At 38.0% G+C, this 67,358-nt stretch overlaps 1 protein-coding gene and 2 long non-coding RNA genes across 4 annotated transcripts; 2 read left to right on the forward strand and 1 right to left on the reverse strand.

Annotated features, from left to right (window-relative positions):
* Positions 1–32,750: 32,750 nt before the first annotated feature.
* On the reverse strand, positions 32,751–56,856 carry LOC131004576 (acyl-acyl carrier protein thioesterase TE3, chloroplastic-like). Its single transcript, XM_057931282.1, has 5 exons — positions 56,718–56,856; positions 54,149–54,249; positions 48,512–48,606; positions 47,455–47,550; positions 32,751–32,974 (listed from the first exon to the last, which is right to left on the reverse strand). Exons 2-5 carry the CDS (start codon positions 54,246–54,248, stop codon positions 32,834–32,836), a joined length of 432 nt encoding a protein of 143 aa, XP_057787265.1. The 5' UTR covers position 54,249; positions 56,718–56,856; the 3' UTR covers positions 32,751–32,833.
* Positions 34,600–36,746, forward strand: LOC131004579 (uncharacterized). Its single transcript, XR_009095065.1, has 2 exons — positions 34,600–35,919; positions 36,521–36,746. It is a non-coding gene; the product is annotated as an uncharacterized LOC131004579 (long non-coding RNA).
* On the forward strand, positions 44,110–46,256 carry LOC131004578 (uncharacterized). 2 transcript variants are annotated; one of them, XR_009095063.1, is made up of 3 exons: positions 44,121–44,460; positions 45,346–45,429; positions 46,031–46,256. It is a non-coding gene; the product is annotated as an uncharacterized LOC131004578 (long non-coding RNA). The 2 variants fall into 2 exon arrangements; XR_009095064.1 differs by having other exon boundaries at positions 44,110–45,429.
* Positions 56,857–67,358: the final 10,502 nt, after the last annotated feature.

Here is a 67,358-nt window from a genome sequence, read left to right on the forward strand (position 1 = left end):
GCCACCAATTTAGCATAATCATAGGTTTTAATTTGATATCGGGAGATGATAATTATTACTTGAACTAAGAACATAGAACACATATATTTAATTCTAAAAGGAATTGATATTTGTGAGGGCGTTAATCCTAGGAGCTTTTAGGAGTTCCATGTTAGAAGTGCGATCCAGAGACGATAGTCTTGCATGTAATCAACGGTTTGTATGCCACGGGAGTGGGTATAGACTAGCTTTGAGATTTCCTTAGGAAATTATCTTGATGATTGAATTGAACCTGTTAGTTATGAGAATCTGTTGAAACATTTGCCTTGGAAAAATTCTTCTCATATCAGTTTCTCTATTTTTCTCGGCTCAGTTTATTTGTTTCCTATTATTTATTTATTTAATTTTAAAAACAAAAATCTTCATTCTGATTTTCCAAATAGAGGATTAAAGTCTAGGATAGGAATTGATATTAATTAGTCTCTGTGAAATACGACCTTGCTTGCTACTGTTCACAATTGCACCAGCGCACTTGCGGTGTGCCAAGAAATTAGCGAACACGTAGATATCTCTGCAATCCATCTCGTGCTTGAGCTTCTCTATTTCATTTTGTTGTTTAGAAACCAAAGTCAAAAGCACTTTGTTCTGTTATTCCGAATCTTCAGGAAGTCCGAAGAAAACTATTTGGGGAGTTTTGTATTTCCATACAGTTAGGCGTTCGTCTGTCTCTTCATCAGAATCATAGATCAGGTATGGACGTCTCGTGATCTCGATTTCTTCAATAGGCAACACCGGGGGGGTGTGAACTTTCTTGCCCTTTGAAGAAGATGCTCCTTCCTTGGTTTTTCCATGTTTGTAAGATAAGAAAAATATTTCTGCAAGGAGAGATTTACTCACAGAGATGACTGTGGAAGAAGATTAGTTGTGGTGAAGAAATATTACAAGCGAAGACTAATGCACTTAAATACTTGAAAATGATGAAGATAAAATCGAAAAGAACGTGGGTTTGTGATGCGATGGAAATTCTTCGGTTCTTGTGCCTTAAGTGAATTTAATACATATTTCACGTCCGCTGTCACTGCAAGAGTGACGTGTCTTAAAAGCAGTAAAAGATAATTATTACTCCACGTCAAATCAGTTGATATTCAAAAGAAATTGGCAAGATATACTAATGAAACACATAATCTTTTTCGAAAAAGAATCTATTGTGACTAAGGAATTTCTTCTAATTTTCAACAATTCCAAAATAGGTGACTTTTGAGAATAAGGCAGTATTTAAACCAAACATTAGTCACAAGAAAGGGATATAAAAACTGATAAGATGACTTACAATGCGATTGTTCAGTTAACTAAAAATACGAGAGACTCAGTTGAACATTATAACGAGCACATAAATACTTACTGGTCGAGTGAACATCGTAGTCAGTTGATACCTCGTAGCAATTTAACTGATATCCATGGTTCCTTCTTGACCTTGACTCACTTCTTTGGTGAATACGTCTTCAGTTATAAAAGAGACAACATAAATTATATTTTAAGAAAACTGATGAGATATCAGTCTTTGAGATCAAGTGGGACAGAATTTTCATTTTAAGAAAACTGATGAGATATCAATTTTAGGTACAGAGCATAAATCTGCCAAAGCAAAGAAAGAAAAGATTATAATTCAAAACAAATAACTTAGGTTTCTGCAGGTAGATTCCAAAGACTGCTCTCTTGATGCTGTTGTAGTCGCTAGGATGGGTTCTCTCATTGACTTCCCAGATTCTGCATAGAGCTCCAACCTCATTTTTGATGGTTTCTCTGTTGATGTGACTCTAGTACTTAGGAGGACTCACAAAAGCTGTTATGGGATATGGGATAATTGACATCTTTGCTTCGTCTCTTGGATCTAGCAATTTGTTCACCATCTTCTTTTCATTCCAGTTGTGCAGAAAATGTACCCAAGCACATCTTTTGGATTCCGGATCTTGTTTAAGATCTCCAAAGACTATCCATTTGGTATAGATTTCTTTTATTCTTTTCCACCAGTCGTTCAAATCTTCAGGTAACCATTTATCAGTTCGATCACACTTTGCCAAATAGTATACAAGAAGACCTTCCTTTACGTAGTGCTTTATCAGTTGTCTTTCATTAGGTGTGAAGGTGGGAGGAGGAGGTGCAGGGTCAGCGAGCTTCAGTTCTTTTTTCGCTCGCGGCCGACGCTCTTGTTCATGTTCTTTTGCTCTTGGTCTCTTTCTGTATTCTATGGACTGGGAAGGAGCAGCAGGTAATTCTCGGGCAGCGCCGACTGATCCAACTGACTGCTCAGGACTCCAATACTCTTCCTCCATTCTGTCAACATCATCCATGCGATTTTGAAGATCTTGAATATCATTGAACATCTTCTGAATGAGGAAGGAGTTGGAGGAGTCACGGACTGCACGAAGTTCAACTTCAAGTTGAGCAATCCGTATGTTGACTGGTTTGATCTCTTCTATAATCAACATCTTTGTATCCACTTCAGTCATGTACTCTCGCATGAACTCAGTGCGAAGCTTGTACAAATTGTATTGATCATCCATACGTTGTTGCTTGGCTTGGAGTTCCGCCATCATCCATACCTCTTATAAAATTATTGTATAAGAGGTAATGCTCTAGAACCATGGTCAATAACTATGTTTTGGAGAACGCAGAGTTTGGCTTGAAGGGTAGCCAACTGTATGGAGTGGTCAATCATATCACCAAATGAGAGTTTCTTCGACTTCCTTGAGCTTCAGTACATACTTGGCCGCATAGATATCTTTGCAATCCATCTCTTGCTTGAGCTTCTCTATTTCATTTTGTTGGTTAGAAATCAACGTCAACAGCACTTTGTTCTGTTCTTCCAAATCTTCAGGAAGTTCAAAGGAAACTCCTTGGGGAGTTTTGTATTTCCATACAGTTAGGCGTGCGTCTGTCTCTTCATCGAAATCATAGATCAGGTATGGACCCCTCGTGATCTCAATTGTTTCAACAGGCAACACCGGGGGGTTGTGAACTTTCTTACCCTTTGAAGAAGATGCTCCTTTGTTGGAGGAGGAAGTAGTAGATTCAGTTGAATCATTTGTTTGGACTGGAGGGACAATGTAAGCTCCTGTTGGCTTCTCGGTGGATGGATCAGAAGCCATTTCAACGGCGGCATCTTTAGTAGGCTCAGTTCATGCCTGACCAGTTGTGTTTTCAGTTGATTTAGGGGTGTGCAGCGGGTCGGACCCGGACCGACCCGCCGGGTTTGTAGACCCAATTTTTTTTAAAAAAACGGACCGACCCGGACCGAAAGTTTCAAGCGGGCCGACCCGGGACCGGACCGAACCCGAGCAACGGGTCCGGTTCGGTCCGGGTCAGACCCGCTAAAAACCTAAATTTTTTTGAGTGAGGCCGAGGGGTGGTCGCAGGTCGGCGTCTGGGCAGCAGGGCAGGGGAACACTGCGTCTGGGGCGTGGTCGGACCGGTAGGCAGGGTGGCGGGGCAGCGGGTTTGAGTGAGGCTGAGGCGTCTGGACTCTGGGCGTTGGCGCGCAGGGGGGAGACCGCGTCTGCGCGTCAGGCACAGGCTCGCAGCGGTGCTGGCCTGCTGGGCGTCAGGGCGTGGGCGGTCCGGTTGGTGGGGCGACGGGTTTGAGTGGAGATGATGGGTGTGCAGCAGGGGGAGGGGGGGTTAGGGTTAGATTGAGGAGTGGAATCAGAGGATGATGGGTGTGCGGCGCAGCAGACATCATATTGATTTTTAGAATTTAGGGTTAGATTCATAAGTTAGAAATATTATATTATTATTATAAATATTAATTATTAAATATAAATATAAATATTAAATTTTAAATAGGACGGGTCGGTTCCGGGTTCGTCGGGTTTCAGCCGGGTTCGACCCGGAAAACTTTCGGTCCTCAAAATAGGACCCAACCCGGACCAAACACCTATAGTGGGCCGATTCGGTCCGGACCAAACCCGTCGGTCCGGGCGGGTTCGGCGGGTCCGGGTTGGGTTTGCACAGCCCTAAGTTGATTGAGGGGGTCTATTGGAGGATCAGTAGCTTCCGGAGGAGCAGTAACAGTTCTTTTTGCGGAAGAACTTCTTGAGTTGAAGCACCAACAAACGTGGCTTCAGAAGTTTTGGTTTCCGTGGCTTGTCCGGCTGAGGTGATCTGCACATCTTCAGCGGGAAAATCTCGAATATTGGGAATGAACCCCTCAGCAGCAATTTGTCCAGTGTTGACAGCCACTTTAATTGCATCAGCAACTAAATCTTCAGGTGGCGGCGATGGAGCTTGTTCATCAGTTAGGTCGACAATTTGACCTTCTGGAGGATTTGGTTCAGCAGATGTCATCTTTTCTGATACAGGAGCCTTTTCTCTGGATTCAGTACGTGGAACTTCTTCAAGAGGTTCTGAAGTTCCAGTTGCAGCTCATATACAATCACCATCCATCAGTTGTGGCTCTTCTTATTCTGCTTGACTTATAGCTTCAGTCGGAAGTGGTTCCTGAGGAATAGGGGTTGCAGAAGCACCAGTTTCTAAGGGTGCAGCCTGATGGGATAACATCCCACATCCTTGAGATGTTGAAAACACTATACAACTGTCCTTCTTCTAAGGCAAATGTGTCATCAGACTCAACATGATTGAGATCGTCGATTTGAGAGCATGGAGCTATTTTAATGAAGGTATAGGCTAGAAGACGATAGAGGTTGTGGGATACCTCAAGAGAAGAATTGAGACCAGGGAAGTGCTAAGTAAGATAAAGAATGGTTTCCCTAGCTGATTCAAACTTCAAAGCTTGAACAACCTGTTGTTGCTCTTTTGTTTCGGAAAGAGCTGGCACTGACGAGGAGGAGGGTTGAATCTATTTGCCTTTGGCAGGTACCCGGATTGATATCCTGCCAGATTTGGTTTTTGTCTTTGATTTGGGCTTGGTGGTGGTCTTTTTGGGAGTGGAGCGGGGGCGAAGAGGAATATCGGAAGGCATTTCAGATTGGGTGGCAGAAGGCTTAGGCCTGGAAGAAGGTTTAGAAACTTCAGTTGGAGACACTGGAGTTTCAGTCTCTACTGAAGAAGGTTCAGAGACTCCCTTCAATTTTGTTGGCATGGAGGTTTTGGAGCCTCCCTTCACCTGCTTGAAGAGACGGAAATGACCAGTCACCTTCAGCTGCTCTGGCCAGTAGACTTGAATGTGACTGGTTCTCTTGAGGATGATCTGGGTCACCCAGTTGCCTTGCCAAAGCATTTTTGTCGCCTTTGAGTTGGTGGGCTTGTTGAAGAGCAAGTCAAGATAGGCTCATTCCCAGTTGTAGGGGCCTTCATTTAGCAGCGCAGCCATGACATTCTTCTATGGCTGCGAAGCCTGATCAGGGGAACCTGTAGCACCAAACCAGTATTTTTGGATAATCTTATCCAGAAGATTGTGGCTTGGTTGGTAGAGTGCAAGCTTGAGAGTCCTCTCGGTGGGAGTGCTCTTCTCAACCATTGCTATCTTTAGTAGTTTATTTGCCTCCACATCCGTGATGATGGAGGGCTTTGGACCTGTGTTCGGAAGGTTGAATAACTTCCGAACATCCTTAATGACGTTGATGTGGACTTCCTCTTGCTCCTTGAAGTCTGGTGTTGTGAAGACATTTACCTTAGTGATAAAATCACCAGAGTCGTTGAACTTCAATTCTCCGTAGAACTGTCTGATTGGTGTCTTCAACAAGTATGGCGCTTCAGTAGTGACAAAGGTGTGCCATTGATGCCTTGTAAGAATCTCATCTACTTCCTTGTGTCCAACCTTCTTTTGAAACGAGGGTAAATGTACTTATTGCTCATAACGAACTTGTTTCCCATTGCAGTCGACTTTCGCCATTATTTGTGTGATTTTGAAGAAAATAGAATAGAGAGATTTTTTCACAGAGACTTGCTGTGGAACAAGGGTTAGATAGCATGAGAAGTTGGAGAAAATGGCAAAGTATGGAAAAAAATGTTTATAGGCTGATTGATCGGTCGTGGGAAGTGAACAGTTACTTTTAGGGCTTTGACAAGACACCGGCGGTTGAGATCCGCGCGCCAAGGTGTATTTAATGAAATTTGAAATCTGCATTAAATGCTCGCCAGTCGAAATCCTTAAAATAAGGGATTTTATAAAATGGAGTGTGCTTTAATTAGTGGCTAGAAAAGGAAAGACTGAAACTGATTCTGAAAGAGGCGGGACAAATTAAAGACCAATTTAAATGCAACTAGAATGACTTGTCCAGCAAGGATATTTCAGTTTCACTTCCCCCTCGAACTAAGACTGATCTTCTTTAGTTGCCACGACCTCACTTAAGAGGCTTTATATGACTGAGCATCAGTTGTCAGGACTTCAGTTGAAATCCTTTTCTTCAGTTAAAAATCTTCAGTTGATGATAGGTCAGCTAGTCATTGTATTCAGTCGAAATTACTGATAATGTCGATGTTAATCTAAAAGATTTTCTCTTCTGTGCTTGTTTGACGGTACTAAACAAATCGCTAAGTTCGGTCTTAGTCTCGAACTCTATTACAATCACTCTTCTCTCTGAAAGAAAAAGATTATGTAATAACCAACTAGGATTACTGAGAACATGCTCTCAAGTAATCATCAACTAGGCTAAAGATATATCTATTGATTGCCTAGTGATTCTAAGAGAGTTTTTGTAATCAATCATTCTGATTATATGATTTATGTTTGTTCCCTTCTTCGATTCAATGCTTGTGAAGGTTGCAGAACTGCTCTTATGTTGAGATTTTTGATGTTGTGGATGAGGATCGCATTGTGCAGGAATTTCTCGATAATTTATAGGATGAAGACGATATTGAGCAAGAATTCCTTGCTAAATTACAAGATGAGATGGGCCATTGAAGAAGAATCTCTGGATAAGCTGCAACACGAAGATGACATAGTTCAAGAATTCCTAGCTAACTTGCAGGAGGAGACAGCCATTGAGGAAGAATTTCTAGATATGCTGCAATACGAGGATGATATAGTGCAGGATTCACAATGTGCACTACTGATGGATGAGAAAGAACAGGGAGTTTTGAACTTGGCTCACATAAAGGTGTTAAAGGGAGATTATTTGATGCTATGAGCGTAGATGCGCATCAAAAGGACCTACAGCTGCAACTCGAGAAGATGTGTTTACATAAGCTCTGAGGCAGCTGAAGCTTCAATCAGATTTTGATTAAGGGGTCCTTTTAGTTGGGCTGGCGACTTTAAAACTAGCGTTGCATGGGAAGCAACCCATGATTTTTTTCTTAGTTTTCTTTGTTTCAGTTTTTTTTGTTTTTGCTTTGCTTGATGTTTATTATGGTTGTGTTCTTGGTGTATGGTGCAGGTTCTATACTTTTGGGAGTGACATCTTGTGTGGATGAGAAGTATGCATGGCAATGTGAAATCCATGGGCTCATCTCCTTGATCGATATTTCAGGGAAGTGTTTGTCTTACACTCTTATTTTAGGGAGTGTTTTGCTCTAAGTGTGGGGGATGAGAGCTTGGTTTTATTGATTTTGGTAAATGCGGGAGACTTTATTTATGAGCTTTATTGGTGGGGGGATATGGTCCCCTTGCATTTAGCGAATGCTTGGAATTGAGCTTGTCTGTATTGATCTTTTTGAAGATGTGGTTCTCAATGTGATATTCGGGTTTGTGATTGGTGGTTATTCTGGTTTTTCTTTTTATGCATGTCTCTTGTTGGTGTAATGAATTATGAGTTTTGTTGCAACACATTTGTAAGCAATTGAGACGTGATTTGTCCGGTAGATGCTAGAGGGAGTGTTGTTAGTGTGATTGCCTACGATCTTATCTTTATATATGAAGTTGTATGAATTTTGAAATATTTGATAGCTCTGAGTCTCTGCTCCTCTAGTATTTCTATGAGCATGGGAAAGCACGTGAGAAGACTTTGGATTACCTCCGAAAGGCTTATCTCATGAATTGTGGCTTAACTGTTGAAAATAAAAGAATAACTTCTAAAGAGAACAGAAGATTGTGAAAAGAAAACAGTGAAAACATAAGATAATGATTATAAAGGCGATCACATTAGGGAATTCACTTCTAGCGGAAAATTGAGTCTGATCGAATCATTTGTATGATAATGGTGTTGCTTCTTAAAATTTTAAGTTACTTACATCATTTGAGAGATATGTGTTGAGTGAAAAACTTGAATTGGTTTGTGAATGTTTGGTTGGAATTGAGCATTGTTGAACCATCTCTTCATTTGATTCTTATGGATTTTGCTTGAGGACAAGCAAAAGACTAAGTGTGAGGGGGTTGTTTAGTCCTATTATGTGATGATTCTATGGTTGTTTATGTACGTTATGGGTTTATATTTTTGGTTTAGTTCACTCAGTAGTTCACTGATTTGAGCTTATGTGTTTATTTTGTTGTCTCAGGATTTGATGCTCTAATTGATTAATTAGTAGATAAATATGAAGTTCGAATTTAGTTGATTGGTCATAAGAAGAATTGTAGCTCGTCTCGATATGAGTTCGTAGGCAAAAACGGATCCAAAATCCGACATGTAACGAGAGAGAATGGGCCAAAATAAAAACATTGCATTGTGCAGTCCGCGCGTGAGCAATCCAGCGGGCGCTGGCTTTTCCCCGCGAGCGCGCAAGTCACCCATAAGCTTCCAGCGGGTGCTGACTTCTCACCGCGAGCGCGCAACTCACCCATGACCTTCCAGCGGTCACGTAATCACCCAGCGGCACGCTATTCACTCACGAGCACCCCGCGAGCGCTCAAAGTCCCCAGCAGCCGAGCCTTTCCCTCACTCCATTACTCCAGCACCTGCGCATTTTTCTCCTCCACGCCCGCTGGGAGTTTTCAGCGCCTGCGTACTCCTCGCCATACCCGCGCCCACTGGAAATGCCCAGTGCCCGCGCACATCGTCCATCTGAGCTAACGGGTATCCCTCAGCGCTCGCGCGCCCCTTCAGCGCCCAACCCACGATTCGTCGTTAGTGCAAGATTTGATGAAGAAGCCAATTGAAGATGGTGGAGTTAGCGTGTTGGATAGCCCACGTTTGATTATGTGCATTTGGGTCGAAGTTGGAAGACTTTATTTATTTTATTTTTAGTCTTGTTATTTTAGAGCCTAATAGTTTAGCTTATTGGGTTATTTTAATTTTGAAAATTAGGGAATAAGGGCCTCGTTTGGCTAATTAGGGTTTTATTTAAGTTGTTTCCTTATTAGGCTAGGTTTAGTTTTTGCCTATATATGGCTTAAAGGTGTTGGCCGAAAAATTGAACATTATTATTTATCAAAACTGTGAGTTTTATTCTCTCTTAAGAGTTTTCGAATTCCTCTTGAAATTCCAAGATGAATTCATCTATCAGCGTAACGGTGAGTCAACCAACTCTCGTCGGGTGTCATTCATCGTCCATGAGTTGCTGCATCAATATCACATTGGGGTGAAAGAGCTCTCAGTAAGGAGTTGAGATTTTCTCTCACTAGAGAGAAGGCGCTCTGCCTTCTCTCTAGACTCCTCACTCTCGCTCCTCTTCAAACTCCGCCGGAGAGTACTTCATCCTCCTCGTGCGGTTGAACCTCCCTTGCACCTATCTTCTTCAAATCTCTTTCTCCTTCATTTGGATTGGAGTATTTTCGAAATAAGGGAAGGATTCAAGAGGTTTTCAGGTCAAACTGCATTATCTTTTTCGGACATTCTCAAGGCATAACAGTTTTTCTCTCTCTTCGATGGAGTTTCTACCACCGTGTTTGGACCTCAGCCGGCTGATAGTTACGTACTGTTGATTTTGTTTTTGGAGCTCCGGCAGACCATCCATCCTTCATCCTCGCGCGCTGAAACTCACGCTGGAGGTAAGCTTTTCTTGTCGATTCTGGCCTCTCCTTCATCACCTTCATCCGCATGTTCTTGTTGCCGTTGGTTTCCTCTCGATGGGAGAGCATCAGAGATCTGGCAATCCCCCACTCTCATCCCTCTCGTGCTGTAACTTCATGCCGGAGGTGCCATGCTTATCTTTCAGGGCTGCTCTTTCCTTCCATCGTTTTGTTTGAGTAAACTGCTCTTTGCCGACATTCTTAAGGATTTGCAGAAGATTGATTTTGGGAAGGATTCATGCGGTTTTCATGTTCAAGGCATAACAGTTGTTCTCTCTCTTTGATGGAGGTTCTTCCACCTTTTTGGGCTTCATCCGATAGTTAGCTTTTTGCAGATGTCCGTGCTTTTTAGGAGCTCCGGCCGACCCTCCATTTTTCATCCTCTCACGCTGATACTTCACGCTGGAGGTAAGCATATTTTTGGGTCTCCACTCTCCTTCATCGCCTTCGTCCACTTGTTTTGCTACTTGCCGTTGGTGTTTTCCATTTGGTTAAAGTGCTTCAGAGTTGCGGCAGTCCTCCATTCTCATCCCTCTCGAGGTGAAACTTCACGTCGGAGGTGCCATGCTTTATCTTCGTGACTGCTCTCTCTTTCCATCTTTTTTGTTTGAGAAAACTGCTCTTTGCCGTCAATCTTTAGGATTTGCAGAAGTTTGGAAAAGTTGATCTTCATGTTCAAGGCATAACAGGTGTTCTTACTCTTCGATGGAGGTTCTTCCATCTTTTGGACCTCTTTTGGCTGATAGTTACGTACTGAAGATTGTGTTTTGGGAGCTCCGGCAGACCTCCATCCTTCATACTCTAGCGGTGAAACTTCACGCCGGAGGTATGCTTTCTTCGTCGGTTCTGCCCTCCCTTTCATCACCTTCTTCTGTATTTTTCTTTCGCCGTTGGTTTCCTATCGATGGGAGTACATCAGAGTTCAGGCAGTCCCCATTCTCATCCCTCTTGTGCTGTAACTTCACGCCGGAGGTGCCATGCTTATTTTTGGGGCTGCTCTCTCCATTCATCGATTTGTTTAGAGTTAACTACTCTTTGCCGACAATCAGTTTCAAACTCCACTGAAAATGTCACAATTCACCGAAAAATTCTTGCTCTTCCTACGAGCCTGGACCTTCCTTCTTTCTGGCGCGTTTCCCACCGTTGGCAAGGTATTGGACGGCCGGAACCCTCTCAAATGGCAGCAGACAAGGCATTCAATGCAGTGTTTTGGAAATTCAAATTTTGGCGGCTGTGGGCGGCAGCAGACAAAGAATTCAATTCAATACCTTGGTTAGCCAAAAAGCGGGCGGCGGTGTTAAAGGTAGCAGACATAGCTTTAATTCAATACCTTGGTTAACCAAAAGTGGGCGGCAGTGTTAAGGCAGCAGACAAGGAATTAAAGCTTTATCTTGGAAATGGCTTGGAAATTCAAAAGTGGGCGGCAACACACTTAGAATTCAATTCAATACCTTGGAATTCCGAAAAGCGGGCGGCTATGGGCGGCAGCGGACTAAGTTGTCTTTGCTTTGGATAACCAAAATGGCAGCGTCGAAATCAGCCAGAGCAGCAGAGAAATCAGCCAGAGCAGAGACGTACGCCAGCGCAGAGAAATCCCGTTGAAGTCCCATGCCAGAGCAGCGAAGTCCCGCGCTAGAGAAGTCTCGTGCCAGCAAAGTCTCGTGCCAGCGAAGTCCCGTGCCAGAGAAGTCTCGTGCCAGAGCAGCGGAGTCCCGTGCTAGAGCAGCGAAGTCTCGTGCCAGAGCAGCGAAGTCCGGTGCCAGAGCAGCGAAATCCCGTGCCAGAGCAGTGAAGTCCCATGCCAGAGCAGCGAAATCCCTTGCCCGTGCAGCGAAGTCCGATGCCAGAGCAGCGTATTCCAGTTCCAGAGCAGCGAAGTCCTGATGCCAGAACAGCGTTTTCCCGTGCCAGTGCAGCGGAGTCCCGTACCTGAGCAGCGAGGTCCCGTGCCAGAGCAGTGATGTTCCTTGCCAGTGCAGCGAAGTCCCGTACTCCATAGTTGATACTCCAGAGTTAACACTCCTGAGCTGACTTTCCAGAGCTGAGTTTCCAGAGTCTTTATGTGTGCTGAAAACCCCAGAGCTGAATAGTTTCTCGTTCCATGAGTCATCACTCCAGAGCTATCATTCCAGAACTGAAGATTCAGAGATGAGCCCCAGAGCTGAAGTCCCGGAGCGGAATTTCCCGAACTGTACTTCCTGACCTATAGCTCCTGAGCTGTAGTGCCAGAGTCGATGCTCCAGTGCTGCTGTTCCCAACAGCTGTTGTTCCTGAGCGGTGGTTCTAGCGCTCAAGCTTTTAAGCTGATGCTCCAGAGCTTTAGCCCCATAGCTGTTGCTCCAGAGCAGAAGTTCCAAAGCTGCAGGCCAGTGTTAGCGTTCCAGATCTTTAGGGCCTGTGTTGTACCCCTTTTTTGGCACCGTCCTTTTGTAAAGGATGTGCCAAGTTTGTACTTTTGCTAGCCTTTTTTGGTTTAACATTCTCTTTTTCGTCTCCTTATCTCACTTGAGACTTGGAGACTTGTACTCCCTTGGGTATGCCCAAGTTCTTTTGTACACTTTTTTCGTTATTTATATATTTTAGTATTTTCATCAAAAAAAAAATATCACATTGGGGTATAGGGAATTCATTCGCCTATATTATTTCGTGGGTTAGATTTAGAGGTTTTGGGATTTCCATTATCTGTTCCATCTATCGTTCGTTCTTCAGTCTTTCGCTTGCGTGTTCGATTGATTGATCGGCAAGGATCATATCATTTGCTCAGCAAAGATCATATCATTTGGCACCAGAGCCGCGTTTCGTATCCAGGTTTTGTTTTCCTGTCTTTGTATCAAGGGTAGAAATTTTAGGGTTTTTGCGTTTCTTTTTCTATGTTTTCGCGTTTCCATATTTCTGCGTTTTAGGGTTATGTCTATTCTGTGTCATTTCGGTTCCGTGATTTCCATATCCAGGGTTTCGTGTTCCATATATCTTTCATACCTTTGTGAAATTTTCGTATCTGTTGTTACGAGATTTCCATATGTCTGTTAAGTGCCATTACATACCACCATAAGAGATCATAATATCTTTCATACATATCTAGCGAGACACAGACTCATCAACTCTACGACGAAAGCATTTAGTAAGATAGAGATCGACCTGAAGTATAAGAACACCTGTAACTTTAACTTTCTCCAAGTATATTTCTTCAAGCAGTCGATAAACATATTACAGAGGGGAAAGTGTAGAATAAGAAGTAAAGATCGGATCCCTATTACAATGGTTAAGTGTAGTATTTATAGACAACATGGAAAGAGGGCACATCAGTCTTTTCAATTACACACGCACTCCTTATGCACGGCCTCCGCGTAGGTGTCGTTATCATCGGTGATTGTCCTTCATATAACGGACTAGCAACTTTTCGCCTGTTGTCAGAGAATGGTCACGGGCTGCACAGCCAATCTTCGCGACATGTCTGCGCTGACCCCAGTCGGAGTGATCCCTCGTGAATGCACTCTTAATAATTCATGCGGTTAAGGACCCTTCTCGACTGCGCAGGCGTCATCCCTAGCTCTATGTAATTCAATACTACTCCTCAATAGATTTTTCTTTGGTCCTTCGAGGCCTGCACTGTTAATTTATTCACATATATATACGTAATAATGTTAAATATATAAGGTCTGTGTTGACAGGGGATCCTACCCCTCGTCAAAATCCATTCACATCCAAAATCCATCATCGATTCAAACTGATCACCAAAGTTCCATACATCTTATTTTTGTTCTGTTCTTGAGTTTTTTTTTTTTTGAATCCACGTTCTGTAAGGGTTGAAAAAAATGTTATTTTAATTCCTTAGGTCATATAGAGTCTATTGGGGTAGTTTCTACGTGCACTTTTTCTGATTTTTCAGTTACATATCATAGTGTTTTCTGGGTTCCTTGGGTAATTTAGAGCGTGTTGAGACCGTTTCTGTGCAGCATGTTTTTGAGTTTTCAATCTTCGTTTCTTCGTGTCTTTCGTCGTCGTTGGGTAGTATATAGCCTTTAGAGTCCATTTTGTTGTTGTGGTGTTCTTGCAGGACAATTTTTGTGGTGGTCTCGTTTGTTGGTTGGTATTGAATTCAGTTGGTAGATTGAGGGAATTCTATTCCTTGAGGAAGAATTTTGAGTGGAAATAGGGAAGAGAGAGTGAGATTATTAGAGTGAAAAGAGCCATTAATTTGAGTGATACACGAGTGCTGAGTGAATTCATTGTTGAGTGATACACAAGTGTTTGTGAGGTGGAGAGGTTCTTTTGTTTTTTTACTAACCTTTTCTTGTTTATGTGTCATTATGTCAAAGAAAGATGAACAGGGTTCGAATTTGGAGGATCAACCTGTCGCTGATTCAAAGATGAAATTCATGATGGAGGCATTGAGATCAGAATTGGAAAAGATTCTGATATCCGAATCGGAAGGGGTGTATGGTAGGATCGATCAGATTGAGCAGTCTCAGTCCAATATAAATCGAGGAGGCCGAGGCGGCAGAGGAGGCCGTGGTGGTAGAGGAGGTCGATTCCAGTTTTGTCAGAATGAGGAAGAGGACACAAATTTTGGTAAGGAACAGGACTGGCAGGGAGATGGTGGTAGGACTTGGCAAGATAACAATTTGGGCAACATCAAGATGAACATTCCCTCATTCCAAGGGAAAAACGATCTCTGTTCGACTGTCACAACTATTCAGAGCTCAAGAATGTGAAGTTTGTTGCGATAGAGTTCTCAGATTATGCACTTGTTTGGTGGGATCAGATGGTGACTAGTAGGAGGAGAAACGGTGAACCACCAATTCAGAATTGGCATGAGATGAAGGTTGTGATGAGGAAGCGATTTATGCCTCATTACTATCGAGAGCTTTTCAACAAGTTGCAGAATTTGAAGCAGGGTTGTAGGAGCGTGGATGAGTAGTTTAAGGAGATAGCGATATCCATGATTCGAGCTAATGTTGTGGAGGAACGGGAGGCGACGATGGTGAGATTTCTAGCTAGTTTGCATTGGGATATTCATGATAAGGTGGAGTTGCAGCACTATGTTGAGTTGGAGGATATGGTCCACATGGCCATCAAGATAGATAATCAACTCAAGAGGAGGGGCAACAACAACATCAACTAGAGGCAGAATCAGAACAATTGGAGGCAATCCCAACCAGTTTCTAGTGGTTTCTCATCAGAAGGGAACCAACGGAAGAAGGAGACACCGCCGAGAGATGAAAAGAAGACGTTCTTTAGGTCCTGACCCGAGGGTTCTAATTCAGCAAATCCGATAGTTTTCGATGGTCGAAATCAAGATAAGAAGGGTTAAGTGTCAAGGATTCGGTTATATTATGAGTGAGTTTCCGAACAGGAGACTTATGATCATGAGAGATGATGGCGAAGTAGTGACTGATGGTGACGAGACCGATCCGGAGATGCTAGTCTTGGAGGATGCCAACGATGAAGAGGAGATTGAGGAGATTTTTACACCTGCTGGACAGCTGTTTGTAGCTAGAAGAGCTTTGAGTGTCCAATCTCAACCCGATGAAAGAGAGCAGCGGGAGAACCTCTTTCGCATGAGATGTCTTGTTCAAGACAAGGTGTGCAACGTGATTATTGATGGAGGGAGTTGCACGAATGTGTCTAGTAAAGCCATGGTTGAAAGATTGGGTGGTGAAGCATCCCAAGCCGTATCGTTTGCAGTGGCTGAATAAGATCGATGTCATCAAAGTTACGAGGCAAGTGAAGGTTCCTTTTCGCATTGGGAAGTATGAGGATGAGGTGTTGTGTGATGTGATGTGATTCCAATGCAAGCAAGCCACATCTTGTTGGGACGTCCGTGGCAATTTGATCGACGTGTGACTTATGATGGCTTCACCAACAAATATTCTTTTGAATATAAGCAGAAGAGGGTGTTGCTTGTTCCTCTTACTCTTAAACAAGTTAATGAGGATCAAGTGCAATTGCAAAATGAGGCGGAGAAGGTAAAGTCCAAGAAGCAGCCCGTAGTTAAAAAGGATAATGGGCTGATGCACAAATCCTTTCTTGCAAGAGCTGGTGATTGAAAGTGGGCCGTGAAGGAGGAGAGGCCATTCGGCGAGTCGCTGGCCAAAGAGCACGTGAGGAAGAGTTTGAGTCCTAGTTACTTCGTCAAAGTGGTGTTTGAACCTGCTGATTGGGTATAGTTGCATATGCGCAAGGAAACGTTTTCTTTTGATGTAGGTGACGACTTGGATTTGAGGACAAATCCTCTTCAAGAGGAGGGGAATGATGCAGCCCAAGGTTCGTCGTTAGTGCAAGATTTGATGAAGAAGCCAATTGGAGATGGTGGAGTTGGCGTGTTGGATAGCCCACGCTTGATTATGTGCATTTGGACCGAAGTTGGAAGACTTTATTTATTTTATTTTTAGCTTTGTTATTTTAGATCCCAATAGTTTAGCTTATTGGGTTATTTTCGAAAATTAGGGAATAATGGTCTTGTTTGTCTGATTAGGGTTTTATTTAAGTTGTTTCCTTATTAGGATTGGTTTAGTTTTTACCTATATATATGGCTTAAAGGTGTTGGCTGAAAAATTGAACATTATTATTTATCAAAACTGTGAGTTTTATTCTCTCTTGAGAGTTTTTGTATTCCTCTTGAAATTCCAAGAAGAATTCATCTATCGGCGTAACGTGAGTCAACCAACCCTCGTCGGGTGTCATTCATCGTCCCCGAGTTACTGCGTCAACATCACGTTGGGGTATGGGGAATTCATTCACCTATATCATTCCGTGGGTTAGATTCAGAGATTTTGGGATTTCCATTATATGTTCCATCTATCCTTCGTTCTTCAGTCTTTCCCTTGCGTGTTCGTTTGAACGATCTGGCAAGGATCGTATCAATCCTCTTACCCCGCGCTCGTGCATGAAACCCAGCGCTCGCTGGGTTTGTCATTTCACTGCACAGTTGCTCATTTCAAGTTCCAATCAGTGTGCGCCTTGTGTCCCAGTCCATCGTTAAAAGAAAAAGTGTATTTCACATCCAGGGATATAAAAAGGTTGACTCTCATTTCCTAGGTTACACTTTCACTTTTCCGGACGCAGTTCTAGCCATCGTTCTTGACACCAGATTTCCTAGTTGGGGTTCTTGCTTTGATTTTCATCCTTACACCAAGAGTAATTCACTAGTTAGAGATTTATTTTCTAATTATCATCATTACTATAAGTTTTCATTTATTATCTAGATAAAACTATTAGATTTATGATTTTAATACAATATCAGTTATTTTGTCATAACCCGTATTTTTAGTTTATAATTAACTTAGAATTTTGATATGATCTTTAAATAAGAAATGAGGTTAGATGAAGCTTCGTTAGCCAATAAGAAATTAGGGACATCCCTAATAGTGGAGGAATTAGAGAATAATCTCGAAAGGCCCTTTTATATATATTGACGATAGAAATATATTTTCATATGAGGGCATATGAATAAATAGGAGGACGCCTGTAAGAATATTGATATATATATGTGTGTGATTTATTTTCGGAGGTATAATTCGAGGGCGCTCGATATTATATAACTTGTGAGATATATATATATATATATGTGTGTGTGTGTGTGTGTGTGTGTGTGTGTGTGTGTGTGTGTGTGTATATTGATATATTAATTTCGGCGTTAAAACGAAGAATGCACGGATAAACCAAGAGCTTTTTATGCTAATGATTGGTGCTACATGGTTTGGGGACATTGATTAAATGTATATATTAATGTTGTCCCCTATTTATTATGCATCCATTAATAAAAAAATTCCTTCATTAAATGCACTTCATTGATTACGGCAATAAATAGCACATGTGTATTAAATTAGAAATTCTACCGTAATCTAATAAAATCTACCAAAATCTCGTCATGTCTCATCGACTTAAATAGGCGACGAGACGAGATCTCGTCCTATTAATGGCAAGTGGGCTAAGGAATTCTATAAATAGCAAGTTTGGGAATGAAGAAATCATCCCTCAAACACACTCCCTCACTCTAAGCTCTCTCTCCCTCTCAGTCCCTCACACTTTCTCTCTCGGCCATCTTCCTCACGCTGCCCAACCCCTCTCTAGTAGCAGCAGCAACTGCTTCCCCCTCTCCCCTCGCCGCCGTCAGTCGCCGTTCACCGGAGGAGCGACAACCGCCCTCTCCTTCTCCCTCTTCCCCTCAAACACGCCACCTCCATCTCCCTCTCTCTCTCTTTCCTCTGCTGCACAGCCACCACCACCACCGGCTGTCACCACCACTTCCTTCCTCTCTCACAGTCGCCGACGATTGCCGCTCGCCGACACCATCGACGGAGCGCTCCAGTTGCTCCCTCCAGCCGCCGAAGCTCACGCCGTGGCTTCTCAATTCACAAGAAGTGAACTCTCTCTCTCTCAAGGAGCTCAAGTAAGTGAGAACTTCCTCTTATATGTGTAAATCCAAGAGATTATAAAAGGAAGAACTTATATTCATAAACCTACTATACTAATATACTTCTTTGGCCTAATAATTGATAGATCTATGTAACTAATCTATAGATCTATGAAGAATGAGGAAGAGAAATGAGTTTTTCTTTTAAAAGACACAGAAGTTGGTTCTTGCTAGGTTTTGAGGCATAGAACCCTAAAACTACAAAGATATGATATTTTCATAATAAAGAATCTATATATTTTCTTCTCATATATATAGTAATATAAAGTTTTGAATTGGTTAAATGAGTCTCGTTAAAGATGTTAAATGAATTCATGCATTTTCATGATAAGAAGATGTAGATCTACAACATATAGTAAAAGAATGTTTGGTTAAGCATGACTTCTTTAAAAGAGGTAAAGATACCACTAAAATGTGTTCTTAAGTTTTGGATGTTAAGAATATAGCATGAGAGATACTAAGAATGCTTGGTTAAGTGTTGGTTTAAAGTATGGTTTTCAAACTATTTTGGTGAACTACAAATCAGAACTTTGACCGTCAGTTTCGGCAGAATTCTTTTGTTCAAAAATCCTGAAATTTTGATGGCATGTAGTCTGACATGTTTTTGACGTCCATAAAAATTTTTAAGTCAATTGGATAACGTTGCTATAGTTTTAAAATCGAAACTTATCACTGCAGTTGCTGTCAAATTTCCTTTAGTGACAAAAGCATTGTTCTGACCTTTTCATAGCTCCTGTTGGAGAATACCTTTGAAATTTTTGTAGTGTCAAGTTGAAGATGTTAAGGACCCACAAACCAAATTTCAGATTTATTTGACATCGTTTGCTATATTTTTAAAATCTAAACTTTTCGTTGACAGAAACTGCCAGATATGGTAGACGATAGGAAAACTGTTATATCTCTCAAACCACTTCACTACAAAAAAACCGTTGATTACCGGCGGTGTTTGCCATCGGTAATGGCGAGGCGGCCGCCGGAAATTGAACTACCGGCGGCGAGACGCCGCCGATAATTTTCTCGTCGGTAACACAATTACCGGTGGCAAAACTTTGCCGCCGGTTCTTCAATATTGCGAGGCAAATTTCTCCACTTTGTAGTCACATGATCCTCAAAGTAATACGAAGAGAAAGTTGACATTTCTTCTAGTATATATGCATTGTTGATGGATCCCTCAATCTTGGCTTTGTTTTTTATATGATTTTTCAATGTCCTCAAATATCGTTCAAAAGGATACATCCATCGATACTGCACTGGACCGGCAAGCCGTGCTTCATCTGCCAAATGAACAGGTAGGTGCTCCATTGAGTCAAAAAAACTTGGTGGGAAGATACGCTCAAGTTTGCATAGAGTAACAACTATCTTCTCACTCAGGGTTCCCATATCATCTATTGAGATGTTAATTCTCTGAAGAAGAAACTTAACTCTGTAATTGCCTCCCAAATGTTCTTAGGAAGAAGTTCTTTAAAGGCAACAGGTAGCAGTATTTGCATGAACACGTGACAGTCGTGACTTTTCATGTTGTGCATCTTCATGTTGTTCAAATCAACGCATCTGCTAATATTTGACACGTACCCATCGGGAAACTTAAGACTCTGTATCCATTGTAGTAAAATCTTCTTCTCATCCCTTTCAAGCGCGTAACATGCTTTTGGATACTATCGGGCTCTATCCAGTTTTTTCAATTCAGGCCGTCGACAGAAGACGTTCAATTCTTCTCTCGACTTTTCTGTATCTTTCGTCTTCCCCTTCACATTGAGGACAGTATTGAACACATTATCAAACACATTTTTTTCATTGTGCATGACACCCAAATTATGTCGAATCAAAAGATCCTTCCAATAGGGAAGATCCCAAAATATGCTTTTCTTCTTCCACCCTATATTTTGATGTTTTGCGAGTTGAGCGTTTCTCCCATCAAAGTCTTCTGTAACCTTCACGAAGCTCAACTGCTCTATTTGATTCAAGATTTCTGTCATCGATCTCTGTTCTGGTGCATACACATTGCAAGTCTTATTCTTCAAGAATGATGTTCTATTTCTTCTAAACACATGGTTACGAGGTAAGAACTTCCGATGATTGTCAAACCACGATTGTTTTCCACTCTTCGTTAGAGTGAAAGCTTCTGTATTCTCCATACAATGTGGACATGCCAATCTCCCAGCTGTACCCCACCCAGACAACATAGCGTACGCTGGAAAATCACTGATAGTCCAAATAAGAGCTGCCCGCATGTGGAAATTTTGCTTTACAGATACGTCGTAAGTGTTCGCACCTACGTCCCACAAATATTTCAACTCTTGTGTCAGTGGCTGCAAGAATACGTCCAACTTCATCTTTGGATTAGATGGCCCGGTTACGAGAACTGTGAGGAGCATGAATTGTTCTTCCATGCACAACCATGGAGGCAAGTTATATGGCGTGACAATGACCGGCCAAGAAGAATATTGACGTCCTGATTGTGCAAAGGGGGCAAAACCATTTGTAGATAGACCTAATCTCACATTTCTGGTCTCTTGAGCAAATTCAGGATAAACTGAATTCAAGTGTTTCCAAGCCGGAGAGTCTGCCGGGTAGCGCATAACCCCATCGTCTGTTGAAGTCGCATGCCAACGCATATTCTCGGATGTTGCTACAGATGCAAACAACCTCTGCAGTCGGGGCGTCAAAGGAAAGTAGTGCATCTGTTTGGTGGGCACCTGTTTCTTTCGACGACTTCCAGATGCACGCAAATTCTCCTTATATCGTGATTGGTCACAGAACATACAACTATGTAGCTCACTAGTTTCCCCCCAATACAACATACAATTATTAACACAACAATCGATCTTTTCCACGGGCAAACCCAAACCGCGCAGATTTCTCTTCGTACTATAGAAGTCTTCTGGACAGTTGTTATCCTTTGGTAAAGTATTTTGAAACATTGAAGACAACTGATTGTAAGTTCTCTCTGACATGTAACTTGACTCAACCCAAAACACCTAAGGGATTGACTCGCAATCGTACGAGGTCGTCCTAGTGTAATAAGCTAACCCAAATCGTCTCTCAAGGAAGGCTAAACAGGGCTCTGATCATGCTACGCACAGAAAACAGGAAATAAACCTAAATACTCTAATCAGAAGGTTGGGTCTGACACTCTCTCTCCGATTAACTAATGCGTAATTAAAATAAAGCATATAAATCTATCTAGGCGAAAGGTAGGAAGCAGGCAAAGAAAGCAATAAGACAACGTAAAGAACTAGGGTTCTAATCTAACAATCTAGAAAGCAATAATTAAATCCAAAATCATAAAGCAATAATTATCTAGGCAAGGGAAATAAACAAGCATACAAATCTATGGCAAACACTAATCATGATTTATCGTACGGAACATGTAAACGAAAAGCAACATAATTTCAACGGAGTATTACTCGAACAAATCAACCAACAATCTAACTATACTAACTAGGCAATAAGATTACCAAAGCATAAATCAATGCAAAATATCATTATCAAAATGTATTCAATTATCTAGGAAAAAAGCAACCAAGAAATCTTGTAAAATTCGATAAATCAATAGATAGAACTTACAATTGATTAAAGGAAACAACGATCTAGCATAATCCGAGAGTTTCTAATGTGTTTCTCCCTATCAAAACTCTAAGAAAATACAGTAAAAATGGAGTTGGAGGCTATATTGGTCGAGAGTCGGCTCCAAAAACCTAAAAAATGGGTTTTAAACCCTCAAAAACGTAACTGCAGACCGCCCAGGGACGGAGGCCGCCGTCCCACGGCGGCCGCCGTGGACGGCGCGCGCCGTCACACGGCGCCGCCGTGTATGCCTTTCGCAGACTGCAATGCGCAGCGTTTTTGTTTTGGTCCGTTCTCCCTTGTTTCAAGTCGGATTTTAGATCCGTTTTCGCCTACAAACTCGTATCGAGACGAACTTCGATTCTTCTTCAGACTATTCAACTAAATTCTGACTTTACTTTTGTTCACATATCAATCAATGTGAGGACAAAATCCTGAGACAACAAAATTAGCACAAAAGCTCAAATCATTCAACTCTTAAGTGAAAGAGACCAAAATAAAAGTCAATATAACACATAAACACCCAGAGATTCATCACAAAATAGGGCTAAACAACCCCCCCACACTTGATCCTTTGCTTGTCCTCAAGCAAAGTCACAACACCAAATGATAGTTCGCAAGAAAACCTTCCTCACCATTCACATCTCCAACCAATCAAAGTCTCTTAGCCATTACATTCCTCACGAGATGTTCATTGTTAAGATTTTAAGAAGCAACAACCACATGATACAATTCAATCCGATCAGACCCGATTCTCCGCTAGAGGTGAATTTCCTAATGTGATTGCCTTTATAATCAAATCCCATTTTTCTTGAAGATGATAACCAATCAAACCAAATATAATTTTATACATCTTTCTTTTCAAGGTGATGTTATTCCATTCTCAATAGATGGGCCAACTTTCGTGAGATCAACACTTTTGGAGGTAATCCAAAATGTTCTCACGTGGTTTTCCATGCTCATAACACTACCGTCAGAGGAGCAGAGACCCAGAGCTATAGAAAACTTCACAACAAACCAACATTCAAACTCAAGGGATAAGATCATAGGCTATCACAATGAAAACACTCCCTCTAGCATCTACCGGACAAATCACGTCAAGAATAGCTCATAAGGGTGTTGCATCCAAAACATTAAACAACTTACATCAAGTGAGGAATATGCATAGCCTGAGAGACAAAGAGAGCAACCAAGCCAACACAATTCATGAAATTTACTTGTGAACAAATCATCAAAGTGTGCATTATTACTTGAAGCCAAGCAACAATCAAGATAAAGGAGACCATTTGCCCCACACAAGAAAGCCCAAAAACACAACAAAACCCATAGGATCAACAAACACCCACACTTAAAATCTAGCACTGTCCTCAGTGCTCGCAAAAAGAGGGGTGAAAGAGAAAAACTTCCCTGAATATCGATCCAAGTGGCGAGCCCATAGTTTCCCACGATGTCAACCTATCTCTCATCCATAGAACAAACAATCTCCAACGCACCAACCTGCACCCAAAAACAGAAAAAAAAAAAAAAAAAAAAAAAAAAGAAACACAAACCCAAACAAAACGAAAGAAAAACGAAAACAAGAAAAAGCAAGAAAACATGGGTTGCCTCCCATGCAGCGCTAGTTTTTAAGTCGCCAGCCCGACTAAGAGAACCCCTTAACCAAAATCCGATTGAAGCTCTAGCTGCCTTAACGCCCTTGTAAACACTTTTTCTTGAATTGCAGCTGCGGGTCCTCCAAATGAGCGCTCCATGCTCATATCATGAGATGGTTTTCTATCCACACATCCAAGGAGATCGAGTGACACAACCTCATCAAGCTTCTCTTCCAGTAGCAAGGCACACAGAAGGCCTTGCTCTTTATCATCTTCCTCTTGCAACTTATCCAGGAATTCTTGCTCAATCTCACTTTCATCTTGCAAGTTAGCAAGAAATTCTTCCACGATCTCGTCCTCTTCCTGTAGCTTATTAAGGAATTCCTGCACAATACAATCCTCATCCAAAGCATCAAATGTTTCAACATAAGAGCAGTTTTGAATTAAGGAAGTTGGGGGTAGTAGGTTTTTTATCAAAAACTGAGAATGTTACAGCTCTACCTGCCCCTGCCATACTCACAGTTCCCGTACTCACATCGATGCGAGTATGGGTGGTGGCCATAAAAGGTCGGCCAAGTAGCACGAGATGCCCATTCTCGCCTCTAATCCCTTTTCCCACATCAAGGACAACAAAATCAGCCAAAACACTAATCCCCCTCACAACAACCTCAACATCCTCAACAAGGCCCCGTGGGCTACTAATAGAGCCGTCAGCTAGCTCTATCTTCATATTTGTGCATTTAAGCTCTTTACTACCCAATTTCTCAAAAATATCAAGTGGCATCAAATTGACTGCCGCGCCCAAATCAAGCATTCCCAAAACCTTTTCAACCCCACCTAAACTAATATCAAAAATAAAGCTACCTGGATCTCCTTGCTTGGGTGGTGGTTGGTCTGGTGCAACAGTGACAGGTGGCAGTGGCTCACTGGTGCAACAAATAGCCTTGATTGCTTCCACGGTTTTGCTTCTCCATTTCCCCATGGTTATTGGGGCATTTTCCTTGACTACCGCAACGGCATGAGCTTGATGCGGATGTTCGTCCTGGTTAGGGAACTTCCCAGTTGGCTGTTCTTGCTGCAGCTGATTCAAGGCTCCTGTTAGTTGCCCAACTGTAGTCTCGAGGCGCTTGATGGTAGCACTCTGAGCCTCCATCGCCTGTTTGCTAGCTTGCATGAAAGCTTGCATCTGATCCTCAAATAAGGGGCCTGGAGGTTGGTGCTGCTGAGGTGGGTAGAACTGCTGCTGGTTCTGATAACCCATAGGCTGCTGGAATTGACAGTATTGAGAACTCTGCCCGTGTCCTTGCATGTGACCCTGGAGTTGCCTACTCGAATACCCTTGTGCAGCAAGGACTTCTACTCCTCTTTCATAAGTACGCTCGTCCATCCTATGGCACTCGTTGGCTCCATGGCCATACTCGCCACATATGCCACAACCTTCTGGTGGTGGCGCGTGAGCGGGTGGAGCCTCCACCTGGTTCATCCTGAGGTGCTGTACTTGCCTCATCAAGTCCGCTACTTGCTTCTGAAGCTCATTGTTTGGATCTGCTGCATTAGCTTCAACCCTCCTTCCTCTTACCGACTTTTGTTGGGAACTCGCGGCAAGTGTGTTGAAGATCTCCTTGAGTTCATCAGCTGTCTTCCGGGCAATGTTGCCTCCTGCCGTGCTATCCACCATAAATTGAGAAGTCTGCAGCAACCCGTCATAAAAGAGTTGCATCAACATCACTGGGGTTAACTGATGCTGCGGGCACTGGCGGAGGAGTTCCTGGAATCTCTCCCAAGCCTCATGAAGTGGCTCGTCGGCTCCTTGAACAAAGTTCATGATTTGAGTTCTAATCTCTTGTGTCTTGTGATTTGGGTAGAACTTCAACATAAACTTCTCACAGGCCTCTCCCCAAGTAGTGATAGAACTAGGCGGTAAGGAGAGAAGCCAAGTCCTTGCCCGATCCTTAAGTGCATACTGGAAACATTTAAGCTTCAGCTGATCTTCTGTGATCTCCAACAGTGGAAAAATTTGCACTTGGGTGCAGAAGTCCCGGATAAACTGCAGGGCATCTTCATTCGGCAGCCCATAAAAGAGGGGGAGCAGACTTGAATCATTGGGCTTCAGGTTGTAATTCCTGACTGCAGTGGGGAGCACAATAGCTGAGTTCGTGGCCTCTATGACAGGCCGGGTAAAATCCCCCATGTACTGCAAATTTCTTCCTACCATCTTCTCAACTCCAACGCTAGACAAAAGAGACTCGGTACTCTCTCCTAGGCTTCAAGCACCTCGCGTGCACGGTGAGTGTTTTCAAGTAGAATGTCAAATTCCTGTTAAGACTTTAACTCCCTAGCAACACAACACTCAACAAAACAGATCAAACGCACCAGTGGGAGAAAGAAAATAACCGAGCAAAAATAAAAATAAAATAAACATGGAAAACAAAGTAGCACAACCAAACGCCTAAAGCCTTCCCCGGCAACGGCGCCAAAATTTGACTCAACCCAAAACACCTAAGGGATTGACTCGCAATCGTACGAGGTCGTCCTAGTGTAATAAGTTAACCCAAGTCGTCTCTCAAGGAAGGCTAAACAGGGCTTTGATCATGCTACGCACAGAAAACAGGAAATAAACCTAAACACTCTAATCAGAAGGTTGGGTCTGACACTCTCTCTCCGATTAACTAATGCGTAATTAAAATAAAGCATATAAATCTATCTAGGCGAAAGGTAGGAAGCAGGCAAAGAAAGCAATAAGACAACGTAAAGAACTAGGGTTCTAATCTAACAATCTAGAAAGCAATAATTAAATCCAAAATCATAAAGCAATAATTATCTAGGCAAGGGAAATAAACAAGCATACAAATCTATGGCAAACACTAATCATGATTTATCGTACGGAACATGTAAACGAAAAGCAACATAATTTCAACGGAGTATTACTCGAACAAATCAACCAACAATCTAACTATACTAACTAGGCAATAAGATTAACAAAGCATAAATCAATGCAAAATATCATTATCAAAATGTATTCAATTATCTAGGAAAAGAGCAACCAAGAAATCTTGTAAAATTCGATAAATCAATAGATAGAACTTACAATTGATTAAAGGAAACAACGATCTAGCATAATCCGAGAGTTTCTAATGTGTTTCTCCCTATCAAAACTCTAAGAAAATACAGTAAAAATGGAGTTGGAGGCTATATTGGTCGAGAGTCGGCTCCAAAAACCTAAAAAATGGGTTTTAAACCCTCAAAAACGTAACTGCAGACCGCCCAGGGACGGAGGCCGCCGTCCCACGGCGGCCGCCGTGGACGGCGCGCGCCGTCACACGGCGCCGCCGTGTATGCCTTTCGCAGACTGCAATGCGCAGCGTTTTTGTTTTGGTCCGTTCTCCCTTGTTTCAAGTCGGATTTTAGATCCGTTTTCGCCTACGAACTCGTATCGAGACGAACTTCGATTCTTCTTCAGACCATTCAACTAAATTCTGACTTTACTTTTGTTCACATATCAATCAATGTGAGCACAAAATCCTGAGACAACAAAATTAGCACAAAAGCTCAAATCATTCAACTCTTAAGTGAAAGAGACCAAAATAAAAGTCAATATAACACATAAACACCCAGAGATTCATCACAAAATAGGGCTAAACATAACTTTCATCCTTTATGCCCATGAATTGAGTCATCCAGGATAACTGTGAGTAAATGTCATAGCCTGGGTACAATGGATTATCTGTCGCCTTCAACATGTCGTAAATCTGTTGAGCATCAGGATTGGGCGGCTCCTCCATATTTGACACATCTTGATAATTACTAGATCCAGCATGATCATGCACCATCCTTTCGTAGTTATTGTATGACTCGTCATCCTCATCCATTATTTGGTAATTACTAGGTCCAGCATGTTCTGTCGCCATACACATCGGTGCTTCCCCGTGATAAACCCAAGTTGTGTAATTGTGGACAAATCCACGCCTAGTAACATGTTTTCTGACTGTAGGTACAGATAAAAAGGCTTCATTGTTACACTTCTTACACGGGCACCTAATGTTACCTACTCCATCTGTATACGCCGTTTGATTTATCGCATAATCAAGGAAACTCTCCAACCCCGTTTCAAATGCAGAACGATCATTGTATCTCGCATACATCCACATGCGATTATCACTCATTCTTGCAAATTCTAATTGAAAAAAATAAATAAAATATCATAAATTACTTGAATCAAACGAAATTTCGACAGCATAACCCCACTATCCTAACTACCAAGTGCTCGACTCTACCAGCAGCTATAGTGACCATAGTGGTCCTAATTTACTAAGCCTATACTAGGTCTACCCGGCCCCCCAATGTCGAAGCAATAATACAATACATATAAAGCAATAAAAAATAAAGTAATAAAATTTAAAACAATCATTTGTTGGCAGAAGATCCTTAAGAAATAATCAATTTCTATCCCAAAGGGAGAAGATCCTTAAAAAATTGATTAAATCTATCCCACAATATATAATATCATATCATTTCATGATAAACACATACTAGCATACTTAAAATTCAATTAATCATACTTTATTTAACAAAATTATTTAACAAAAATAAATCTCTAACAAATTCATACTTAAAATTAATTTAATCATGCTTTATAATTAATCAAACTTTAATTTAAAATTAATCAAACTCCAACAAATTATTAATTAGATTGTAAAAACAAATTTAAAATTAATTTAACTAATTAAAATTAATCATACTTCACATATTATAAATTAATTAAAATTAATCAAATTAACATTAATTAGATTCTAACAAAATAATATTAAAAAACAAATTTTAAATTAATTAATCATACTTCAAATATTATAAATTAATTAAAATTAATCTAATTAATATTAATTTTAATCTAACAAAATAATTAATAAATAAATCAAATAACGAGAACGAAAGCGTACGGTAGTGGTCGGCGGCGGAGCGGTGGCGATGGTGGTGTCGGCAGCGGCGCGGCGTCGTTCAACTGAAATGTTAAAGAAATAAAATGAGATTTGAAAGTGAGAGATAATTAAAGAGAAAGAGAGAGAAATAATACCTGCAGGGTGGCTGGCCGGCGGCGGCGGCTAGGGGCGGGGCGAGGCGGCGACTGGGGCTGGAGGTGCGGCAGGGAGGGGGGGGGGTTTGAGGGGAATTCGATCTGTGCGTGAAAGGGGATCTGTAAATATTTAATGACAGAATTACCGGCGGCATTTTGCCGCCTCTAATTACCGACGGCAATGCCGCCGGTAATCTGCAAATTATATAAATTTAAAGCTAAATTAAATTATTTTATAAATACCGACGGCGGCAAAAATGCCGCCGGTAATGCCGCCGGTAAACGAAAAAAACGACCCGCCTAGTTTTGGCGTCGTTGGGCCGCCGGTAATTACTGGCGGAAAGTTCGCCGCCGGTAATTTCGCCGGTATTCAGGCGTTTTTTTGTAGTGCTTGGAGTTTCTCAACACACTTTTTTTTAAATTAAACTAGACTCACAGAGGTTTCCATACATATAAAATTCGAACCCTAAAGGTTTCTGTATTAAAGCAGTTTATTGTCTAAAGGTTGAACAGTGCAGTAGTAATAAAGGTAGCTAGAAATGAGCCAAGATTTTTCTTTTGCATTCTTAGGTTTAACCTTGCTATAATTGGTTATAATAACTTACTACTACTCTTATTTGATAATAGAATCATGGAGTTAGGATGGTTATATATATATATATATATATATATATATATATATAGGGTGTGGTTATAATGAGAACCACACTTATCGTGAGAACATAAGAACCATTAAAATCAATGCATCTGCTATATAAATTAATGCATTTGCAATTAAATTTAATGCATCCGAAAATAATAAAAATTTTGCTCCCTTCATGATTCGAACCCAGGATCTGCATTCATCCACCAAGATGATGCATCCACCGTAGATCTTGATGATTGAATGGCTTAAAATGGTTCTTCGTTCTAATTTTATTTAGTGGTTCTTATTTGAACCTCTCCCTATATATATATAGATCCATAAGCCTATTTCTTATGCATTTTTACTTCGTTATCTAAATGAACGAGCGAAGAAAAGCGAACTCGTAAGAACGAGCTAGGAGCTAATAGCAAGGCAACAGGTAGGCATTTTCTAACCCTAATATGTGGGCCTAGCTAACCCTAATATGCGGGTTAAACTCTTACAATGATTTCAAACTCAAGATATATACATATATATATATATATATATATTGTAAATGTGTTTCATAAATCGTTGATTTGCCATGATTTACTGGATGATGATGAGTTGTATATTGACCTGCTACCATGAGTTAACGATCAGCCTTGAACTAAGTGAGCTGACGGGCTACTAGTCAAGGTATGTGCATAGTGGTGACAGTGAGCCATTGTTGCGCATCGACCGGTCACGGAGTTGAGAAGGAGGCCTCCTTCTCTTCGCCCATGTTGGTGATTTGGTTGGAATGTTACGATTATGATGATAGTGATGATGATGGTGATGGGTAGATGTGGTCCATACACTTGATTGTTGTCGGCTTATGATATGATATGATATGATATTGTTATAATGATATTATTACTGCAGAAACTGTTTTATGATATGGCATGCACAGGTGCTTTCTAAATCAAATATTACCTTGTGTCTGCTTAAAATGGGCAAGTTCAACCTATAACTCTAAGTAGCAAGATTTCAACTGTTTTTCGGCATATGTTCACTGAGTATATTTGTACTCAGTCCTGCACATATTTCTAAATGTACAGGTTAAGCAATGAAGAGAAGGGAACTGGTGATCAAGGGCTATTGTTACATCTAACGCGTCCTCTTACCTTTCCTCATGGTCATACGTTTCTAGTTCGTGAAATATGGCAGAATAAATGTTTTGGTTGTTGAATTGTTCGTTTCCTTATTTGCTTAGACTTCACAGACTACATGTCTCCATACATGTAGTTTGACTGCATTTTCGTTTGCAATCTTCGAGAAACTCTGATACTCTTGCTCTTTTTCTTTCGTTATGCTAAACTGTGAACTTATCCCAAGCCCACCTAATTTGAACCTTTCTATTATTTGAACTTAGTACGTAGTGCCTATAATGCTCTTTATGCACGTTCGAGAAATTGCTTAATTGAAATTCTCATAATTTGCTTGCTATAAATACCACTTAATTATCATTGGCGTTGCTATTATGAGTGATGGTGCCCATAAAAGGGTCGCCTTTGGTTCTTGGATATAAATGTGACCGCCACATATTTCTTCCTGTATGCTCTTTAGATTAATTCTTATTTATGATTTAGATTGTTGTCTAGATAATTGATTTCATCATTGCTTGTTTAATTATTGAATTATTGCTTTTCTCACGAACCCTATCTTAGAATTACATGTTATTTCATTATTGCTTATTTACAGTTGATTTTCGCCTTGATAGTTTTATATGCTTTATTTCAATTACGTGCTAATTAATGAGAGAGAGAGTGTCAGACCCAAAATATTAATTAGAGTGTTTAGGTTTAATTTCTTGTTAATTGTGTGTAACATGAACGAATGCCCTGCTTAGCCTTCCTTGAGAGTACGACTTGTGTTAGCTTATTCCACTGCAATTGGCCTCGTACGATTGCGAGTCAATTCAATAGGTGTTTTGAGTTGAGTCAGTGCACCCAAGACCAACTCATATACGATGATGATTTGCAAATTGCATCACAAAAAAAAATGTAATAATCTTCTAATATTAAACATTTCATTTATTTATTTTTAGTTGAACAATATATTCATGTTAAGGGGACAAAATTATTGGATAAAAAAAATGACACTAAGCTTGTCTATAATGATCTCCCATTGCTAACTAATTCTTCTGTGATTTTAATTACATCTTTTATTTAATATTCCAGTTGATGATGTCTCATAATAAATTGATGGAATTCAAATTATATAATTTTATTTAGTATTTCAATTGGTAAAGTTCATACAAAGTGAGAATCTAAATTTTATTTTTATTCCAAAAAAAAAATTGTAAAAAATATTTAATTTTTTGGCCAAATCAAATTGAAGAAATAATTTATTTTGTCAAAATTATAATTTTTTTATTTAACCAAATAAATTTGATAAAATTAAATTGACAAAGTATATTAATTTTAACCACTCCACCAATTACATGTGATTTTTGGTTTATTAAGTAAAAACATCTTTTTATATCAGTTTTCATTTGATGAAATCTCATATGTATTTATTTTTGCTGAAATAGAAATTTTATTAAAGAAAAAGAGGATCCAGAGAAAAAACGAAAACAAGAGAAAGCACCCGCGAGAAACCACGGGTAACCGAAAAAGAAACAAAGACTAAGAGAACATTTTTAGAGGGTCGTCCTTGACCTCGTCGAATAAATCTTCATCTTCATCGAATAAATCTTCATCTTCATCGTCCAACATATCTCCCCATTTTTTTCTTTTTTGTAGAGGCCACAGCCGACATAGATTGGGCTGCGTCGGTAGAGGTAGAGGAATGAATCACAAAGTTTTGCAGAATCGCTCCTCCAGACTGAGCATGCTGCACTCTATTCAAGAACTCCACAGGCGATGGAGTGTCGAGAACTGCGCCCTGCAAAACGGCACTAGCAGCACGGCCTGCTGCATTTTGGAAATCCGAAGACATGTCATTTTTGATTATACGACGGAGCCGGTGCTTGATAGAAGAATCAGAAACTCTCCCCTTCTTGGTAGTAGCCCCTTTCGGACTCCCTCGGCTACGAGATATGATCGTCGTTTTTCTTGGCGTTGTAGTCAAAGCTAGATCTGTGCTGCTACCATGCGTCGGGTTGACGTCATCTTCATCCACGTCTTCCACAACCCCCTCACCAATCTGAGAACAGTCTGCACCGGCAAGGTTGGGGATGGCAGGCATAACAACAAGTGGATAAACTACCAGAAGTTACCCTGCAGCAACAGAGCCGCCAGAGCTTGCGGGAGCAGACGGAACAGAAGGCTAGTTTGGCCTAGCTGCCGTAAATTTTAATTTTACGCGTCCTCTATTATTTTTAATTTTAATTTTACGCGTCATATGCGTCCTCTATTATAAATTTTTTATTTTAACAAAATAAATTCGATCAAATTAAAGTGGAGATGTGTATTAATCTTAACCACTATTTATATAAGTTTTCATTTCGTGAAATCTCATATAAAATTAATGTGGGATGAGAAAATACACTATGATTATAAATATTCATTTAGGTTCTCCAATATGTGATATATACTATTAAAAATCAATATAGAATTATTTGGGAAGATAATTAGAATGAAAGAGAATCCAACAATTTAAAAAAAAAAAATGTGATTTTAGAATGTCACATAAGCAAATCCTATTTCGTTATTATATATAAGAGTCCATTGATTGTTCCACTTCACTTTATATATAGAAATTCATAAACAAGAATCTACAACAAGTGTTGCCTAATTATCTCTTTTGTTTCCCTTGAGCACAATTGATTGATTCTGGATAAGACTACTGGAGGAATACGAGCTGGACGGAAACTCTTATCAAGTACAACTCCGGTGACTTTACTCTCCAAAATGGGCTACACACACAATTAGAGGGAAAAAAAACGTAATTTAATCACTTAATATATATCACAATTTTCAATTGCTAATCATGCATGAAAGAAAAATAAAAATAAGTTGAGGAAAATTTTTAAAAAAACAATACTAAAGTTCGAGACATAAATTATACTACATCCGTTCATGAAAGAACTTCCTATCTTTTCTTTTTGGGACGTTCATAAAAAAATTTCTACTTATTTTTGGACTTTACCCCACCACTTATAATTACTCTTACTTTTCACTTTTCACTTTTCACAACTCTCAATATTAATTATAACATCTTTTCACCACTCCCAATGCACTCAACTACCTTTTATCCACTTTCAATACACTCAACAACATTTTTTCTTAAAACACGTGCCACTTCCTCTAGAAAGTTCTTTCATGGACGGAGGGAGTATATATTTTGGCGAGCACTTGAGTTGTGTTATTAGCGTTGTTTAGGTTTCGAGCTTTAGGTGTGGTGCTCTCTCTAAGGTGAGCATTTATTTTCGCAGTTTTGTTGGTGTCGGGTCTTGGAGCGACCTCGGGTTCTTTTCATAGTATTCTGGTGCGCTAGATGTTGGGCATCGTTTGTGGCATTGTCGTTGGGTTTTCTTTCTCCGGTGGCAATTCATTTATATTAAAACACGTTGGAATGCTCGTGTTTTGGTGGGTCTCTCTTTTCTTTCTGGTAGAACGGTGCTTGGCTCTTCAGTCGTTGTGTTTGGCTGCCTCTCGCTTTTCTTGGGTAGTATCACCGGTATGGGTCACAGTGAGGTGATGGTCTGAAGCTTCCTCATGATTTGTGCTTGAGATGTTACTCTTTTTACCTTGTTGTTAATGGTGTTTGTTAGGTGATGGTTAGTTTGAAGCTCAATGAAGCCATTTTCATTTATTTTTTCTTTATATACGTGGCTTGTTTGGATTATTTTAGACGGACACTCTTTTTCCTTCATAAAGTTTTCCATATTGGGTTTTCTTTATGAAGGTTTTAATGAGATTTGGTCCTTAGTCTGCTTCTATTATGCTTTCAAGGGTTTTTCTTAGGTGTTTTCTTTTTCTTTTTTAATAAAGCTTTAGTTTAATATGGATTCGAACTCACGACCATGAATTCATCCAACAAGGTGATGTATCAACCGTAGATCTTGATGATCTAATGGCTAAAAATGGTACATATATTATATTTTAAAAAATATTTTTATTAATTTTGTAATGACCCGACTTTTTATTAAGGATTATATACTTTTAAATTACTGATTTAAGGATTGATTATGGTAATTAGGGATCAGCATCCATTAATAAAATACGAACTTATATGAATTTGATAATTTATATATGTGATGATTTATTTTTTTTATTTTCAATAGATGATGCACTCAAAATATATTTTGAGTCCATTAATTTATTGTGGAGAATTTAACACTGAAGTGTTAAATATGAATCTTTTATCGATTGTTTACTTAAGCCCATGAGTAATTTAATTTATGTTAGAGGCAAGCTCAAGTGAATTTTATGCTTCAATGAGAATTAGGCTTATATATCTTAATGTGTTTATATGAGATTAAGCACATATGGTTCTCATTCTTCTATTAAACCAATCACCAATACGTTCACAATTTTCTTCACCTACTACTTCACAATTTTCTTCACCAATACGTTCACAATTTTCTTCACCTACTACTTCACAATTTTCTTCACCAATACGTTCACAATTTTCTTCACCAATACGTTCACAATTTTCTTCACCTACTACTTCACAATTTTCTTCACCTCTAAAGTCAATCTCCAAATAGAATTTTGCTTCTTTAAAACCTATTCCACTATCTCAACTCACCCATTCCCACCTCTGCAGCAAGTTTTATAAAGTAATAGAGTGAAGATTATTCATCTCATTCAATTCTTCTTCACAATTGGCTTCTAATCTATGCCATATATAAAATCTGCAGAGACTAATACCATACACCTATTCAAGGTATTCCCGTTTCTATTATATTATGTGAAATTTCTGGGGTATAGATGGGAGTGTGGTGAATATTTGTACAAAGTTTCATGTTATTTGAACTTCGTTTACTACCCTTTTAAAATTTGAGAAGTCTACTGCCCGTATCTGTTGAAACTGTCGTGAGGCAGATGATTAAGTTAACTATTTCAGTAACCATATGTTGATATTTAGCTCTCAAATTTTTATGGTATAAATTTATATGCGTTATCTATCTGCATATAAAATTTGGGGTCATTCCGGAAACGTTTGCTATTTTTCAAAGATCTGGACTTTCAGTTGGCAGAAACTGCCGAATCTGGTAGGCGATGGGAAAATCGCTATATCTCTTAAACTACTTGGAGTTTTTCAACACACTTTTTTTTCAATTAAACTAGACTCAAAGAGGTTTCTATTGAAATAAAATTCGACTCCATACGAGTTCGGAGTAAAAGCAGTTTATTAGTTGAAGTTGAATCTATACAGTTTTGTTGAGATGGAAATGATTCAAAATAATTCCTATTAAGGATTTTAAAGTTTTATTGTTGATAAAATATCACTTTTAGTTTATAAATGAGCTATTGATGTGTATGTATATATATTGGAGATTGGCATTATTAAATGGGGAAAAGGAAAACGTTTTATGTTTATAAAATTATTCTTTATTTATAATAGATAAATAAATGAATAAAATGGAATTTCCTACATCCTCAAAGGTACATGAAGTATTTTGATAAAGGAAGAACGATTGTATATGAGTTAGATATAGTCGTTTAAGGAAATATGGGTAGTTAGAGAAATGAGTGAATAAGTGATTCACTGCATTTGTTGTTATCTTTTCTATTATTCACTCGAACACATGTTTTCGTGTTATCAAAGGTTCAAATAAACAAAAGCGTCTGAGTAACCTATCGCGCTAAGGAAAGAGAATCGTTGTCTTAAGTAGCAAAACACTGCAATCAGGTGGGCATTACTTTTACTATACGTATATAGAGATCCCCTGCGTGTCGTAGGCCTCTTATACGAATGAATGCATGAGATGATTTAACTGTTAATTTCAGTTTTATATATCTATCAAACGAATTTAATGTTACATTTAAACAAGATATTTCATTACAAAATCATTGAACTGAAAATTATTTCAATTGTTGTCTTGCCATAAATGTTTAAATTTTAGTATGATATCTATCTGCTTTGGCTTTGCCAATGATGCAATCGAATTCGGGTCCTGAGCAGTTGATAGCTATCCTGCCAGGACTAGTGTACACCAGTGACCGTGAGTCATCTAGCGGGTTGGCCGGTCAAGTGACCGTGAGAGGTGGCCACCTCTCCGGCACACAGTTCCAGATATGATAGATTACAAGAGAACTTAGTCTGCAGACGAACTTTAAGAATCACAAATGAACTTAGTAAGCTTGGGCCTTTTTAGCGAAAAACTCCCTTGCTGTACTGTTTATGATGGCATGACAATTTACAGTTTTGAAGCATGTATTTTTATACCTAGGCATACGTGCCCACTGAGTGCTTTTGTACTCAGCCCTGCATATGTTTTCTAAATGTGCAGGTTGAGCTGATGTGATGATGGTGCTGCAATGAGCGGAGTCTCCAGGGTTGTTAATAAATAGTTAACCTGTCTAGAATATGTCTTCATACATATGTCTAGCTACTTTCCGCTGCAAGATGTTGTTGATGTTATAGTATGTTATGTCATACTTTGAGTCTTAAGAGAATGGTTTCATATGATGTATAACTTGATTAATGATATTAATTAAGTTTTATGCTGTCTTTCATAGACTATTTTCAATTGAGTATTCATGAATAAAAATGACGAGTTTTATTAAGATGAGTAAGTTTTACGGCTATAAATGACGCCCCTTTTCTTCCCCTTCTTCTTTAACCCCATCCCTAGTCGTAGATCACTCGGCTTAACTATCCTTAGTTAGGGCGGGCTGTGACAAAGTGGTATCAGAGCGAAGGAAAGCTCTGAATTAGAAGTCTTGAGTTTAGTCTAGAATGAGTCGCTAGACTAATAGTTATTAACAACCGTGAGCTCAGCGCACCATCACACCAGGCTCAACGAGGTATGTAAAATTTCAAAGTTTATTTGACGTTAAATTTTGAAGAGCATGATGTTGAGGTTATATGATGAGTTATGATGTTACACTTTAAAGGTGCATAGTTTGAGTTTGAGGATGACAACATGATTAATAATGAGTTATTATGTTGTAAGAGCATATGTTGATGTTACATGATGAATCATGAGAGCGTTTATATCATATGATGTTATATGATTGAGGATGCATAATTATGAGTTATGATGTGATGTATTTGAGATGTTTTGTGATGAGAATTGTTTGAGCAGTTGTGATAAGTCACGATGATTTAGATGAAGGAATCTAATGTCATTGTTAAGAGAGATTTTTTTTTTTTTTTTTTTTTTTTTACTAAGTAGAAGGATGAAATGAGAACTTAGAGCTAAAGCTTGAGAGAATTAGCAATTGCTTTAAGTACTTGTTGGTTTGAGTTATGAGTTTGAGTTATGAGCTTGAGTATAATAGCATGATTAATGATGAGTTATTAGCATGCTGCAATGAGATATTGTACGATATGTTGAGTTATTTTGTGACGCGAGTTTTGCTCACGCAACCTTAATGGTACTTGAGGAGGTATCATGAGCCATAGTCTTTGGAGATGGCTTTGAGAGAGAATTGTTGAGTTGTCTTACTGAGTCACGATGATTTAGATTAAGAGAATTGTTGAGTTGTCCTACTAAGTAAAGACGGGACGAGATGAGAATTTAGATGTTTTGAGCTTGAGTTTTAAGATAACAGTACTACTTAATAGGAGTTTTGCTAAGTTATGTTTTGTTTATTTTTGTTGCTGGAGCCAAGTAGAGTTAGTTCCTAGAGTCACCTTTAAGTTCTCCTTATAGGTTGGCCAGGACTGTTGGCACTGCACGAAAGTGGACTGTTGTGAGATCGAACTCAGGAAAGATCGGATACGAGGACGAGGCGTACAGTATGTGGTACAGAGATACCCTAGCAGATTTTCAAACACATGTTCATAGACTATGAAAGGATGAAAGCCTTATGGTTGTTACTAGACTGGATGGCATCGTGCACCTAGTCCCCGTGCTACCAATCGAGTGGTAGGATTGAGCAAGGAAGAAAGCCACTCAATATGATGGGACATGTCGTCTTGAGCATTGGACCCACAGGAGATGGGATTTGTTACAGATACCCAGATTTTCTATGCGGATCTACTGACCGGATGCGTGTTTTCTACCAGGGACTCTAGAAGAGTGTAGTAGATATCGAGTCGATCCTTGAGTATCAGTTACCAAAGATGATAAAATGATAAACGATAATGAGGATGAGAAGTAGCCGAGGAGGGCTAGAGTTGATGAGGATGAGAAGAGAAGTCGATGTAGGCTAGAGCTAAGGATGATCTTGAGAGTATGCGCGGTACACCCTCGTTTTTGATTAGTTGCAATTACATTGCGATGTATATAACTTACTTAGGAGATACTGGTACTTGAGATTTTGACATGATGATAGATAAGCATGCGAATATAGTACCCTACTGATGTTAAATAGATGGATGTTCCTAGTGTGCTAAAGTAGCAACTAGATGAGTTAACTGGTAGCAATTACTGTAAGAGGTCCAGACCGAGACATAGTACTATTAATGGTGTCGGTTTAGAAGGGACATTACGATAGATACTATGGTTTTGTAGGGTTTATATAACCCCTTTATGTAAGTCCTCTAAAAAGAGGCATTCTACTGATGGATATATTAGGTTGACCAGAGTGGTCTTTTTGTTAGCATTTCGTGAGTGCTTATTGCCTTACAGATGAATGTTAAGGTGACCGTGAGGGTTTCCTTAAAGTTGAGTTAGTAAATTGAACTTGAGTTTTGAGGATGCTTAGAGCGTTGGTCGAGTTGAGTTTTCCTTTTGTGATTTCAAAAATGCCTCAAAGATGTCATCAAGAGTGTGATGTGAAAGATAGGCGGGATAATTCTCCGCCACCACCACCGCAACATGAGAGGAGAGTCGAAAAATATTGAACTTTCGAAACAAGAGTCTAGAACATAGGACCCTGAGTTTAAGCTTTTAGCTTGCTGGTGTGAACTTAAGTTTTGTTATGTATAGTATGATGAGAATTTAGAAGACCCAGAATTACCAAGTTCGGGATGATGTTTCCCGTGTAACTGGGAAGTGATTATGTTGGACCTGGCCAGTCCACATGATCCAAATCTCAGTAGACGTCTTTTGGGTTTATAAACCCCTGTATTTCAACTTCAGTTTAAAAAAAAAAAAAAAAAAAAATCAGATGGGTTCTCACTCTAGGTCATTTTGTTCGACTTGGTAGTTACTCCTTTCTACCCTCTGGTTATTTATTTGAGTCTCTTGAACAAATTTTCTGCAGCACTTTATATCATTCGAGATTTGAGCCTTTGCAACTTTTGAGTTGTTCTAGTAGATTCTTTTGAGGTATACGACTAAGAAGTGTTAGTATATTGACTTAGTAAGTCACCCAAACTATAGCATGGTTAATTGACTTTCAGTTGTGTCTAAATTAGTTGAGATTAGTATTTCTCCTCTGATTATTATCGACCACTCCTTTTGTTAACAATTTATAGTACAAACCGTAAGGTTGAGAATAAGGACTTGAGTTATTTTGTCTATGCTGATTTCACGATGGAATCATGGAAAAAGTGTTACACATGTGATATGAGAAAAGGAATGTATTGATGATCGTTTTTTTTTTTTGTTAAAAATAGAATGTCTGGTAGATGAGAAGCTAGAAACGAGGTGGGGACAGAAATGAACCATCACGAAAGATGGATGAACTTTTTCTCGAGTAAAGATTGTTTTATCAATGAAACTAAGAATCCAGTTGAGGGTAAACTCTAGATTAAGACGATGAAGAGAATCTTTGATTTTCTTTGTACCGCACCAGAACGACTTCATATGTTGCATTCCAGTTGACTAGATCTACAGATTTTGGTGGGAGGCCAAAAGAAAAGCAATGACTCAAGAATGTTAGCAAACTTGTCTTAGTAAGACTATAAGACGGACACATATTACATATTTTTTTTATATCTGCGATAAGTGGAAAGAAACGAAAATGTTCAACCTCAAGCAAAACAAGATGTCTATGACCAAGTACGACCAGATTTGCTGCGACATATCCGTTATGCCCCACAATAGGTGGACATCGATGAATAGATGCTGAAGAAGTTTCGACCTGGCCTAAAGTATGAGATAATAATGGCATTCGCCAACCACGGTGAGTTTACGTACTTTGAATTACTCAACAAAACTCTAGACGCCAAGGTAGTTATGCTCGGGGATCAACCGACACAAATTCAAACTGAACAAAGTGGTCAAGACATGAAAAAAAAAAAAAAAAAAAAAAAAAAAAACTTTTCACCCGTAGAAGGGATAACGGTAGTAACGCGTAGTTATATGAACCTGTAATTGAATGTAAGATCACTTAAGGTGGTAGCGAATAACTTGATGTTATACCAATATGGAACGTAGATGTAACCCTAGGAATGGACTGGTTAGCTGAGAATTATATGCTACGATTTATGCATTAAATGAGAAATCTCCTTCAAACCTTCAAGAATAGACGCATTAAGTTTTCAAGAGATAAGTATAAGGAGAGAATATCAGTTATTTCATACATACAAGCCATGAAGGTGATAAATAAGAAACATTACCAAGTTTTCCTTGTATACCTAAACGGATGAGCTAGCACAGAAAGGACAGTTGAGGACGTAGAAGTTATACGTGAATTTCATTATGATTATCCGGAGAACTTACCAAGACTGCCACCCAATAGATAAGTAGAATTTACCATCGACCTAGTACCAGGGTCGACACGTGTATCAAAAGCATCGAACAAGATTACTCCAAGGGAGTTGGAGAACCTAGAGATCCAATTGCAGAAAACGACTAGACCTAAGTTTAATCATGTCTAGTGCATTCCCATCAGGAGCGCATATTTTGTATGTTATGAAGAAGTATGGTACTTTAAAAAGGCGCACAGACAATAGAGCGTGGAACAAATTAATACTCAAGAATAAATATCCTTTAGTGAGGGTAGATGAATTGTTTGACCAACTCAAAGGTGCAAATGTGTTTTCCAAGATCGATTGAGGATCGGATGTCATCACCCAAGACAACTTTTAGAACGGGTTATGACCACTACAAGTTTGTAGTTGTGCCATTCAGGCTAACAAATGCCCAGATATATTCATGGGCATCATTGATAGAGTATTCTACCTTCACCTGGATAAGTTCGTCTTAGTGACTCCAAGAATGAAGATGAACATAAGGAACATTTAGGGACCATGTACAAAAGTACTATTGGGTGAACGAATTTATGCCAAATCAGTAGGTGTGAGTTTTGCTCAAGAAAGTGGCATTTTCTGGAACATATTGAATGATTTGAGTTTATATATGTGTTTATATTTATTAAATATTGCACGTATAATTTACTTAGATTAATTTAAACACCAAGGTTTAGATTTGATGAAGGCCGTGAGTCATAAGGCCAGAGACGAGCGATGCTCGATTTTAATTGAGTTATTTTGAGCATGCCAATGTGTTTAGTTAAAAATATTTGTATTTAAATTTTTGGAATTTATTTCCATTAAATACAAATTTTCTAACTATTCGATGATTTATTAAGTTGAGATATGTGGAGTATGTGAAGTCATGTAAGTGAACTAGCAGTGCATATGAGTTAATGCTATGTTAGTAAGACTATATGAATTATTTGAGTATTTATGAGATGAGCATGATTAGTAAGTTATTGAGCTTTTTGAATTACATGAGAAATGCATATAAAATGGCTAAGTATGAGAAATTAGCATGGATTAGATTTATTAGTTTAAATGAGGTAAATAAATTAGAGAAGCATGTTAATTAATTATAGTTGGAATTTAGTATTTAATTACAAAGTCCGAGATTTAATCGAGAACTATGAGCATGATAAATTGTTAAGATATAAATTATTATTTGAGTTTGATATCGATTATGTGTCTAAATGGAGTGAGTGTGAGAGTTATGAATAACGCACATAAATGTTGGTATCTGACACTCGAACAATTGGTGTCGAGTATAAATGATAGTTTACTGATAAAGAGTTTTGATGATTTTGAATTGTAGTGCTAGAAATTCTAAAACCTGATAAGGAATTTGTAGTAGCTGATGAGACAAAGAGGATGGGTTGAACCCGAAAAAGATTATGATTTTGGTATTAACCATCACATGGACAAGACCAATGTAGTAGATGATACAGTGAGCCGGAAGGCCTCGTCTAAGATGTAATAAGATGATGATAGAAGTGATTAAACCACCCAGCTTGAGGAAAATTGTGGTAGGAGCACGAAGGAAGGATGAGAAGTTAAGAGTAAGAATAAGGATAAGAAGTTTCAAGAATTACCACGAGGAATCAAATAATGCTATCTTCTTTGAAGGGAAGATATGCATCTCCATGACAATGAACTTAAGAATAAGATAAAGCCACGACACCCTTATACTATCACCAGGAAGTACTAAGATGTATTAAGATCTAGAAAAAAAATTCTAGTTAGGAGGAATGAAACGAGATGTAACCTCATTTGTTGAAATATGTCTTGCGTGCTAGCAAGTGAAGGTTTTATAACATATCATATTGTTACTTTGAGTATTTGAGCTCATAAAGTCTAGCTTAAAATCGTGTTTGGGACAAACCGAACCCTTAACGAACTAATGGATTTGTCGAGATTGATTTTTCGAATCCTTAAGACTTAAGCAAAGGTTGTCACGAAAGGGGGTAGTCAATGCCCACATGACTCGAGATTCCTTCAATGAATGAATAAAAGTTTATAACGGCATTTTAAGCTAACTGCTTACATGCTCGAAATGGTGGGTCTCCTTACAAACTGTTTAAGTTGCTTTAGGAATACTTTAGAGATATTAGTCGTTATAGTTCCGCTTAAATGACATAGAAATTACTAATAAGGTATGTTAAGGACGACTGAGCTAAACCGGGGTGAAAGCTGAGAACATGTTTTTGCCACTCATTGTGAGAGATATAATACCAGTTATCAATCGACTATCGATAGGTTGGCAAATGAGGCGTTACACGTGAGAAAATATAGATCACCACTTTGTTGGGATGAAATGACTAGATGATTGAAATCATCCGTCAAAATTTGATAGTGAATAAAATAGGGGCCATGATTGACAGAGTCATATGTTGACAAATGACAAATTGACCTATGATGTGAAAGTGGAGAGATAATTTCCATAAAAGTTTCTCCATCAAGAGAAATCATTGGACTCAATGTGAAGGGTAAACCTAAACCCCGTTTTATAGGCTCATACGAGATTGTAGAAAGGATAGGCCCAATAACTTACTGTTTGGCGTTAGCGCTAAGCTTTGAGAATGTGCGTAATGTATCCCATGTGTCGCAATTAGAGAAAAATGTTTACGATTCAAAACATATGATCCATAAGAACAACATTGTTATTAGTCAATATTTGAGTCACGAAGGAAGATCCAAATCTATCTTAGATCGGGAAGTTCAGGTACTAAGGACTAAGTCGATACCGATAGTAAGGGACCTATGAATATAACATGGTCAAGAATAGACTACGGTCTAACAAGAAAGTGAAGTACTCAGAGTTGTTTTCTGCGGTACAAATTTCGGGACGAAATTTCTTTTAAGGGGGATAGTATGTAATGACCCGACTTTTTATTAAGGATTATATACTTTTAAATTACTGATTTAAGGATTGATTATGGTAATTAGGGATCAGCATCCATTAATAAAATACGAACTTATATGAATTTGATAATTTATATATGTGATGATTTATTTTTTTTATTTTCAATAGATGATGCACTCAAAATATATTTTGAGTCCATTAATTTATTGTGGAGAATTTAACACTGAAGTGTTAAATATGAATCTTTTATCGATTGTTTACTTAAGCCCATGAGTAATTTAATTTATGTTAGAGGCAAGCTCAAGTGAATTTTATGCTTCAATGAGAATTAGGCTTATATATCTTAATGTGTTTATATGAGATTAAGCACATATGGTTCTCATTCTTCTATTAAACCAATCACCAATACGTTCACAATTTTCTTCACCTACTACTTCACAATTTTCTTCACCAATACGTTCACAATTTTCTTCACCTACTACTTCACAATTTTCTTCACCAATACGTTCACAATTTTCTTCACCAATACGTTCACAATTTTCTTCACCTACTACTTCACAATTTTCTTCACCTCTAAAGTCAATCTCCAAATAGAATTTTGCTTCTTTAAAACCTATTCCACTATCTCAACTCACCCATTCCCACCTCTGCAGCAAGTTTTATAAAGTAATAGAGTGAAGATTATTCATCTCATTCAATTCTTCTTCACAATTGGCTTCTAATCTATGCCATATATAAAATCTGCAGAGACTAATACCATACACCTATTCAAGGTATTCCCGTTTCTATTATATTATGTGAAATTTCTGGGGTATAGATGGGAGTGTGGTGAATATTTGTACAAAGTTTCATGTTATTTGAACTTCGTTTACTACCCTTTTAAAATTTGAGAAGTCTACTGCCCGTATCTGTTGAAACTGTCGTGAGGCAGATGATTAAGTTAACTATTTCAGTAACCATATGTTGATATTTAGCTCTCAAATTTTTATGGTATAAATTTATATGCGTTATCTATCTGCATATAAAATTTGGGGTCATTCCGGAAACGTTTGCTATTTTTCAAAGATCTGGACTTTCAGTTGGCAGAAACTGCCGAATCTGGTAGGCGATGGGAAAATCGCTATATCTCTTAAACTACTTGGAGTTTTTCAACACACTTTTTTTTCAATTAAACTAGACTCAAAGAGGTTTCTATTGAAATAAAATTCGACTCCATACGAGTTCGGAGTAAAAGCAGTTTATTAGTTGAAGTTGAATCTATACAGTTTTGTTGAGATGGAAATGATTCAAAATAATTCCTATTAAGGATTTTAAAGTTTTATTGTTGATAAAATATCACTTTTAGTTTATAAATGAGCTATTGATGTGTATGTATATATATTGGAGATTGGCATTATTAAATGGGGAAAAGGAAAACGTTTTATGTTTATAAAATTATTCTTTATTTATAATAGATAAATAAATGAATAAAATGGAATTTCCTACATCCTCAAAGGTACATGAAGTATTTTGATAAAGGAAGAACGATTGTATATGAGTTAGATATAGTCGTTTAAGGAAATATGGGTAGTTAGAGAAATGAGTGAATAAGTGATTCACTGCATTTGTTGTTATCTTTTCTATTATTCACTCGAACACATGTTTTCGTGTTATCAAAGGTTCAAATAAACAAAAGCGTCTGAGTAACCTATCGCGCTAAGGAAAGAGAATCGTTGTCTTAAGTAGCAAAACACTGCAATCAGGTGGGCATTACTTTTACTATACGTATATAGAGATCCCCTGCGTGTCGTAGGCCTCTTATACGAATGAATGCATGAGATGATTTAACTGTTAATTTCAGTTTTATATATCTATCAAACGAATTTAATGTTACATTTAAACAAGATATTTCATTACAAAATCATTGAACTGAAAATTATTTCAATTGTTGTCTTGCCATAAATGTTTAAATTTTAGTATGATATCTATCTGCTTTGGCTTTGCCAATGATGCAATCGAATTCGGGTCCTGAGCAGTTGATAGCTATCCTGCCAGGACTAGTGTACACCAGTGACCGTGAGTCATCTAGCGGGTTGGCCGGTCAAGTGACCGTGAGAGGTGGCCACCTCTCCGGCACACAGTTCCAGATATGATAGATTACAAGAGAACTTAGTCTGCAGACGAACTTTAAGAATCACAAATGAACTTAGTAAGCTTGGGCCTTTTTAGCGAAAAACTCCCTTGCTGTACTGTTTATGATGGCATGACAATTTACAGTTTTGAAGCATGTATTTTTATACCTAGGCATACGTGCCCACTGAGTGCTTTTGTACTCAGCCCTGCATATGTTTTCTAAATGTGCAGGTTGAGCTGATGTGATGATGGTGCTGCAATGAGCGGAGTCTCCAGGGTTGTTAATAAATAGTTAACCTGTCTAGAATATGTCTTCATACATATGTCTAGCTACTTTCCGCTGCAAGATGTTGTTGATGTTATAGTATGTTATGTCATACTTTGAGTCTTAAGAGAATGGTTTCATATGATGTATAACTTGATTAATGATATTAATTAAGTTTTATGCTGTCTTTCATAGACTATTTTCAATTGAGTATTCATGAATAAAAATGACGAGTTTTATTAAGATGAGTAAGTTTTACGGCTATAAATGACGCCCCTTTTCTTCCCCTTCTTCTTTAACCCCATCCCTAGTCGTAGATCACTCGGCTTAACTATCCTTAGTTAGGGCGGGCTGTGACAAATTTAGTCCTCTTATATATATATATATATATATTGGCATCCGTTGAAGAAAGATCGTATATAACATTACTGGGTATAATATTATTTGTCTATTTGGCATGGTTATTCCTTGACGGTTCTTGCACATGAATAAGGTTAGTATATTTATATAGTGATATTTTGGTGGGATGTCAATCCAACTTAAAATCAAAGGATTAGGTTAAAATATACCAAAAGAATTAGGGATATAATTAACAATTTTTTGTTCGATTTTTTTTTTAATCCAAATTAATTATATAGTTCGGAAGTTTGAATACTAATGGCATTTGGTTTGATGGATGTGATAGATAAGATTAGAAGAATGATTAAATAATTCACCCAATTTTGGGGTGACAAATAATTACTCATTTGGATTATTAGATGTGGATCGAATTATCTGTTACGAGTTGAATCATGCAAACTAAACACTTGATTAATGTAGATTATTTTATCAATCATGTCTTATCACTCAAATCAAATGCCTCCTGAGTGGATTGACCCAATGAACCAAAACTTTCATCATTACTTAGCGGTCAAATTTCATTACTTTTGATACTGAATTCGACTGTGAACTATTACTAAAGTATATTAATGTAGATAAATGGTACATATCTTATGTGAGCATCGGTCACATTTAATTCACATTATTAGTGTTATTTTTTTTTTGTATAGTTACTTTAATTCTATTACCTCGTTAATTGGTATTGAGAACATTAAATTCATAAATTACATATAAATCAAAGCTTGATTTGTTATTTTTATTAAAGGGGAAATAAATAAATTGAGCTTGTAATTTATAAAATTAATGACCTTAATAATAATTTATGAGGTATTAGAATCAAAATAAATATATAAGACAAAAAAGTTTCAACTAAATTGAAACCATGGTTATCTTTCTTTCTTTTTTTCGCAAATGGAAGTGGTTGGATTTGACACCATAGTCTATAAAAATATAAAAATCAAGTTCCATATATATATATATATATATGAATATAATGGAACAGAGCTCGAACCTCTTGATTTGGAAGCTTTAAGAAAAAGAATTCAAAATACATCCGGGTAGCCGAATAGTCATACACCCTCGCTTTCACCAAGAACTTCTCTTTCTTCTGCAATCACAACTTAAAATTTAAAATTCAAAACAAAAATAAAAACATATCATCCGGATATCCCAATTTTTTATTATAAAAAATAAAATAAAATCAAGTAATGGAGTTTTTAAGATACAATTGTTTTTCAATGAGTATAATTCAGATACTAATAATAGTTTTTCACCTCTAACACACTTTTTTTTTAGTTTCTTAGTTTTAGTTATTCAATTTATATTAATGCATAAATTATTTAGTTTAGAAACTATTAAAATAGTACTCAATAAATTGCAAATAAAAGTTCGAGGACTTGATCATTTTGAAAAAAAAAAAAAATAATTCAGAGCTGACAAGGGTAATTTAAAAATCAACTAGTATTTGCATTCGCGCAATACACGAAAAAATATTTTTATATTTCTTTATATATATACAAAATTGATACCATCATAATTACCTTATTTATATATATATATATATAAAATAATTTTAACTGAATATAGAAAAAAAGAATTTACAATAATAAAAATTGATATATGAAAAAGAAAAATAAGTTAAGATAATAAAATAAATTAAAAAAATAATATAAAGATTTATTCAAGAAAAAGGCATGAAAGAGAGAGAGAATTTTCTTAAGTTTTAATCTTTAAATAAATATAACTCTTATATTTTAAACTCAATATTTACATAAAATATATCAAATATTTTATAATTAGCTGAATTTCATAATTTTTGAAAATAAATAAAATATAAAACTAAGAAGATAAAGAAAAATGATATAAAATGAAAAAGTCAATTTACAAATAATGCTTCAATTTTATTATAATTAAAAAATTATCATTGAATTTGAAAATTAATTAAAAATTTCAAATTACCTTTTTAATATACTATAGATTATAAATATTATGCAGCATGAACCCAAATAGTTGGGGGAAAAAATCAACAATTTCAATTGCCCCAGAAAGAAAAACGTTTATCTTCATACCCTTAAAGGCGCGATGTACTTATACGATGCTTCTTTGACTGCTACTACTATGCCATCATTAATTAAATCAAGCATGTAGGAGATTTGATACAAACCTGTTCGATCACCAAATAACAAAAGAATCAGTGTGTGTATTTTTTTTATTGATAAATTTATCATGAAAAAAAATAGTGATAATAAAAATTTCTTCTTTTAAATGTCTCATTTATTTTCCCTTATTTTTTACAAAAATGAATTTTACCATTTTTTATTCCTTCTTTTCAATCCAAGAAGGGATAATATTATCCGTTTATTGTTGGTGTGATAATATTATCCCTCCTTGATGAAGTGAAAAAGAGGAATAGAAAATGGGAAAATTATCTTTGGTAGAAAATGAGAAAAAAGAAAGATGAGATTTAAAGGATTTTTTCTTTTGTTATTCTTCATTTTTCCATAATTAATTTATCAACCAAAGAGAACACACCTTCGTTTGATAAAATCATATTTTTTCTTTTCTTTTTCCTTCATATGCCAAATACAGTTTATACATATATATAAAAGAAAGAAAAAAAGATGCTGAAAGATAATTAAAAAAATCTATTTATTTTGATTAAAAGTCAATTTCCACAATTGATATAATTTGTACTATTAGAATTAATGTAGACTTCATCCATATTGAATGAAATATTGGTAACATTCTAGAGCTAGTATGTTTTGAAGCGGAACTTCTACTCTTCATAAATAATTGTATTTATTACAATCTTTCCTTTCTTTTACGAGTTTTATTCTTATGTACTCTAATAAACGATTATTGTTGTTAGATCCACGATTTAATAACTTAGTGAAGTCATGGTGCAAGAGACGTGGGAGGTTAATCCCTACTTTTCAAGAAGCATGATCACTACTAGCATCTTCAGGCCGATCAAATTGCAAATTTTAATTAATGTTTGCGGTGGTGGTAGGAAGGCTATTCACAAGGTAAGTGGCTCAAACTGACCATTAGATACAAATTCTTAAAATTCTTAAGTTTGCAATTTTTAAAATCTAGATCTATTTCTAAGTTTTCTAATTACATCTAAAAATTCTAATGTCGAGTTTTCAAGCATATGATTGTCTTTGTTATTAAATTAAGATTTTATTGAAAAAGAAAAAGAGAAACGATGATTGTCTTTGTTAATCTTAAAATAAAACAGCTCTAACCTCATCTCCAAGCCGGTCAGATCAACCAAATATGGGTTCTGATGGTCACTGATCTAAATAAGCCTAGATTTGTTTACACTGACATCAATGGGAAACTGATTTGTCTGAGCACTGGTCACCACACACCAGTGCTCAGACAAATCTCTGGGTTCCAAAGTTGAATGTTAATATAAATGACCTAATCTTGAGTGGATATCTAAATTTAGTTTTGCAGGTCGCACTGATGGGCAAGCAGAAAAAAAAAAGATCATGTAACTAGTGAGCTACAAAGTATGGTACTTGGATAATAGATGTTCAACTCACATAACTGGATTCAAAGATCTTTTTTCAAACGTCATAGCCAAGAATGACTTAAAGGTAACCTTTGGTGATAACTCAATTTGTTACACTAAAGGAAATAGTAATCTTACTGCTGGAAATGCTTTAATAACAAGTGTTAAATATGTTGATGGCCTAAGGCCTAATTTATTGTCTATTGGTCAATTATGTGATGATGGTTACATTGTTGAGTTTTAAAAAGACATGTGCATTGTGAAAAGCAACTCAAGAGGAGTAATCCTTACTGAAACTCATTTTGGAAAACCTCTATGTTGCATCATGGGGATAGTGTAAACATGACACATGTCTGGTTTCACAAACTACCAACGAGCTGAGCTAGACATGACACCGCGAACACTGAATCATCTCAACTTCAAGACCATCGACAAACTTGCAAAGTATTCTGTAGAGAGGCTGCCCAAAGTATTGTAGAAACTCAGGAAGGAGAAGAAAGTTGATGTCATCTGAATTCGTCAATTCAACTGTTAGAAAATATTGTAAAGAAAAGGGGATTGCACATCAAACTTCATCAGCTCAAACTCCGCAGCTGAACGTGCTAGTGGAAAAAAAAGAATCAGTCGCTGAAAGAAACAACAAGGACAATGCTAGCCTACTCCAAGTTGCCACTTAATTTTTTGTGTGAAACTGTCTACACAGCGTGTTACTCCCAAAATAGGTCGTTCTTGACTCAAAGACATGAGAAAACTCCTTACGAGCTATGGAACAATAAAAAGCCTAGTATTTCTCATACGAGTATATTTAGTTGTTTATGTTATATCCATGACAATAGGAAATTCAAACTAAGAAAGTTCGATTGGAAAATCGACAAGAAGTACTACTTGGATACTTGGATAGTCGACCAAGTTATCGAATGTTCAACAAAAGATCCCTTACTGTGGAAATAACACCTCATGTTGTTTTTGATGTAACTGCTACTGAGTACAGGAACAAAGCAACTGAGTTACATCAAGCTGAAACATCTAGATTCAGCCGGAGTACATCAACTTAAGCAGCCCCACATAATGTATTTGTAGAAAATCTTATATAGGGTTAAGATTATGAAAACGCTGAGGCATAAAACTTTACGCCTCAAGACTGTGCAGAAGAAATGGGCATTCCCTCACAACTTTCCAGAAATTCAAGCATTACAGCTAGGGAGAACGTCATCTGCAATCGAGTCAACTCATCCATCACCAATTCCAGCAGCCCCCAGTGCAATAATTGAAGCAGATCCATCGAGTTACGCAGCAATTGATCAACTAACTAAAGAGAAGTAGATCAAATGGATTAAGGACCATCAGAAGAGTTAAATCACTGGTGATCCAACTGCAAGAGTCAGAACAAGAAGATCTCATGTTGAAGCTCCAAATGAGACTGTCTTGTTCAGCTGCTACTTATCCCAGACTGAGCTCAATGATGTACTCGAAGCCTGCAAGGATGTCAATTGGACAATGGCTATACAAGAGGAGCTCAATGAGTTTATGAGGAATGAAGTCTGGAAACTGTTGAATCGACAGCGAAATCACAAGGTCATCGATCTGAAATGGGTTTCTAGAAATAAAAAATATGAAGAGGGCCTCGTGATCAGAAACAAGGCAATGCTAGTTGCAAAGGGCGTTTCTCAATAAGAAGGAATCGACTTCAGTGAGACATTTGTCCCATTTGCAAGACTAGAAACCATCAGATAAAGTATACGTGGAGCACCTCCAGCTATGCCGCACAAGAAGTTCAAAGTCTTCCAAATGGATGCGATGTGTGCATTTCTGAATGGTATATAGACAGATAAAGTATACGTGGAGCACCTCCAGGCTTTGGGATCGGCGACAAGGTGTACATGCCGAAGAAAGAATTGCATGGACTGAAACAAGGTCCAAGAGCTTGGTATGATACTCTGTCTGAATATCTACTAGAACAAAGGTTCAAGAAGGGATCAGTGGACATAATACTCTTCACACTGATAAAGGGTGACAATATCCTTTTGGTCCATATCTGTGTTGATGATATCATTTTTGGATCTCAATCAGTTGAATTGTGTAAAATATTTTCCGAGTTGATGTAACAGATTTTAAATGTCCATGATAGGAGAAATGAAATTTTTCTTAAGACTACAAGTAAATCAATCAACTGATTGACTTTTCATCAATCAATCCAAATACACAAGTTAAAAGTACAGAAAGCAAAGCTCTTGGAGATTTCTATGAACAAAATTGGAAGGTGGGTCGTGGAGCTGAAGGCAAACTAGTTGATTACACCATCTACAGAGGAATCATTAGATCACTGCTCTACCTCACTACCAGTAGGCCAGACATTTTCTTCGATGAAAGAGTTTGTGCTTGCTACCAAGGTGATCCACACAAAGAACATCTTTAAGCTGTAAATAAGATACTCAAATATCTATGAGCCACACCAAATCTTGGATAATGATATCCCTTTTATGATAACTTTGAGCTAACAGGATACTCAGATACTAGCTTTATAGGTTGTAGAATAGACAGAAAATCAACCTCTATCACATGTCAGTTTTTGGGAAGCAAACTAATATCATGGTTCTCAAAGAAGGTGACTTCAGTGGCCACTTCAACAACTGAAGTTGAGTATATGGCCATTGGAAGTTGCTACTGACAAATTCTCTGGCTAAAGCAATAGGTGAGAGACTACAAAGTCGCGACAACTAAAGTTCTATTTTTTTGCGATAGCTTGAGCGCAATAGCAATCACTCAAAATCAGATTCTTCACACCAGATGCAAGCATGTATATGTCAAAAATCACTTCATCAGAGACCACATCAAATAGAAGGACGTGATTGTTGAGAAAATTCACACTGGCATTTAGCGTGCTGACATTCTTATAAAAGCCTTTAGCTAAAGCAATCCAGAATGTTATGTTGAAAACTAGATCTGCTCAACCCAGAGGAACAAATGTGACTTCCCATCGATCAAACTGATTCATCACCAGTCAGCGTGCAGAGAACTGCTAAAGTAAGGAAGAACACATGCTGATAAGCCATCTATATTACTTGACTGTATCATCAGTTAATAAGTTCAACGACTAACGACTAAGTGGTATCTACCAATTACTATATCAGCAGACAAGTAAGACACATTTTATTCATTGATTTAACTGATTATAGTCAAGTCTTTCCAGATCAAGAGTATATACATTCCCTTAGTTCTAGACAACCAAATCGTATATCCTAAGCCTAGAACCGAGCACACTCTGTGCTCACTATTCTTATTGTAACAATGTACTCATTAATTGAAAACATTTTATACTCAATCACACCTCCGGCTTAAGATCGATGTTAGAGTATAAGAAGGTTGTTCAAATATTAAAGCGCATGTTCGTGCGCACAAAAAGCTAAGAGTAACAGAGTAAGTAGTAGGCTGTAAGAATAACTTAAATCTGATAGGTATCTAATGGTTGCAATCCACGTAAGTTGCAGCGGATCACTTCCGTAGTACAAAGTGACGTACTGATTGGTTAAAGGCCCGGTTGATAGACTGATTTGCAACTTCATAACAAGGAATACCAAAGATAGTGAATTCCCATGAAACAAAGGGAAAGAGTATATACGAGATTTCTCGAAAACACTATAAATTGATTGCATACTTACTTTTCGTATATACATTCGGTATAGCTTGTTTATCTATCTGCTTATCTTAACGGCATACTGACCAATCATTTATTGCAATCAACATCAATATAGAAAACTGATTTTCAACTTTTGATCATAAACTGAATATTAACAAATCTGAAAAGTTCTTTAAGAATGATTTTGTAAAGTGAGTAACTAACCTTCACATTCTGCAAAAGTCAATTATATGTCCAACTAATCAGCTTATGAGCAATTAACTTATTTTGATATCAGTCAGTTTAACATTGTTAAACTGATCTGCATCAAACCAACTGACTCATTATCAATTGGATATGTTCATAACGCAACACTCTGAAAAGTAAACGGATAGTTTGTAATTGGTTTATCCCCCTACACTAGTACGCACTCGCTTGGGACCAACAAATTAAAATATTACTATATCCTATTTATTTATACGCATTATAATTTCATCTAAAATTATACTCTATGTTCACAAAAGTTCGCCATAATATACACAAATTTTAAAAAATAGTCGGTAGTCTTACCAATCTCACAGTAATTAGCGTAAACAGCATTATTCACAACTCCAAACTGATCCAACTCATACTCTCGAACTTGTAGTTCCATCTCATGAAACCCAGTCATCCTGCCACCAAAACCACGGATTGAGATTCAGTGTACCATATTTGATGTCTCACTTGTATGCTATTTTTAATTTTGTTTATTTTCTTGTATATTTTTTCTCCAATTTCAACTTTATATGCTTTAGTTCAATTTTATGATTATTAACTAGAGGTTATTCCATCTAATTAGGGTATATAATTATCTTTTATCATTTAGTTTCACTTTTATTAACTAATAATATTGATAAATTAAAAGTTACGGTATATAATTTTTTAAAATTTTAATTTTTCTAAAATTAAAGTTATGTATAATTCATAGTAGTATCATAATTTTATTTTTATAAAAAATATTATTAAAATACTAGTTGTCAGAGTGAGATATAATGTCACATATAAAATTATGGGATATTGGATCTCGTCCCCAAACCACACGTACAAACTTACACCAGACAAATATATCAACTGCTACATATTTTTAACATGAAAAAAATATATCCAACTGCTATATTTATTTATTATTTCAAAAAAAAATACTGGAGTTTGTTATAATTGTTATTTTTTTGGGTCAATTTATACTAATAAAATCTATTATTATTAAAAAGGAAATCACCAATTTGAAATTAATTTTAATTTCTCCAAAAATCAACGACATTTTTTTCTGTAAAATCTATTAACTATCTTTTTTTTTTTCATTCTTTCATATCGTTTAATTATTTTTCAAAATTATGTTATGTCGTTTATGGAAAATATATGCAATATATTAAAATAATATATTAACAAGTTATTACTATTTAAAAATTTGACACGAAATATATATCTCTTCCATTTTTTCTTTTTCTTATAATATTAATTGTGATTTTAGTTTTTATATGTATTTTAATTATGGAATTATTTTTATTATTTCAATAAATTACAAATTTTATGAAAAGTAAATTAAATATGGGTGGTGATAATAATAATAATAATAATAATAATAATAATATATAATATATAATATTTTTGTCATTTGGGACGTCTACAAAAATTAATCTCTTTTCATTTTGGAAACTTCCTATCACATGGTGGATCATTTTCTCCACACACAATACAATTAATTATCATTATTAACAGTGTGTGTGTGTGTGTGTTGGTCTAGCAGTAGGTGGTTAATGTCTAAGGCCTGAGGTCCTAGGTTCAAGTCCATCGTCGTATGGTCTTTTAATTTCTTTATTGACTTGTGTAATATTTAACACAAGAAATTATCATTATTAATACTACTTTTTAAATGAGACATTTTCTCTACTCACAATACATTAATCATTTTTATTAAAATTCGTATCGTCCCCTTTTATGTTACTGGTGCTCAATTTTCTTGTTAATTTCAATTCGAGCAAGGCGAGATGAAGAGATTTCAAATGAATCATAAGACTGATATTAGCAGGAAAGAAAATAGCAATATTTAGAGTTTTTCATTTTTTGTTGGTAAATATATAATAAAATTATTTAATGATGAAACATTAAAATGAAAATAAAAATAAGATAATACAAAAAAGAGTAAAATTTTGAAGTAGCCAAAATGAAGCATAAAACACAATTTATGGCCACACATTGAAAAAACATAAAATTTGACAATTTTTATTGATTTTGACGTTTTTACCCTTAATGAGGCGGACCGGGTAGGATCAGGCACGCGGATCGCGTGCCAGGTTGGGTTAGGCACTCATGGCACTATTAGTGTCATAAGTGCCATGATTTTACTTTGATTTTATTTTGGATTTTCGTTGGCACTTTTGGCACTAATTAGTGACAAAAATGCCAACAGAAATTCAAAATAAAACCAAGTAAAATAGTCATTTTGGCCATACGTGCAACAGAAACAACAATAATAGAATCAAGAAATCATAAATGGATAATCTAAACCCTAAATGGATAATCTAAACCTAAATCGAATATCTAAACCCTAAATGGATAATCTAAACCCTAAATGGAACATCTAAACCCTACAGGGAAGTGTTTAAAATGGTCTAAATGGAACATCTAAATCCTACGGGGAAGTGTTTAAAATGGTATGGCACTATTAGTGCCATAAGTGCCAACGGAAATCCAAAATAAAACCAAGTAATAAAATGATGCGTATGGCACTTATGACACTATTAGTGCCATAAGTGCCATATGCGCAGCGGGCGCTGGCTTTTCCCCGCGAGCGCGCAGCTCACCCATAAGCCTCCAGCGGCCGAGCAATCACCCCAGCGGCCAAGTAAAAAGGGTAAATTAGGCATACCACCTAATTAATGGCCACATTTTGATGTTTTAAGATTAGGGGCCAAAAATTGATTTTCAATCTTCATGATGGTCATTTGACTATATTGTTTCTACAAAAAATTATATAAAAAAATTAATATTAACGACGGAATATTCCATTGTTAACTTTATCGACGAATAGATCTTGACGATGAAGTCTCTCATTTTCAACGACATGTTTTTTGTAGTGTTATATGTATCAATTGCGTACCCTTTGGCACCCCTGATGCTATGAGAAGCAAGATGATGACATCTCCTCCACGGTGCTAGTGGCTGGTGGGCAGCGACGATGGCGGGAAAGCCAAGTGGGATGTGTGTGGTGGTGATGCGAGTAAAAGGGTGGTGCAACATTATTTTGTTTAGTTAATTAAGATATATATGTATTGTCTAAAACTAAGATATATATGCAACATTTTCATATGTTGCGTCTAGTATTTAACTAAAATTTAAGCAAATTAATTATTTGGATGATATCATTTTCCTATATATATTTACTCTGCTAGTGTTACATGCATCTTGTGTTACGCTACGCTATCTAAATAAAGCATGCATCACACCATCTCAATCTATTAAAATTAATTAAATACTAACATTTGCATCTGTACAATACAATAAAAATAAAAATACATAAAAATAATTATACTCCTTTTTATATATAAAATAGAAATTAACTCATATAAAAAATTATAAATATAATAAAATTATAATTTAAATATATTTTAGCTGGACATGGAATAAATAAAAAATAAAAAAGAGTTCGCGCAATAAAATATTGATATAATCAAAAAGCAGAAAGAATTAAAAAAAGCTAAAATAAAGAAAAAATAACATGAAAATAGAAAAGATTTGAAAATCGACTAACTCAAAAAAAAGAGGAGAAAAGAAAGAATTTTTAAGCTTTAACTAGTAAACATAACTTTTACGTTTTAAATCCAATACTTACATAAAATATTTCAAATTAAAACTCTTAACATGATCTTTAATTTTATATGCATAACAAATACTCCCTCCGTCCACACAACAACTTCCTAATTTAGGAAAATTTCATAATGTTAGGAAAGAAATAAAAATAAAAATAAATAAAAGTCATCTTTTTAATACTACATTATTGATGTGCAAACTATTAGAGCATCTCTGGCCATGAGCAACAAGCTCATAAGTGGTGCCCCACCACTTAAGAGTCTCTTCTTCACAATGAATTGTTCACGCTCTAGCTCTTAAAATTTTACTCCCTCCGTCCATGAAAGAACTTCCTAGGAGGGAGTGATACGGGTTTTAAGAAAAAATATTGTTGAGTGTATTGAGAGTGGATAAAAGATAGTTGAGTGTATTGGGAGTGGTGAAAAGGTGTTATAATTAATATTGAGAGTTGTGAAAAGTGAAAAGTAAGAGGATTATAAATGGTGGGGTATAGTCCAAAAATAGGTAGGAAGTTCTTTTGTGGATGTCCCAAAAAGGAAAGATAGAAAGTTCTTTCGTGGACGGAGGAAGTATATTTTATTTTAACTTTAGGGAAAATTGCACCTAAATACACAAACTTTACGAGTTCGAGGGTTTTTTAGGACAGTAACTTAGATTGATTTGGAAATTAGGACAATAACTTTCGGACTTGTAAAAACAGGACACTAATTTTTTTTAAGAGTAAAATAGGACACTAATTAATAAGTGTTGCATCTGCAGGACATTTTTCGGCCAATTATAAGCCAAGAAATGTCCTATTTTTACGACGCTTATTAATTAGTGTCCTATTTTTACTCTAAAAAAAATTAGTGTCCTATTTTTACAAATTCGAAAGTTTTTGTCCTAATTTTCAAATCAACATAAGTTATTGTCCTAAAAAATCCTCTGACTCCAAACTTTACCAAAAATCCATATTTGACGCGAAGTTAGGATTTTACATTTTAATACACCAATTTTCGTTGTTGTCCAAATTTGACACGACTTAATTCTTAAAAATTCAAAAAATAACCCCTTTTTGTAAATAATTATACAAAGACCCACTTATGTTATAGTTTGGGACATTTAAATAAAAATAAGATATTTCCTTATGATATTTTCTTTTAAACCATTTTAGGCGCGGATCAAAGATTAAAAAAAACACCATAAGGAAATATCTTGTTTTGGTTTAAATGTCCCAAATAATAACATAAGTGGGTCTTTGTATAATTATTTACAAAAAGGGATTGTTTTTTGAATTTTTAAGAATTAAGTCGTGTCAAATTTGGACAACAACGAAAGTTGGTGTATTAAAATGTAAAATCCTAACTTCGCGTCAAATATGAATTTTTGGCAAAGTTTGTGTATTTACACGTAATTATCCCTTAACTTTATTTTTGATATATTTTTAGATTAAATTAAATTAAATATTAATTTAACAACATAAATTTCATTGAAATTAAATTTCAACATTACATTAATTAAAAATTGAAATTACATTAAAATAAAAATAATACCCTACATTAATTAAAAATTAAAATAATACTAAAAATTCACCATCCTCGCCGATGGCGAATTTCCACAACCATTTTTTGGTGAAATTCCAAATTTGTGTGAAAATAAGGTTGAAGAATGTTGTCCTTATAAAACAAAAATAAAGAATAAAGAAAAAGGAAAAAGAAGAATGTTGTTGGATGCAACTAATCTTTCACAAAAAAACATGTTAAAAATGAGTGAGGGAAGATTCTACAAGAAGATTGTATACAACTATTCAACCAAAATCTATTAATTACTTGAATTTTATATAATTAGAATTTAAATAGAAGTTGCTAATTAATAAAAATTGTTAATTGCTTAATTTTAATACTTGAAATTGGGAATATTCTTTTTTTTTTTAATTTAACTTTATCAATAAATTTAATATAAGGTCAGAATAATATTTTCATTATTTAATTTAGATTCTAATCTAAGCCACCAAACAACTAATTCATACTATTTTTATTTTATATTTTATCTACTAAACCCTAAAATACAATACTAATTACTTTATTTATAATATATATCCTGAATTTTATCTATCTTAACTTATCCCAATTAAAATATCAAACGTGGCTAATAAGTGCTACTTTTCAATCTTATTTTGGAATTAGTCTAGTTATTATCTTAACTTATCCCAATTAAAATATCAAACGTGGCTAATAAGTGCTACTTTTCAATCTTATTTTGGAATTAGTCTAGTTATTATCCCACTGGTAGCCTAAAGTAAGCCATATCATAGTAGGGTGGAGAATCCCATATACATAGAGTTGTTACGTGTAGCATTAGAAACCATATAATATTACAATTTTTTCCCTAGTTTTAGACGATTCAAGGACCATAAGTGCTTTTAATACCGCAGTCCTATCCCTAATTTGATTAAAGCAAAAATCTATAACCTATAATTTATAGATTATAGATTAATCTACAATTTTAATTTTTAATAAAATTTTATTTCATCATCATAATATATAAGTTATGATATATTAAAAAGACAATTTTCAATTTGAAATCAATCTTAAAATTAAATAGTAATTTTATAATTATAATAAAAGTGAAGGTTTATGTGTAAATATTTTTTTTTTATTTTTTTCCCTTTTTAAATTCTCTTTTTTAATAATTCGACTAATTATAAAATATTTAATATGCATACCAAATTAAAGATCACGATAAAAACTTTAATCTGATATATTTTACAGTTAATATATATATATATATATATATATATATATATATATATATATATATATATAATTGGCCACTTTCCTATAGTAAATTTAAAAAGTAGCCTATCAAATAAAAACTTTAAAATTTGGTCAGTTTTTGTGCAGAAATACAAATTTACCTCTTAACATTAAAATTTTAAAATTAGTCTTTTTTTCCTTTCATCTCTCTTTTCTATCATTGAAATCATATTCTCTAATTTCATAATTCTCTATGTGTGTGTGTGTTAATGAATGAAACCACACCCAAGCTACAGCAGAAAACTGCTTTAGAGGAGAGAATAAGTCACTTAAACGCCGCGCTCAAGGAATGTATCCAACAGTTAGGTGCGAGAAGATCAATATAGACGAATTCATGGAGCTGTGATGAAGGCATCAGAAGAGTTTAAGAAGCAACAGTCTGCTCTGGACAGTCTACACAGAGGAACCACTCTTTTTTTCTCCGAAATTTATCGGTTCAATCACTGGAAGCAAGATGGAATTGTCCTCGAATATTTGATTACAGATTAAGTTCGGTGTGTGTTTTTTGGCTAGAGGTTGCGACAATAAAGATTGGAGAAATTAGTAGATTAATCCATTTCTATAACTTTTTTGTTTTTTCAAGTTTGTAGATTTTGTTGTCATTTTTTATGATTTTGTAGATGTAGTAGCCCCACCTTAACTGTGTTGTTATATACTCCCTCCGTCCACTAATTCAAGCCCTAGGAGATAAAACATGGATTTTAAGAAAAAATGTATTTTTATTAGTTGAGTGGAAAAAGATACCCACATTTTATTAAAGTCAAAGCAAAGGCATGAATTGAGTGGAGAAAGTATACTTTTGTGATTAAAATATGAATAAAAAAAAGAGAAGAGGAAAAAGTGTGAACTTGAGCAGTGATAACAGGCGATGGGTTGCCTCACCGAAGACGTCTTCAATAAAGGGCGCACTGTCGATTCCAGAAATAGGAGATAATTAGAGACTCCGGGTGTGTTTGATATATAAATTGAGATAAAGAGTAATAAATAAAACTTAGATAAATAATACTCCCTTTGTCCATGAAAGAACTGTTGAAAATATGCTTTTAAGACCATATCTGAAATTAATTATTTAATTAAATATTTATTATTTAATTGAAATAATTATTGGATGTTAATCTACGTCTCGAGTAGATAAACACGGTATACTTGAAGTCTCAAAAACGATTTTCGGTGAGTGAGATATTGTATATCAAAGTTTGGATGTTAAGTAGGGAAATAACACTTGGGAAGTGTTATTATCCCATATTGGAAAACAAGAGAAGTATACTCATGTATAAGAATAGCAATGTTCATGGAGCTAATAACTTGTGGGCTTGCTAGTGGGCTTAGATGAAGGCCATGGTCTCGCGCACACACACACGCGCGCCGCCGCCGACGATCGATCGGACGGGCGGGTCGGGTACGGGCTGCGGCCAAGGACTTGGATCTTGACAATTGGTGCTTTGGGTGGTGTTTGAGTCCAAACTAGGGGTGAGCATCGGTTCGGTTCGGTGCAAAACCGAACCAAAAACCTAAAACTGAAAACCGAACCGATGAATAAAATTGAAACCGAACCGCACCAATTGGGGGTCCGGAACCGAACCGATAAAACCATCGGAACCGAACGATGCAATTTTTATTTTTTTTTCAAAAATACCAATTAAAAATTGTAAAATAATGTAAAATACACAAATTTCAAATGTCAAATCCCCACAACATGAACATGATAATACCAGCATCACAAAAACACAAATTCAAGTTTCAAAGTTTAACAATTAGCAACATAACAAGTCTTAGCTCAAAATATATATATATATATGGTGTTTAGCGTAACCAACACCTAAATCTATAAAGGGAAATCATAAATTCTACCTAGTTGTGAAGATCGGAAAGAATAAAAGTAGCTGATCGGAAATCTTGCGCAGGAGAGAAAATCACTGTTGTATTTGAAAATGTGAGATAGCGTAACCTATAATACACGAGCTCGGGCCCTATTTATAGATTTACAAGCAGAGGGGTAAAATAGTAAAAACATCTTCGGTGCATGCGTCTTGCGTGATGGAAGGGTACAATGGTAATTCCGATAATACGCGGGAGACCTTCCCGCGCGTTTATTGGCTCCTCTGATGGAAATGTCTTCTCTGGCGAAGGCGTCTTCTCTGGTGATGTTGACATCTCTGGCATGAAGGACTCCTCTGGTAAACATGTCGTCTCTGGTAAAAGGCGTCTCCTCTGGCGATGGTGACTTTTCCGGCGCGGATGACTCCTCTGGAGAAGAGGGCTCCTCTGTCAAGAATGACTTCTCTGGTGCGGATGACTCCTCTGGCTAGAATCATTCCTCTGATGGATGAAATCCTTCTGGTAAAAATGGTTCTTCTGACCCATACGGCTCCTCTGATGAGAGTGATTCCTCTGATTTGTACTCTCTCCCTACTCTGCATATATTGCTCCTCACCAACCACTCCCCCCTCTAGTCTGGTTGAACCGGGTATTCTTCGTGTTCAATCAGTGGTGTGTTACCAGCATCAACACTTTGTTGTTTTCCTTGACCCCTGTAAATCATAAAGACATAAGCATTTTGACATTATGAGAAAGTAAAAAGAAGCCCTGTAAATTGTTCTCTGGCGTTTTTGTTACTCCCGCCCCCTGGTCTGGCTAGTTCACTCTGGAGAGATGCAACCAGTCAGAGGACTCGCCCGCGTGGATGACGTCATCCGCATTAAATGTCTGCCCAGTCTACAGTATTTTCCCCGTACCCCGAGGTTACTTTTTAACCTTTGCGTCCTTTCGCCTTTCCGTAGAAATTCTCATCCGTTGATTTCTTCCGTATGCCACGTGCCGTTCATCCCGCGTGCTGGTGGTTACCCGCGTACAATCTTACTTAGCCGATTCGAACTCCCCTTTTTTTTTCACTATTCTTCTTCTCCAAGTTTTCCGAGCGAATTTTCTGCATTTTCCGGCGATTTCCTCACTGTTCCGGCATTCTCCCACGACCCTTCCGCTCCAGGTTTTACCGTCCATCTTTCTCCGGTCTAGGTAACTCGCGTATCATCTTCACTGCAATTTTGTGTTTAATCGTAGTGTAGTGGTATAACTGTTGGTGCTCTGATTGAGCGTGCTAGAAACCCTAGGGTTGGCATCTCCCATCATGGCCTGCACCTCCGCCCCTCAACCCTCTCGCTCGCCCTCTCCTTCTGCCCGAGACCCTTCATCTTCCTCCCCGTCGCGGCAAGATCTTGAAAATCTTCCTTCTCCCTCTGTTTCTGACGAATCTCAAACTGCATCCCCTCCTTCTCCACCTAAGAAAAAAGGGAAAAAGCCCCGCCAACCCCCCAAAAGTGTTCCTCCATCCCGCCTTAGTGTCGCGGAGGTGGAAAAATTGAAAAGCAAATGTAGGCGTCCTGAAGGTTTGAAGTTCGAGGCCTTTTCTAAGGATTCAACGCCTCCCGAGAAACTTCACCATCACAAGTTGATAGTTGTTTGGAAAGCCCAGATAGAGGCTGGTTTGAGGCTCCCTCCCCCTACCTTGCTGGTTGACGTTTGTAATTACTTTCACATCCCCTTTTTTCAAGTCGCTCCTTCTGCTATTCAGAGGTTATATGCCTTCCATGTTTTGTGCCGGGCTAACGGTGTTGGGGACACCGCCAAGCTATTTTGTCAGACCCAGACCCTTCGCATGCAGGGCAGTCCCTTGTATAGTTTTGCCTCTCACCCTAAATATCCTACTACTTTTCTTTCCTCCCTGAATTCCTTGGATAAGGGCTTCCTGAAATATTATTGTTATGTGCGCACCCCTTTTGGCAACTGGCGAGATTATGGTGCTTCGGAGCTGGAATGGCATACAAGTCGCACTACTTATAAACCAGCCTCTTCCGAAGTCCCTTCTACCCGTGACCAGAGTATTATAGCTCACCTTAATGCTATGAATAAGGCCCAGCCTCTAGACTGTAGGTACCTGGCCGAGAACAATTCCTCTCTGGCATATAATGGTCTGTTTCCCCTGTATCCAGAGAGATCAATAGGTAAAAAATATACATTAGAAAACACATTAGCTTTTGTTACCCTGCTTTTAATGATGTGAAATTTTGGTTTGCAGATATGTCTTGGAGATCGAAATGTGGGGACAATCTGCCTGACATCCCTTCTCTTGCTGGCAGCGAAGCACATGGCCCAGGCGGTTCTGCTTCCGGAACAAGTCCTTCGGAGCAGCCTACTGGGGCCGAACTGATCCCCATTCCCTCTGTAGTTGAAATCCCAGAGGGGGATGTGGAAGCCTCGCGCCCCTTTGATGCGGAGGAAGTTGATGCGGGGGCTCTTGTTCACAGAGGTAGGCGCTCCAGTGTTGGTGATGCCGCTGGCACCCGTGAAGAAGATATCCAAGTCGTGGATATTACCGATGAGGTTCCTTCACCTGATTCGGCTCCCGATGCCACCCTTGCCGATCTTACGAAGAAGAGGAAGAGAGGTTCCCTGATCTCTGTGGGTGAGAAGGAGAGACAGGAGGGCCTAAAAAAGGCTGGCAAGTCCTCAGAGCCAGCGAGGAGGTCTGCTGGTGGTGTGAAGATTCTCCCTCCTGCTGGGAACAAGGGCAAAGGGCCAGCGAAGAAGTCAGCTGGTGGTTCCAATGTTCTCCCCTCTGCCGGTGGAAAGGGTAAGGGCAAAGCTGTGGTGCCCTCGGCTGTTGAGTCAGAGGATCTTGTTCCTGGGCCAATTTCGAGTTTATCGGGTAAGGAATTGATTAATGCGCTGATAGCTCGTGTCCACTCGGAGGACCAGGAGAAAGTGGAGAATTTGTCTCGGGCGTCTTTGGCTGCTCAGCTATGCCAGCTGGCTCTTCAGGTACCCTGCATATTATATCTTTGCCATAAAAAATTCGAGTTACTAACCTCTCTATTGTTCTGTCGGGCCCCCTTCTGTTTGCTTGCAGGTGGAATCACGGTTATGGGGTGCTGTTAAGTGCATCCATGACTATGATATGGCAGAGAAGGAAAGAGAAAAAGAGCAGGCAGAGGTCGCCAAGCGCGATGATGTTGTTGCTGGGGTTGTGGAGCGCTTGAGCAAGGCTGAGGCGGAGGTTGTTGAGTTGAAAGCTAAATTAGCTCAGGTGGAGGTGGAGAGAGCGTCCTTGGCCTCCGAATTGTCGAGGGCCACAAAAGAGGGCCATGAATGCCTGGCCCGGTTCAAAGCTGGTTATGAAAGAGACTACGAGGAAGCCAGGCGAGGCTGGAAAAGGATACTTGTGGAAGCTCAGAACCGCGCGTTCGTCCTGGGGGCTCGAGATCAACGCCTGGAGTATTTCTTGTCTCCGCGGGGTCAACATTTCCTGGGATTGATGCTGGAAGGCACTTTGGAGGCTTTCAAAAAGACTCCCGAATACTTGGAGGATTTTGGACCCCTCTTTGCTTATGTGATAGAGCAAACAGCTTCCAAGGCATTGGAGATGGCGGGGGCCACCCCAGAGCAACTTGCCACTTTGAATTTCAGAGCCCTGATGGATAACCTCCAGGATGAGGAGATAAATAAGCGGATGGGGATCCCTGCGCACTCTCCAGAGAAGCCAGAGTGGTGGTACCCAGTACTAGAGAAAGCCATTCCCTATTTTTCTCTTAGGATTGGATCTGACTCGCTGCCCTCTACTCCCGTGTATGCACCTGCGTTCTCTGCTTCCCTGTTGCGCTTTGTGAACCGGATGCGGGATCCTTCTGGCAAGAGCTCCCGAACATTTTCCCAATTCGGCCTGGAGCCTCCCCTGCCCTCTGACTTAGCGGCTTCTGTCTTCACCGACTCTACCTCTTCCCCCGCTGCAGTGGAACAGCTGTTCGACCTGTACCAAAATGAGGATCTGTATGTGCAGGAGGCTGCAAAGTTGTTGGATTTGGGAGTTCGTCTTCCTCAAGTGAAGGAAACTGGCCTGTTGCCCGTGTTCACAGAGAAAACCGCTTCTGGTCATGCTTCTGCAAGTGGTGTTCCTTCCCCGGCTCCATCTGCCTCTGCTCCTGTCTCCTCTGCTGTTGCCCAAGCTGCCTCTATTCCTCCCTCTTGATGCTCCTGTCTTTACCCAAAAGAAATTTTTGTAACTCTTTTAATTTGTACCAGCTAAATACTTACCTTCATTTTTTGATGTATAGCTCTGCCTTCCGGGCGCGTTTTTAATGAAATTTCTTTCCCTTCCTCGCCTCTTTTATCTTTGTTGCCTATATTGTTTTCGTTGCTTGTTGATGACTCCTCTGGCGAGGATTCTGACGATTCCTCTGGCGAGGATTCTGACGACTCCTCTGGCGAGGGTTTTGACGACTCCTCTTGGCGAGGATTTTGATGACTCCTCTGGTGAGGGTTTTGACGACTCCTCTTGGCGAGGATTTTGATGACTCCTCTGGCGAGGGTTTTGACGACTCCTCTAGCGAGGATTCTGATGACTCCTCTGGCGAGGGTTTTGTTGACCCCTATGGTGGAGGCTTCACCGCCTCCTCTTACGAGGACTTGGTTGACCTTTATGATAGGGATTTCACCGCCTCCTCTTACAAGGGTTTGGTTGATTTCTCTGTCAATGATTTTGCGTCTCCCTTCCAAATTGCTTCCCATCCGAGCTGCTTGCCATCCCAGCTTGAACACTCTGCGCGGAGCATGGAAGACCCAGAAGGGGTGCAACCAACTTTCGCGGCTTACGATTAAATAGTAACCCTCTGCGCGGAGCATGGAGGACCCGGGGGGTGCAACCAACTTTCGCGGCTTACGATTAAATAGTAACCCTCTGCGCGGAGCATGGAGGACCCGGGGGGTGCCACCAACTTTCGCGGCTTACGATTAATAGAACACCCTGCATGAAGTATGGAAAACCCTGGGGGTGCGACCAATTCTCGTGACTTACGGTTAAGGGCAACCTCTGCGCGGAGCATGGAGAACCCAGGGGGTGTAACCAACTTTCGCGGCTTACGATTATGTGCCACCTCTGCGCGGAGCATGGAAGGCCCGGATGGCACGACCAACTTTCGCGGCTTACGATTGTCAGGGACCTCTGCGCGGAGCATGGAGGGCCCGGGTGGCACAACCAACTTTCGCGGCTTACGATTGTCAGGAACCTCTGCACGGAGCATGGAGAGCCCGGGTGGCACAACCAACTTTCGCGGCTTACGATTGTCAGCAACCTCTGCGCGGAG

The sequence above is a fragment of the Salvia miltiorrhiza genome, unplaced genomic scaffold, assembly GCF_028751815.1.
Source record: "Salvia miltiorrhiza cultivar Shanhuang (shh) unplaced genomic scaffold, IMPLAD_Smil_shh original_scaffold_428, whole genome shotgun sequence".
Classification (NCBI taxonomy): domain Eukaryota; kingdom Viridiplantae; phylum Streptophyta; class Magnoliopsida; order Lamiales; family Lamiaceae; genus Salvia; species Salvia miltiorrhiza.

Excerpts from the sequence above, each read along its gene's own strand:
- LOC131004576 (XM_057931282.1), bottom strand. The coding sequence starts at position 54,248 with ATGACTGGGTTTCATGAGATGGAACTACAAGTTCGAGAGTATGAGTTG. Across the intron at positions 47,551-48,511 it reads AGTACATCGCGCCTTTAAGG|AAGAAAGAGAAGTTCTTGGT; the intron begins GTATGAAGATAA and ends TTGTGATTGCAG. Across the intron at positions 32,975-47,454 it reads TAAAGCTTCCAAATCAAGAG|CCCATTTTGGAGAGTAAAGT; the intron begins GTTCGAGCTCTG and ends TTGTGTGTGTAG.